We start from the raw sequence: 71,060 nt of genomic DNA, 5'->3' as shown, positions 1-71,060 counted from the left end.
TCTGGATGGATGGACGGACGGACGGACGGACGGACGGGCAAACCCTGCCCGGGACCCCGAACCTGATTCTCGAATTGTATTAAAATGAAACGTATGCATCACTGGGGCGTCCACATCGGTGACACTGAACCTCTTTTTTTTTTTTACATTTATTTTTTTATTTAATCCTCCACATTTAGGACCCTCGGTTTGATGCGCATTAGGCCGCGCAGCCCATTCGACGAGACCGCGTCTCGGGTCTGAGAAGGCCCGTTGGCTACGGTCACGGCGGTGGAGGCGGTGGTCTAAGAGCGAATAAAAGAGGCAGCGCCACGTTGTTTCGCGCACACCCAGTGCGGACATGTACCTAATACGTGATGCTTAGAAAGGGAAGAAGTCACGCACAGGCCTCTACACATTAGGACACAGTTGACATCCAGTCATTCTCGACCTTCTGCACATCAAGGACTTTCCATTTGCCATGCATTAGGCCACGGATGAGATGTGGTCTCCCGAACCTGAGAACATCTTGGGCACATACGATTTTGACCAAGCTTCCATATACGTCTATACTTTAGTCCAATCGTTGGAATAATGAAGCTATGATTGACAAGGCCTTTAGTGTACGTTCTCTGAAGTTGCTAGTGTCTTGCAGCCAAGATAAATGACAGATGGTTTTGCTGGGGATGCCGCCGAACGGATCTTGGTCTACACCCATATTCTTGGTCTGCACCCATGTGAAACCCACTTATCACGAGTTGAGAAATTTGCTTGGATAACAGTGGCTTTTGTTTTGTCATGTGTCCACTGTCAGAATCGAGGGAATGAATAAGCCCCCTACGAACCATATGTCGGCTGTTAGTTAGCAGCTGCCTCACATGTTGAAGGACAGTAACTTCTATTCAGATTTGTGTGGGGCCAGAGGACTATGTATTTAAACACACAAAGGAAAATGATCGGACCGAAGGGTTTGTCAACAGACCAAGCTGATGTTCCGCTCTTGGTTTAAGACAATGAGCCGATGGCTTTGGACTATATCAATGGCAACACGCAAAATGACGCTCTATATGAGGAAATGTTGGGAGTGGTAATTTAACATATACACACGGAAGGCAAAGATCCTAGTTACTGAAGTAAGGTTGAAATCTTACTGGTTTCAAAACCAGTCTAGGACCCCTAATACCCGCGCGTTCGCTGTAAGAAAGAGAATCTGTCGTATGGGTATTTTTGCGGGCCGGTGTGGTGAATGTGTTCTTTCGCTGTCCAGCTCTAGGAGCGGCATATGGGACGGCAAAGAGCGGCACGGGCATCGCTGCCATGTCCGTGATGCGGCCAGAGCTCATCATGAAGTCCATCATCCCCGTGGTCATGGCTGGTATCATCGCCATCTACGGGCTGGTGGTCGCTGTGCTCATAGCGAACAACATCTCTGAAAAAGTCACCCTTTACAAGTAAGTCGCAAATTTATAATCTGTTTATCTTGGTTTAAAAAAAATAAAAATAAAATCCCCCCCCCCCCCCCCCCCCACAATTGCAAATGTGTTTGCGATGGATGAGCAATGTCAGCGAGATGTTGTGTGACTGAAGATGTGACGTTTAAGCTTTTATACCTCACCCCTGCACTATGTCACAATTTAGAACTTTAGAAGGTTCCCTACAGTTCCGAATTGGGGTAGATGTCATTAAAAAATACCCTGGAGTCGGGGTTGTAAGTCTTGAGGTTGAGAGAAAGAAGAGACTGAAATGTCACCAGTCAAATAGCGATCCAGCAATCTTGTCAAATGAGAAAATATGCACAAATTGAAAGTGTTAATATATACAAATATATTCATATGGTGTTGGATTTTAGTTGGTAGGCCTCACATGTTTTGTCTAGAAAATGCCCTTCTGTGCCATACTGTACTCGGGCTGTGTTTAGGGGGAAAAAAAAAAGAAGGAAAATAAGTCCAATTATATTATTTTGCAAATTGTAATACGATACTTTATTTGGATGATATGCCACAATTTTCCACTCCAACTAAATAGTCTTACTCTTGTAAGAGTAGTGTCACCCGAGTTAATTAAAAAAATATATATATATGTTTTGACATACTGGTCGGATGTAAAAGCACCCTGTTTGAGTAAAACACAATGTGTTAAGAGAATTGTTGTAATTGAGTCATCTGTTCTTTTTATAGAAATCTCTTAGAGTATTGCAAGTTCAGTAAAGCTGTGGTTTTGATCTCTGTACTACGTCTGCATTCGTATCTATATCTAATATACAGTTCATTTCAAAGGAATCAACCTTCCCTGTCACTAGAGTGCTAATCACTGCTGTTAGTAAATATAAACCTTGATGCGTTCCTATTTTCTAAATAGTATTTCAAACTTTTAATGCATTCATCAAAAATTCCAAACTGTCGTGTGTGTGTGTATATAGATAGATGGGGAAAAACGTGAAAATAGATTAAAATGAGTATTCCATTTTGAAATCACAAGCAGGTTCGCGATTCTCCCCATATTTTCCTGTGTAATGATGTCCGACATGGTCGCCATATCGGGGCGGTCAAGATCCGCCAGCAATCAAATGCTGCGTGCGCTGGGGGCTGCGCTGTGGGCTCCGAACCCACTTTCGTGAAATTAGGTTCTGAGTTGGGAAAGCTGCGGCCCTTCAAATAGAAATTCAAATAGAATTTTGAATATTACAAAACAAATAACAAAGTTGAGTTAAAGTTCATCCAGTTTTTTTGGGTTTTTTTTAACAGTGAAGGTACATTAGAGAGAAATATTCCGTAATGGTGCCAAGTCCATGTTGCAGAGACGCACCAGCCCGTCTCCCTCTCGGGTAATTCCACAGATGTGGAGATGGAAAGTGGGGAACAAACCCGACCATCACAGAGGGAATGTCCTCTAGTGCAGAGGTTCCCAACCACCGGCTCAAGGACAGTACCGGGCCGCGGGGTATTGGCCACCGGACAGTGAGAACCCGGGAAGGGTTTTTTTGGGGGGTTTTTTGTTTGTTTTTCTTCCTTCAGGAGGGATCTGCCGTTTGCTAAATTAAATATATCTAGAGTTTTTATTTGCTTTGCTTGGAGAAAAGATGGCTCTGAGCAGAGCTGCAGTAGTAGTTATCTTTTTACTACCAGCGCTCCACTCTGTCAAAAATAGCATTGGTTTTTCCGCGCTTATTTTAATAAGTAACTTTAAAGTAGTGTAATAAGTAACTTATTGTTTATAATTCTAAAGTCTAGTTTTGATAAAGCTTCTAACTGTTTAGGTGTGTTTTGTTATTTGTTTATAAATGTTAATAGTCCAATAAAAGTTACTTATTGAGAAACAAGAGTTTTTCTTTACAAATCCAGACAGTTGTCAGATAGTCTGACAATGGCATAGTCGTCAGTGCCGGGGGAAAAAAATGTTTAAATCGAATTGTGACCTGAAAGTCGAATCATAACTTTGGGAAATCGCGATGCCCATGGAAAATATACAATAAACCTAACAATTAACACTAAACAATAAAAATATGGCTATAAACCTAAAGATAAACCTCACAAAGAAACATAAAAATAACGTAAAAATAAATAAACAAGAGAAAAAATGGCAATGAACATAAATCTAATCAATAACTAAAAAATAAATACATTTGCAATCTACAATAATCCTGAGAAGTTAACAATAAAATAAACCAGAAACACAAGTCGAAGGATAAACCATGAACAGTGAATATGTTTGCAGTAAAAAGTATCCCCAGCCGATTAAATAGTTTCTGTTGGTGGTTTATTTTGCCTGACTCACCCTCCTCCGTGGCTCCAACAGGAGCTTCCTCCACCTGGGCGCCGGTCTGAGCGTGGGGCTGAGCGGCCTGGCGGCCGGCTTTGCCATCGGCATCGTGGGTGACGCCGGCGTGAGGGGCACGGCCCAGCAGCCCCGGCTCTTCGTAGGAATGATCCTGATCCTGATCTTCGCCGAGGTCCTGGGTCTGTACGGCCTCATCGTGGCTCTCATCCTCTCCACGAAGTAAAGTGTCTGCGTTCAAAAAATAATAATGATAATATATATATTAAAAGAAAAAAATAGAATTAAAGGAAAAAAAAAAAAAAAAAAGTCATTCATTCCACATAAAAGCAGCAAGAACAAATTGGAGACTTTCACCTGATTCCCACAACGCCCTGCGGGTCTGACAGGATGGGATGGCGGCCGATTCATGTGTTGTACGTGGTCGCCATGATGACCCGGCTGTCCCAACGCGCGCGCGCACACACACACACACACACCTCGAGTGTTTGTTCACATCGCTTAGAGCCATGCCGTTGTGTCAGCTCCTCTCTCTAACGTGGGCGAGGTGTTGTCATCAGGGTTGTTTTGGGATGCTGCGTGGACAGTCTCCCTGATTCTCGTCTGACCTTAACCTGTACAGTGGTCCAGAGACCCCCCTCCCCCTTCTGTAAATGTAGTAAACCAGTCTGTGCTGTGAGTGAATATGTTAACCCCCTTCTCTCTATCCCGTCCCTGCTTTTATGTTGGTTTGTTTGTGAGTTTTGGTTATCATTCTAAATGTCTGAAGACCTGACTGTTGAGCAAATCATACATTGTTTATTTAATTTATATTTTTTTGTTTTGGTTGTTGTTGTTGTTGTTGGTTTGTTTGTTTTATTGTTGTATTTTTCATGTTCTACTTTGGGGACCATATTCAAATCACAATGGTGAGGAACTGTCAAGACATTGCTACTTTTTTTTTTTTTCCACTATTTATGAAATCCGATGATTTTGAATTGTTAATGAAACTGTTTAAATGGAATAATGTTTATTAAATACCCTATATGCATATACATATATAAATTATCTGTGTATAGTTAGATGAGATGCACTGTGGGTAATTGTTCTATAAGTGCTTGAAATTTCCTCTGGATGTTGTGTGGTTATTTGAGGAGGATCTCCAGATGTTACACTACAGTACAGTTAAATGCATTTTGTGTGAGTGTGTTTGAGCGTTTGTTCCGTGACCGGAGCGTGTATAATGTGTGCAAGTGGAAACGTGTTTAATAGGTCATTCTCAAACACTAGTATCGTTTACCTGTAGTGCTGCTGTCTTTATTTTGTTTAAGGTGAGAGCTCGCTGTTCGGCCATGCCTGTCAGATTTCCAAATAAATCTCAACCTCCTCCAGTGTCTGTGTTGTCCTCGTGTCGTTGGAAAGACCTGTTTTCACAGCGTAGGTTTGAAAACGTAATGATTTCCGGCATCGCAGGTACTTCCTCTCGGATATAGTGTCGAGGGGAGAATGAATGAGGGATGCTGAGACGTGGCCACCAATCGAAAGGCTTATATATTATATTACTTGTCTTGCCTCTAATAAGCTTCCTGTGAGTTTACACCTTACATGCAAAATGTTTCCATTGGATCAAAGCATACACTAGAACTCACCTTGTGCCGAATCAGAAAGTACCAAGCACATGGTAAAGGTAGTAAATATCTTGGGTTTTTTTTAAACAAAAATATAAATTAAACTGACAATCTAAAAACATAACAGATTTATTAAAAAAAACAAAAAACAACTGAATTTCTAGTGGGTTCCTCTGTAATTCTATGGATTCATGCTGTGGATGTATTTACAGGAACTAATCTGTTTTTGCACTTATTGTGTCTCAAATAAAGGCATGTACACACAAAGCCCTGCCAAAACATGGTATTTTATAAAAACAAGTTCATATTGCAACTGCATGCGCGATGTTAAAATATCTCCTTTTAGTTCTGATTCACTGTCATTTTTCTAATGGAAGGCTGAGATTCGGCAGATTACACGCACAAAAAAAAAAAAATTCAGGATTGAAACGCTGCACTCGTAACCCTGACAGGGAAGATATTTGGGTTTGCGAGAGAGGAGGAGACGGAGAGGTCTGAACAAACCGTCCGTCGCGGCGCCCGCCGTGAACCTCCGCAAGAAAGGTTAACGTGAGCGGTGAGAAGAGCCCCCCCTCGGGAAGGAGACCTTGCCCTGGAAATGGGACGCTCGAATGTAATGTATTACACAAGACCTGCTCCAAGACAACCGTGTAATCCTGGATACTGGTACTGCATCCCCAGTTTGACACAGTTCATCTCGTCCCAACCGTAAATATCAGGTTTATGAGGGAAGTCGAGGGATGAGTCCAGGTTTATTTGTTCAGCCCCTATTATTCACAGATCTGCCTCATAGGGCTTCACATTTCACATAGAACGACCTTCCCTGGTCGCAACCCCCGCCGGCACAAAGGAGAAACTCCCAGAAAAAACCCTTGAGTGGAAAAAAAAAAGGGAGGAAACCGTGAGAAAGGGTCCCAGGAAGAGCCAGGCTGCAACGGAGGCAGAGTGGGCAATGTTCCCAGCATCATATGACCAGACACTATACAGGGTTTGTGATGTCTGACGGCCGCTATGGGTTGCTGTGGACCCGGGGGCCGCCACATTTGGAGGACCACTTCCATTCAAGTAATGAATATGAAATATATCGCAAAAATATGCAAAACGTAGAAAGCGGAGAAAGGGAGGGAGGAAAAAGAAGGCTCAAGGTCGCACACAAGATGGCGGCCAGATTTTCTGTGGCACTTTTCCAGCCGAAAACGACACTTCCAGGCACCTTCTCACTCGAAGGTGCCGACCGGCGTCCACAGTCAATGCGAGTGATCCCCCAAATATGGCGGCTTGCTCCGGCGACGTGACGTCCCCTTGACATCCCCCATATATACTGTATATAAATACACTATAAGACATGGATCTTGTCATGGTTTATAAAGCCCTTAATCACAGTATAGCAACAAGACGGAGAGACAATGTATTTCCATGCGAAGCTTTTAGAATCTACAGCGGCCAAAAAAATAAAGCAAGAATATAATATTTAATGAGCGAAGAGGGCTTGGATCAATTAAAATGTCTCCGCTGATTTCTCCTCCGAGAAGAGAGTTTTTTACATTGGCGGTGCGCGTTTCAGTCGGGGGGAACAGCTGATCCGACGCTCAACACGTGACCTGTTGAGCAGTTCATGAGTTGAGAGGTAAACACGGCAAGTCATTCACTTCAAAAGGTCGTCGGCGGTAAAAGAAAAGAAAATAAAAATACCCAAATCGTCGCTGTTAATAGAACGGAATATCTGGCACGCACGACGCAAATACGTGGAGTGGCTGTTTCTAATGAAGTACCGACTCAAAACAGGTATCAGATATGGGATTTTTATGTAAAATAATCGTATGGATTACCACTTTAATGTTAACAGCGCCACCCACACCCTGCTATAACAGAACTAATGTCTTTTTGGGTTGTTGTTTTTTTCTCAGGCTCCATTCGACGAGTTAAATTGGTGTTAAATCCATATTGAAAACATTAAAGTTCATCACCATCATCATCATCCAAGAACGACGACGAAAGCACTGGATGTTATGAAGCAACTGAAATATAAGAGAAAAGTGGAGAAAGGTGACCGCCGCGTGCATGTTCTGATTCATGACTATGATGAATATGAATAAATGAGGAATCTGGTACGGATTTGTCATTTTTCAATAACTTACTCAAGACATAAAATTGATTGATTTAAGATTAAACGTACCGGAAGTAGATTAGTTTGCGGAGCCGGGCGCTTTGTGACGTCATTGACCGACGGACGCTCGGGCGCACTCGGACGGTTGCGCACCGGTTGCTTCGCGTAGCAGTTGCGCCTTTTCGGGCGGCGGACCGGACGAGCCCATGCGGCGTTCAAAGTCACCCCGGAAAATTGTGACCCGTGCTGCATACGTACCTAAGATGACTGAACCGGACCCCGTGTACTGCTGCCTGCAGCTATATCTATTATAATAATAATAATAATTATTATTATAATTATTATAATAATAATGATCATTATTTATGTTTGTTTATTTTTTTGGGGGGGGCGGTACATTATGATAATAATAATAATAATAATAACAACAACAATAATAATAATAACAATAATAATAATAATTATTATTATTATTATTGTTATTAATAACTATAATTATATGATTATTATTACTATTATTATGATTATTATTATTACTATTATTATGATTATTATGATTACTATTATTATTTTATTATCATTGTCTTTGTTATAGTAATAATCATAGTAATCATAATAATCATAATAATCATAATAATAACAATGATAATTATTTATTGTAGTTTATTTTGGGGGAAGGGGCGGTACATAATAATAATAATAATAATCATAATCATAATTATAAATACTATTATTATTATAACAACCACAATCATCATCATAATAATAATAATAATCATATTGTTATTATAATTATGATTATGATTATTATTATTATTATGATTATTATGATTACTATGATTATTACTATAACAAAGATAATGATAAATAACAATCATAGTAATCATAATCATAATTATAAATATTAGTATTATTTATTATGTACCGCCCCCTCCCCCAAAATAATCCTAATCCAACACCCACTGTGTGCCCTGTGCTGCATCGTCGGACTCCTCCGCGCCTCCGTCCAGCGGCGCAGGGCTAGCTGTTAGCATAAGCACCGCGCTAGCCCTGTTATTGTTGACGGCGTGACAGAAAGAAAGGAGGCCATGAACAGCGGCGCCCACACCGCCAGCAACTCGCCGCGCGTTGGGGGGATCCGTTGCATTATTTAGCGCCCAGCGAGGAGGCGTCGCGCCGGCGTCCGTTGTACGCGGGGAGCGGTTCGGAGGCACGGGCAGGTAAAGTTGGGAGGACGCCTCTAGCATCAGCGAGCCGAGCCGAGCCGCACCGGGAGGAGGGAGGGAGGCGGGGGGGGAGACCTGGCCGGCTCTGACCACGGTAGCTAGCGCGTTTCTAGACAGCGCACTGGTTGTACAGCCGTTGGATTGTAAGCGTTCGTCGGCAGCTGATGGAAAGGAGCGTTTAATGGATTTTTTTTTTTTTTTTTTTAAATTTAATTTAATTTTTTTAAATGATAAACTTGACTTGTCAGCCCCACGCGCTGCAGTTGCAGATGTACTAATCGCTTCTGACCTTGCTGCTGAAGCGGCTAACGCTTAGCACAGGAGCTAGCCGCACTCGGTCGACTGGACGCCGAGGCGAAGCCATCCGATAATGTTGAACGTCAAGCCCGAAGGCAAATGAATTTCCTCCGGTTGGTGCTGTGAGACCTTTTATTGACACGTGGGCGACGCCAAGCCAGTTCAGCCCCAGGCGCAGACGTGGAATTAAATGGGATTTTATATTTGGATTTAGATGGAGCCCATGTACATAACTCTATTCGCTCTACTTATACTGTGTGTCCCCACTCTGTATGACCTTTTTGAGTCTTATCTTTTATTTTATTCGTGTTATTCTGTTCACCAACTGCATTACGTTTTAGGAATCAGTTAGTTGCTTGGTAGAAATTCGGTTGGTTATTATGTTCGGTTTAGAATTTATTGGGCATAATCTCCGGGTGCGGTGCAAAGACATTTCACTGCATATATGTATGAACGCGTGTATATGTATGTGGCGAATCAACCTCTTGAATCTTGAGCCAGTGTCTAACACTAAACACCAGAATCGCAATCAAGTGTGTGTTCACAAACAAGGAACCTGACCCCGGTTCTTCTCTTGCTCCGAATGTACGAACACATAGACATAGACATATAGACATAGATCTAAAACAAGGACCAGAAAGGTAAACAAAGGTAAACATTTAGCTACTACGTGCAGATATAAGTATATGTGAAAAACAAGAAGAACAACAGTGCTAAGGTGCAGAAACACAGATGCTGGAATTAATGGTATTTTTTAACAGGTTTATTAAACACGAGTGTATGATACATGCTACACACAGCGTTCTGGGATTATATTGACAATGATGTGTACATGTAAAGAAAACGTGTTTAAACTACAAAACATATCATTTAGGATTTGCAGGTACTGTGGGTGTTTAGTGTTCCAGGGTTATTCCGTGGGAATTGTTCGGACACTGAGACAGATTTAAAGTGTTTTGGTCAGAGTGACGTCCTGCGGGAAGATGCTGTGGTCCCGTCTGGTCGTTTTCGGCGTGCGGCGTACAGTTTGTGGCGCCTGCCAGACGGGAGGAGCTGGAACAGGTTGCGGCCGGTGTGCGATGGGTCTGCAGTGGTGTTTTCATGTTGAGTCCTCTCTGTCCCGTCAAGTCTGTCCCCCGTCCCGTCCGCTTTGGTGGCCGACCCAAACCAGACAGCGACGGGTGTGCACAGGCTGATCGCGGAGTAGAACTGGATCAGCAGAACCCGAGGCAGGTTGAACCTCCTGAGCCAGCCCAGGAAGTGCATCCTCCTCCGGGCCTTTTTGGTGATTGTGTCGATGTTGGACGCCTGTTTTAGACCCTGGGGAGATTGTGGATCCCAGAAACCCGAGGCAGACACAGTGCTGTTGAGTGGGGTGGGGTCCAGTCCACTCTCATCTCCACAGTTTTGAGCTGGTTCAGCCCCAGGTGATCCTGACCGCACCAGTGGGCCAGCTGTTCACAGCTAACTACGGACTCTAAATCATTGCAACCTCAAAATAAATTCTAATAAAGCAGTGATAGTCACGCTTTTTTTTTTTTTTTTTTTTTATGTAAGGGACCTATCTAGGCCACGGACTCGATTTGATAATATTTTGTCTTTGGGACCCATTCTGAGAAGATTTGTTATTGTTAATATGAGTTGGTGTCTAAACTCTAGTAAAAAAGCACCTAGTTAGTTAGAACAGTGAAACTACGCAACAGTCATTCATGTACATTCTCTAATGGTACCAACATCTTTTAAATGTTGGTACACCGCCCCACGTTGAGTACCACTGTACTGAAGAATCTTAACTTCAGCAGTTGTATCAATACTACCAATACCAACCCTTTTACCATCGTGAGCAAACTGTGTAATTGCGTGTAAAAAAAAAAAAAAAAGATTCAGTTGATTTGAAATGTCTCAAACATGTGTTTTCTCCAGCGTTGGCCATGTCCAGGAGGACCAGGAACAGCCGGGCGTGGCGCTACGTGTGGAGCGGCATCAGGAGGGACGCCGACGCCCGGGCACTGGTGATGGCGTCGGAGGGAGAAGACTGGGGCTACGAGCGGCTGCAGGTAGGACACCCGGGCAAAGGATGCTGGGAAAGGGAGGTTGGGTTCAGTTCCGGGTACGACGGTCTGGTGTGGGGGATCCCGTTAAAAAACAAAAAAAAAAACAAACAAGTGAAGCATTGTGTAAGATTATTTTTTCCCAAGCTGTTTAGATAGATAATGAACCAGCTTAAATAGCAAATAGCAAACTCAAGTCAGAAGATATTAGCCATTTGTAAGTACTGATTTCCTTTGGTGAAAATAATATGAGAAATGTGTTGCAATTTCAGGCCACTGCAGCTGTTTACGTTTAAGGTTGTAAACAGCTAGAGATGCAAGACGAGAGAATCTTGCACAACCTCAGGCTGCTCTGGACTGAAAGGTTATTGGAGTTCTCTCGATCAAGTTCCCAAATTCAAGGGATTATTTGTCACATACACATACATACGGTCGTACATATATGCTGTGAAATGTCATGACACCCGCTGATTACGCACAATAAGCTGTATAAGCACTAAAAATACTAAAATGTGCGTAATCGACACGAGGTGCTCGCGCAGGCAGCCGGTTCTATAATTATATAATAGAATGAATTGTCTGTGTTGTATTAAATGTGGTCCAGCGATTTACACACATTGCAATGTGCTCCGGATGTTGACCAGCTTTCACTGTTCTTTCTGACGCAGGATAATGGGGGGGGAAAAGACACAATTGGGGGGAAAAGGATGGTTAAAATATTCATATTCAGTTATTATCTGTATGTGCAATAGTATAGACACAGCTTGGTTGAGGTCTTTGAGATAACAGCGTCAATCTTGTTCATATACAATAAAACACAGTTTGTCAAATTAAAGACTTCTGTAGTTATAGCAGGGATTTGAGATCATGTGAAAAAGAACTGCAATTTTATATGCATGATTACCTCTAATCACGGTCTGAAGTAATCCGACCCGCATGAGGCGTATTTTGACCAGTCTGGCCCGTGAGCTAAAATGAACTTGACACCGCTCCTCTGCTTTGCGGTCGCCTGCGCGAGCGCCTCCGTGCGTTGCAATAACATTTTTCTGCATATATACACTACTCACAAAAACTTAGGGATATTTGGCTTTCGGGTAAAATGTATGGAAAATGTAAAAAGTTCACACTACAGTGATATTATATCATGAAAGTAGGGCATTTAAGTAGAAGCATGCAATGGTGATTTCCTCATCTCAAATAATTTATTGAAATAAAAGCCAACAACAGTGGTGGGTTAACCACAACAAAAAAATGTCAATGTCTCAATAACTTGTCATGTGCCCTTGAGGATCAATTACAGCTTGACAATGACGTCTCATGCTGTTCACAAGTCGACTTATTGTCTGCTGAGGCCTGGCCCCCCACTCTTCTTCAAGGGCGGCCCTCAGGTCATTGAGGTTCTGGGCTACAGAATTACCAGCCTCTACATGGCGACTCAGCTGATCCCATAGGTTTTCTATGGGATTCAGGTCTTGAGAAAGTGCAGGCCACTCCATTTGAGGTGCCCCAGTCTCCAGCAGCCGTTCCCTAATGATGCGACCTCCATGAGCTGGAGCATTGTCGTCCATGAAGATGAAATTAGGCCTGTGTTGTTCATGCAGGGGCACAATGACTGGATTAATGATGTCATTCAGGTAGTATGGGCTTGTCACTGTACCATTCACAAAGTGTAGGGCAGTTATGTATTGACTAGACACACCTGCCCACACTGTAACACCACCACCACCAAAGGCTCGTCTGGTGACAACAGTGGCTGATGCATAGCGCTCTCCTTGACGTCTTCAACATCGTTGGCGGCCATCATTTCTGCTCAACGTGAATTGACTTTCATTAGAGAACAGCAGTGAGGCCCACTGGCCCCTCGTCCAGCGTAAATGCTCCCTGGCCCATGCAAGACGATGATGGCTGTGCCTGGTGGTGTGGTCAGGTACCCTTGCAGGTCGTCTAGCACGCAGACCACGCTGATGTTAACGGTTTCGAATGGTCTGACGTGACACTTGGATGCCTCTCACTTCCCTTAAATGTGGCTGGAGTTGAGTGGCATTCATCATCCGGTTCCGCAGGGCACTGTTCACAATGAAGTGGTCATCAGTGTGGGATGTGGCCAAAGGACGTCCACTTCTATGCCTTTCTGTGGCTCTTCCAGTCTCTCTGTATCTCTGTTGCAACCTGCTGATGACACTCTGTGGCACTCTTAAGCTCAGTGGCCACTTCCCTCTGAGAACATCCTGTTTAAAGCCTCACAATGGCGAGGTACTGTTGATCAATTGTTAGGTGTCTTGGTCTCATGATGTCAAAATGTGAACAGCATGATGAAGAGGACTGTTTAAATACCAATTCTAATTGAACCAGGAAATCTATTGGTCGATTCATGGATCAAACACCTGTTGTGAATTTTGCCGTTCAGCTCCTTGTTAGAGAACAGCAAGTCGTGCAAAAAGTACTGAAACATTGAACAGTTGGACATGTGCATTCAAAAGTTTAGAGAAGCTCAAATTAAGTTCACCTGTAAAGGTTATAGTGCATTTTAGGTTCATCCTGAAATTTCACCCGAAAGACGAATATCCCTAATTGTGTGTGTGTGTGTGTGTGTGTGTGTGTGTGTGTGTGTGTGTGTGTGTGTGTGTGTGTGTGTGTGTGTGTGTGTGTGTGTGTGTGTGTGTGTGTGTGTGTGTGTGTGTGTGTGTGTGTGTGTGTGTGTCTTGACCTGACCCAAAAGGCCTTTTTTCTCAAAACACCAACCTTAAGTTGGAAAATGGACTGGCTTTATTACACCTTTTTAATTTTCAATTAGACTTGGGTTTGTTTAATATATGAAACAATGTCCTTATCTTCAGCCCGATATCCCAAATCATGCATTTTATTTTGTTTGCAACTTTGCAGTACAGCGACTCGGACTCTGAGGTGGAATTTCCCGCCGTGGTCGTCCTTCCCGTGCCGAGCGCCGTGCCCGTCACCGGGGAGTCGTACTGCGGCTGCGACTCCCCGGCCGAGAGCAGCTACAACCCCCGTCTGCGAGGCTTCCACCGCATCAAAGACTGCCACTGCGGAGAGGACGACCAAGGTAACCTTTATCCATTACGGACGGAAATGAATTCACATTATATGGACTGACTAAAGGTGCTTTCACACATGCACTGCAACACGGAAATGATCTGGACTTTACCTGGAAGAGCTGTATGTGTGAACCCCCATTTGACCCGGACATTACGCAGACTTTACCCAGCCAGCACTCGAGTAAAAAGTCCGGGTAATGTCCCATTAAGCGGTATCTGTGAACAGAGTAGGTAATCTCTCCGGCTCATCCACAGCGAGCGAGTGGGCGTGTCACATGTTGATGACATCACTGACATCACGCGCCTGTTATTAACTTTTGTTCACGGAGCGTAGCTGCTTCTTTCTGCTTTCCTTATATTCCTTTCCACTCGCTCATTTATATTGCTGATACGTCCAAATACATGAAGTATCAACACAAAAAATATTAAGCCTCGTCCGCCATCTTGGGTGTGCTGTAAAACGGGATGCAGCACACCCAAGATGGTGATCTACGCTCCGCTCTACGCTCCATTACCTTATTGAAACGAAACTAAAAAGAACAGTGTTGTGTTTAAAAAAAAGAAAAAAATTTTCATACAGGTAGGAAACAGACAAAAATAAAATGGAAAATCGCCACGGGAACGCACGCACGGCGCAGCCACATCTGGAGGATAAAAAAGTCCAGTCCAAAGTCCAGGCTTTACGTATAAGTTTTGCCTAAAATGCGAAGTATTTCCAAACAGCACTCATGCCGTTTTCTTTCAAAACCGGTCGCGGATGCTCTGCACTTGCTACCCTTAATGAGCAAACACCACGACAAATGAGTGAGACAGTGGAGACAACGAGCGAGCGAGGGAGAGAAGGCGGAGCTACATGGACACCGCGGCAGTGTGTGTCTGACTGGGAGAGAAGAGAGAGCGAGGAAGCAGCTGCTACCACTATATCCATAGTGCGCAAATTAGTATTGAAACAGTTTCAAATATTCAGCATCAATATGTATAGGAAAATCTATATTTTTGACAACACTAGTCTGCAGACTTTTAAAACATTTTTAATCGGCCTTGTGAGCGCAGGCGTCTACCGATGCTGATTATCTCAAAATGTGCAAATATCAGCCCAATTAACCGGCCTACCGATTAATCAGTCGACCACGCCGCGCAGCAAAGCCCAAACAGAGCCATCACCACTGATTGGATCACAGGTCATTGTTACCCAGCCCTTCTCTCTCTGCTTCTTTCTTACATAATAGGGGAAGGACGACTAGTCGACTACTATTATGAGAAACTTGGCAACAAATGAAAATCAGTAGTTGTGAAACCCCTGCCTGAGCACCTGCCCCTTTGCCCCTTGATGCCCCTTTGTGCCCTTTTTATCAGGCGCGTTTTTTTTTAAATTGAACATTTTTTTAGTGTGAATGGGCATCGGGGATTGTCTGGGCAAGATATGCATATTCATGAGGAACATGTCCTCGGTGCACCGGCGACGTGCACGCAGATCACAGGGGTTCTGATGCGCACCATCGCGGGCGTTATCCGCGCTCCACAGTGCTTCTCCGTTTGCCCAGAGCGTCAAAATCCAGAGCTGGGTGTCCATGTGCCTTTTCTTTAATTTCTATTTACATTTTTTTTTTTTGCCCCACTTTACGTCTCTGCGGGGGCCTGTAGAGCGGGGAAGTGAAATCTGATCAGCGGTCGCCAGAGCTTCTTTCCCCTCTTCCCTTCTCTCTCCTTCTCTTCCTCCCCCTCTCTCCGCTCCAGTTTCAGAAAATGGTAGACTGCACTTACACCGATTCAATGCTCAGATTTTTCCAGGCGGAAAAAGAAAACATAAAAAAAAAACGCCATCAACGCCAGTCGCCACCGATGGAGTCGATCTCTGATTGACAAAATGATTGTAATTCGGTAACCACTTTGTCAGTCTTGGCAACCAACAGATGATGCATGGTTGCCAACGTGGCACTACTAAGGACTAAGTACTACTTGTGGCACGGTGGCGCAGTGCATTGCACTGCTGCCTCACAGCAAGAAGGTCCCGGGATTCCCGCCTGGGGCGCTGTTGGCACCGTGCTCCGGCGGGTTATCTCCCAAATAGGAGCCTTTCTGTGTGGAGTTGGCATGTTCTCCCCGTGCTCACATGGTGTTTCCTCCACCTAATGTCAGTAAGCACCCCCACCAAAAACATGCACACATCATCGCCTGACCAGCGATGGACACTCATCACCAGGTCCCCGGGCGCGTCCACGAATGCTGCCCACTGCTCCTGGCTGCCCCCCCGGAGGAAGGACAAGCCAGGATGGGTTAAACGCAGAGGCCTCATTTCACCGGCCACCATCCAAAGCGCACGCGCGCGCGTGTGTGTGTGTGTGTGTGTGTGTGTGTGTGTGTGTGTGTGTTGTAGTGTGGTGTGCTGTGCTGTGTGACGATTAAAGATTGTTCTTGTTCTTCTAAAAGTTAGTGTCAGGCCCTGCATCACATATTCTGTTTAATTCAGCTTGTATTGGTAAGGTTCCATTTTCCAGTTCTCATTTCGAATTGCGTGTATATGTGATGCGCTCCTATGATTTAAAAGACGATATAAATATATATTTAATATTTCTCACCCAAGCGTGGCATGACCTCCTGCGTTTTAGACTTTGACTGGGTCTGGGACGCCAACGACCGGTCGACAGCGACGTTGCTGAGCTGCGACAACCGCAAGGTGAACTTCCACACCGAGTACAGCTGTGGCACGGCGGCCATCCGCGGCTCCAAGGAGCTCGCTGAGGGGCAACACTTCTGGGAAGTCAAGATGACGTCTCCGGTGTACGGCACAGACATGGTAACGCTCACCTCTGAATGCTCATCATCCATCTCTCATTCTGAACAATACCCAGTGAAGATCAACGCGATGCAACAAATCCCCCCCCATATTTGTGAGAGCTCGTCCTTGGCCTGAGAAGAATCCTACTGAATCATCATTCAGTAGGATGTTGAATTAAAGATTAATTTATAGACTTAATAATGGACCCCAAGCTAAATAAACTTTTTTTTTTTTTTTTTTTTTAATTAAGAAAAAAATAAGTAAAATATTCCCGGTTCATTGTTTGATATGCAGAAAGAGAAGGAAGGAATGAGAGTGATGACTTGTGACTGTGTTTCTATACAAAAAACACGTTTTACAAGTTGCATCACGAGTTGTGAGGATATTTCTGCAAAATAAAAAAAGATTGTCTCAAAAATCAAAGGTGCAAAGCTTGTTTACATGCTGTATTTCTGATTTTTTTGGTGTATTTTTTGTCTTGACTCGTGTTTTTTCTCACTGCACAGATGGTCGGAATCGGCACCTCTGACGTCAACTTGGACAAGTACAGGCATACGTTTTGCAGCCTTTTGGGGAAGGACGCGGACAGCTGGGGACTTTCTTACACTGGTGAGACAAACGAGAGTGCGCCGCAAACATGTCGAATAATCGCCACTTCGGCGTCTCCTGCAACGCCAGTTCAGAGAGGCTCAAGCTACTGAACTGATGCGACCGTTTAAACTGGTCTTAATTGGCGACCATTCTCTCCGCTGTAGGGCTGCTGCATCACAAAGGAGACAAGATGAACTTCTCCTCTCGGTTCGGTCAGGGATCCATCATCGGGGTTCACCTGGACACCTGGCACGGCACGCTGACCTTCTTCAAGAATCGCAAGTGCATAGGTGCGGACCGCACGCCACACGGGTTGTCATTAAAAGTGATGTCAGGAGGTGACGTGTCGGAGGAGCTTCGTAATTCCTTACCTTGCTTAATAATCTAATAAATCTTTTTGGACAAATTATCACATAAAACTTCCCAGAAGCTCAGGCCGTCATGGGAACAACGAGGTGTTAAAAGGGGTTTAAGTATTTCCCAGGGTGTCTGCGGGTCCTTAAAAAGTTTAAAAATGTCTCTGTGAATTTGGTCAGATTAAACCCTCACGCAGCCCTGAGAACTTTCTTTTCCATGTAGCTGTATATATTTTTGTTTTCAAATCAATTTCAGTCCAAAATGTAAGATTACGCTCTTATATACAGTATTATTTTTTTCATTAAATGTGCATTCCAATTGTGCAAGCGGTGAAAATAGATATGGCTGGTCTCTTTATCTTTATTTGCCTGACAAATTATACTCCTACCAGGCAGATTGGCTATGACTCAAAGTCCCAGCATGAACTCTGGATAAGGTAACGTGTCATTAATACCCAGGGGGGGAAATTCGGATGTAATTAGCTGCTGCTTATGATTTCCCACGACGTGTGTTATCAAGGTGTTGCCGCCACCGAGCTGCAGAACAAGCACTTCTACCCGATGGCCTGCTCCACGGCGGCCAAGAGCAGCATGAAGGTGATCCGCTCCTGCTTCGCCCCCACCTCACTGCAGTACCTGTGCTGCGCCCGCCTGCGCCAGCTGCTGCCGGGCTGCAGCGACACCCTGGACGTGCTGCCGCTGCCGCCGGGCCTCCGCCAGCTGCTGCACAACAAGCTGGGCTGGGTGCTCAGCCTGAACAGCCGAGCCACCGAGGAGGCCCCCGACGGCGCCGAGCGCTCCTCGCCGTCGCCGCCCCCCGCGGCCGGACCCTCGTCGTCCGAGAGCGACTCGGAGGGCTGCGCGTCCGACCCCGAGGCCTGCCGCCGGAAGAGGTGCCGCTGGACGTAACTCGGCCCGACGCCGGTGTCTCACGGAGAGACTTCATGCTCATCTAGTGTTAACTCCCACCACCAAAATACACCCACACACGCACACACACACACACACAGACTTTATTATATGGTGATAGTTTTCTAGATTTAGCGCTAAGAGGAAACTGGGCAAAGGAAAACTGAGATGGTAAGTATTCTACCTGCGCATTTCCAATGTGCTGTTCTCTTGTACGATTTCAAATCTGTTTTGTCGTCTCTACGCTCACCAAACACACACACACACACACACACACACACTCCATGACAGCTTCAATCGTGTCTTGCGTTGGGGAAAAATTAGTGTCTTGTTGCGTTGGCCGACATTGTGTGTTCCAGTTACCAGTCATGACCGTAGACATGGCGATGGATGTACTGCGGCCAAATTCTAGAGAACATCACAGCATATGCAAAAAGACGGGTTTGAGTCACGTTTCTCGAAAGGGTTGGTATCGCCGGGCTCACTTTGTTGCATCCGAGTTGATTTTGTATTTTGGGCTGTCCAGCCTGATGCTAGTGAAGCGCCGTCTTAATGTTCTACGTTATGCATCTACATATTCTCACTTTGTGAGCGGAAAGAAGGCGATTGTCTTCAGTCACATTCTGTATTAACGTCTCCAGCATCCTCCTCCGCACCGGGACTAAAAATACCTTAGTAGAAATATTTTTTTGGTGGGGGGGGCATCTTCATCTTTGATTCGGGGAGGATGACTCGTCTGTGGTGCTCGTTGATCTCCGAAAATCAGTGTTGTATTCTGGTCCTGTGATGCGTTCTCCATCGACACTCAACAGCTTGTATCTGAAAGACTGCATTTCACAGAAAACATCTTATTTTTTAGAAATCTGGTTCAAATAGTCTGTGTGACCTCAGATTACCCCCCCATGTAAAAAAACAAAAACAAAAAAAACATAAGCTAGATCCTGTTAGTATTCAATAAATGATGCAAGTAGGATGTTATCTAATGACTCTGGAATTAGGTTTTACCATTGATTTTTAAGCTGTTCCTGTACAGCTGTGACAGCACTTACTTATTTGTTTTAAGCCACTTATTTATCTGGTGGAACCAGCCTTAAATAACATGTGTAGATGGGCAAATTGTTTTTGGTAAAAAAAAAATTGTGTGCACACGCTTTCTCTCCGTGACCATTAGATCTCTGGTCTAAACGGAACTCCTGATCCATGAAAACTTTTGTGAGCAGTATTTACATTTCAACGATTCAACTTCTAAAGATTCACAAGAAGCTGCAAATCTGTTCCTCTGATGATGTGCTTTTATTGCTGCTTAGTGTTATGGCCATCCATCCATCCTTCCATCCTCACCCACTTGGTCCAGGTCCCGGTTGTACGTTAGTCAAGGGCCTTTTTTCAAACATTCCCCAAATCAACGACAAGTGTTTACAATACTATCCGAGCGAGGAGTGCCAAATGATGGGCCCTGTGGCCGCCGGTCTCTGAACTGAGTCCTATGCAAGAGTTTGCATAATGCACGCAAAGAGCTTTAGAGGGAACATTAAAGAAACAAGGCGATGGTACGAGTATATACTAGTTTGTCGTTGTGGGAAATAATTGGGATTGAACTAACGATAAATATCTGCTCTTCAGAACCCCAGACATTTAGATGTCATGGTCACATGTTCAGAGAGGGCTCTTTCCAGGTCCAGGAATTTCAATGCATTGTGACTCCATGTATGGATTCCCCCTTCCCCCCCATTTAGCAATTTCATCCATAGGGAGCTGTGGTAGCAGGTTATTTTGTATTTTTTACTGTACTGTTTTCTTATGTTATGCATTCAAGCACTTTTGCTTACTGATATAGTGTAAATAAGAATCTAAATGGATCTTCTATACCATTGTGTGATTGTAACATGTGTAGATCTTTACTTGATTCTTTCTGTATATCTAAAGCATGGCCTTTCCAAATGTTAAAGAAAAGAAATGAGAGAGGAAAACATGCACATGGTTACAAGGCTTCATCTGCATATGTTTTTAATAAAGAACTGTGTTTTCCCCTTTTCTGAGTGAAAATTTTGTCTTTTGTTTTACAGTATTTTGGAGAAGAGGGTATCTTTTCTTTACAAGTTAACTATTACCTTTTATGAATACACGTTTTATTAATGACAAATGATATAAATGCACCTTTTTGGAGACTCACCCATTTGTGTTTATAAATTTAGCAGAATTGTATTTATGCAATTATTTCCCTACCAGAGGTGAATTGGTTTGAGGCAGCTTCAATAAACTCTACTGTTTTGGACCATTGGAAGGTCCTCCAGCATTTCCAGCAAAAGGCAGATGGCAGCTTTGAGATACCGATATTAACACTCGACCACTTGGCTCTTTATGGGGCTGGACAGAGTTGCATAGAATCAATGAATTACTAATTAAGTCAATGGCCCCTATGACCCTAGGTTTGAGACATTTGAAGAAATGATGCCATTATTGCAGCTTCATTGGAGCATCATTATACCATTGAACATACCACAGTTGCATAGGTTTTTATGATCTCTCTGGCAGCAGAAATCATTTTTACTTACGCAAATAAGCAGTAAGTGTTTGAATATATGTATATGTATGTATGTAGCGCTGTGTGAGTGTGTGTGTATGCATATGGTCTTCATATATATATATATATATTTTTTTTTCTTTAATCGTTTTAGTTCTGAGTGCGTGTACTAATGAAGCCTACTCATTTGTGCGGAACGGAAGACTCCCGCTCTCCGTTTTGCACGGAAGTCGTTGCGGGTGCACCCAGTGCGCGCCACCACTTCCGGGAGTAGAGTGCCGGGGACGGAGGTCAAGTGGATCCCTGCAGCGTCTGAGGAAACCAGGTACTTTTTCGGCCCATTCATCCTGGAGCGTTTGTACTTTCGATGTATTTGAGTTGGTTTCTCTATTCCTGCCATTTTATGCCGCTGTTCATTTAGAGTATTGTTTTAAAATGTAAAGGCAGCGTCCGCCAATGTCATAAGAAATATCCCTAAAACCTTCCCCATGTGCAAACCCAATGTAACGCATGTTGATTGAAGAAAGCTGAGGAAATATAATATTCTGTTCTTTATTAAATACTAAACCAACGAATAATATAGTAGATGCAAAGTGAAATGTAGGAAGAAAAACAAACAAACACACAACTGAAAATCTGCATTATATACACAATTCCCTGCTTTTACACCTTGAATTGTTGATATAAGTTTACTGGTGTATTGTTTATTTTAAGGTTTACTTTATCGTGCTACTTTCTTTATATTCACAATAAAGAAAAAATGTTTTCCAGTGCCAATTTCTTGAACATGATCTCATAGTCTCAAATGTTCCATGTTACCTCTCTTTTTTCGCGCCTCTGTAAACACATGAACCTGCACACACTTTGTGAATTGTCATCAAAACAGTTGTAATACCGTGAGTCTGCTTTCAGGCCCGAGGTCCTCGTCACCAAATACTCGTGGAAACAGCCACCAAGCAGCAATGGTGAAGAAGAAGCGCGTTCGCCTGATAGCCGAGATGGCCCGTAAGGTCCGGGCGTACCGTGAGCTCAAATCAAAGCCGCGGGACTCTGAGAAATATGCCCTGGACTACGAGACGATGACGCGGCCTCACTCGGGGAAGATGCTGCCGGTGCTGGCATGGCAGGACGTGCGCCGGGAGAGCCGGCTGTTCTCCCTCCTGGCCGGGCTGAGGCTGTTCGGCGTGGGACGCATGTTCACGCGCAAGTCCTGGCTAGAAGATCACCCGGAGCCGAGCTACTGGCAGATCACCAAGGTTCGAGTGGACTACACAGCTGAGGTGAGAAGAACTTTCATCTGGTTTTTGGTGATCTCCATCCTCACTTTGACATCCTGTCACACATCACCTTTTAGTCCTCGTTTGTGAATCAAGATATGATGTGTTCTCTTTTCTTCTTTAGAATATGGATCATGGAAAAGCTTGGGGGGTCCTAACCTATAAAGGTAACTGAAAGCCATTGTTTTTTCTTTAATATGGAAGGTACACTTATAAACAAGCTATGGTTTACTTGAAGGCACTGCTAAGACTGGATAAAAGATTAGGTATAAATGGGGGATGCATATTGGAGACCATGCCAGTAAATTAGAGAAATATAGCCAAGTCCAATTGGTATGCATTTAATGTCAGATTTCGAGTCCAGTTGATACAACTGGACTATTCCTACTTTATAATTTCCCCCTATAAACAGTTTTGTGGCTGATTTTATATTAAAATATATTCCTGGTAATAAACAAATATGGAAACTTTTTGTTTCCTACTTAGCGGCTCTACCGTTGAGTAGAATCACAAGAAACTTTATACGTCCCAGAAGTAATCTTCTCACGCTGTTGAATTGACAGGAAAGCAGGAGGCGGAGGTCAAGGAGTTGGACAAGGCCATGTACCACGACTGGCGGCTGGTTCCAAAACATGAGGAGCAGCGGCTCAGAGACTTTTCGCCGCTCCCCGAGCCCCCCGTGCGCTACGTGGCCTACCCACCGCTGCTCCGCGCCATGATGCTCGCCCAGCGTCGCAAGGACCACGGCGGCCCAGCGCCGGAGGAGCCCAGCCTGCCCCTGAAGAGGGGCGTCCTGCTCAGCAAAGACTATTTCCGCCAGCAGGAACAAGAGCAGCAGAGGAAAGAGGGGACCCCCGTGTGACAGAACAGCCAGTGAACACTGGATCTTCCACTCGACGGGATACCCCCCCTGCATTCTGTACTCTAAAACCATCAACACAAACGTGTTCTCTGACGCTGCCGTCACGAGTAAACCTATCTTTATTATGTGTATCCTTGTGCTGCTGTAAATATTAATTAAATTTGCAACAATATGTGATCATTATCGACTGTTTTTGAAGCTTCTCTGTCTGCTGGATACGCCACGTTGGTGAGTATTCACAGCTTGTTGCAAATGACACGGGAGGAGGATGTTCTATACATCAAAAGTCGGAATCAGATTTGCAGTAAGGCTTCCCAAGGGCTTTGATTTTATTTTATTTTTATTTTTTGTAACAATCATGTTTTATTATTTTTTATTATTCAGGTCAAACTGTAGGTGAAAGACCACAAATGATAAACACGTCTTAATTATTTCTCTTTGGAAGAGAGTAACTTCAGGCCACAGGTTTTTGTGCATTTTATGGAAATGTGTAACAAGTCGACAGGCCTAAGTGCTGCATAATGTGAATTATGCACACCTTGTGAACACCTACTGTATTTTTTTTCCGAATAGAGAAATGTGAGTTTACAGCAGATGACAGTTTTGCTTATTGTTATAGTTACTGCTATAATAGTAAGCAATAAGTTATTGTTAACAACTATAACAATACGCTCCTTTAGGCAATGCTTTCCCCTCTCATGCGATGGCCACGTGGATCACCTGTTGCTCTACCAGGTAAAATGAACCCGCCTTGGCTCCCTAGACGCGTGCCGGACTGGGGATGTACCGCACCCGGATCGTCATCTTCTGGAACAATGACGTCATCAAGTAGTGACGTCACAACATAGGATCCAGAGACAAGCAGCCAGGGAGAAGAATGGGTGGATGGAAAAGATTCCTCAGCACAGCCAGGCCCTGCGGCTCACCCGGGGATCGGACCCCTCACATTGTACATCCTGGAAGTTTGATCCACTCCCTTTTAAATATTTGTCCACTTTCTTTCTTTCTTTCTTTCTTTCTTTATTCTCAGAGGAACTTTGGCAAATGACATGTTAAACAGCCTGTATTCTTCCCAACTGTATATGTGCCTCCAAGACAAAACTACTTATTCAGCATTTGGGAAAACTTTCTCTCTGAGAGGAACTTTTTTCAAAATACTTTATTTATTTTCCTTTTTCTGAGGAGAATTGGAAAAACAGTTATTATACAATTGATTCGATTTTTCTTTTTCGACGACACCACAATAAAAACGACTCATTTTCTTTTTTTTTTTTTTAAATTAATTTCTCGGAGGAACCACAGCGACATTTCTTTCTTTCTTCTTCTTTCTTCGTTTCTAATAAATATTTCATTTTCCATTTCGCTGTGAAACTGGGCAAGATTTGAGCGCAGGGTGCCGGGGTCGGTGCGTGCTCGTTCCCGCCGCCTCGTCCCCAGCAGCGTGCGCGCCTCCGCCCCGCTCTTTCTTCCGGTCCCTGGCTCCACGCGTCAGGCGGCGGCATCATCTCCCCTCCGACCCCCGGCGGCTCCTCCGACCCCCGGCGGCTCCTCCGACCCCCGGCGGCTCCCCTCCGACCGCCATGATCTGCCTCGTCTTGACCGTGTTTGCGAACGTTTTCCAGACAGGTTGGTGCTCCGCTCCATCGACAAATGTCGGTGATTTGAGGTTGTTAGCGGAGGATAATTCCGTCGCTTCCCTTGGTTTCCCCAGTGAGGAGAGCGGTGCCGGGAGGTTATCCTCACATGGCGTAAAAGTAAGACTAAAGAGGCCTTTTTTTAAATTAATATATTAAATACTTACTAATAAAACAATAATGTTATGTAATATTTTAGTCACGAACAACTAAATTAGACGACTCACTTCTGAATTTACTACTATAACAGGGCAATGTTTAAACGCACAAGTTAAAGTGGTAATCCGAAGGGTTATTTTGTTAAAAAAAATAATACATTTTTTAAATATATTTATCCTGCGTTTGTTTAGCTGGCATTTTATAAGAAACAGTCGTTACGAGATGGTTTTTGCGTTCTGCATCTGCTCCTTTGGTGGCAGAACGGGGAGGCTGCCCGGTTAGTAAAACTGTCGAGATGGATGAACATTTACCAAAAAGTATGAGAAAACCTCCCCAAAACCTTAAGTTACCAAAAGGAGAAAACAAACAAAACCCCCAACTCACCAGATCAGAAGAAGTCATAGTTTCCCCAAAAGAAAGTGTCTGTTTCAAAGCCTAAACGAGCATAAATCTACATGTTGGAGGAGGGGGAAAAAAGTTTGCAGGGACTTGTAGTATAATCCACCCAGTACTGGACATTCCTTACGGATTGCCTCTTTAAACCCATGTTTTTGCTTGTTTGAATCTACGTTTCGAGCTTCTGACCATGACGACAGATTTGTTCTACTAACACGTGTGGAGTGAGGGCTCCTCCGTCTGTTTGTCATTGTGACGTCATTCATCCTCCTATTAATAGCTGATGATGGGTGCCGCCGCTCTGCGGCCTGAGCCTTTAAGCACCGATTGGCCGGTGCGGAGCGGTTGAGCCATGGCTCCGAAAAAAAGACACGCACAGCGAGATCCGCGCGAGCTCCACGTTCTGACCGGGAAACGGGCGCGGTCGGAGGGGTCCGGTGAGGAGCGGCGCTGGAGCTGTTGGGGCTGAGATTTTCGGGTTTCAGATTTTTGCACGCGGTGCACCAGTCTCCCGCGTTTTGTTTTGAGCCGCTGTGTAACCGTGGGAGGTCGGATATTCACCTCCATGTTCGTTGGTGACTTTTTTTTTTTTTTTTTATCCGCGCAGGATTTCGGGATGAAATGAAATGGAATCTGCTTTCATACGTTTGTACCATGTGTTTGTGTTGACACCGGGTTCATCCGAGCGGCTTCAACAACGTTGTGCCTCAGACGTCCCGAAGCCGCTGTGCCGCCGGTGTCTGCAAGAATCTCACTGAAAGAGGGCGAAGTCGCCGATCTATTAATTTGCGAAAGCGATCCGCAGATGGCGGCGGCTCAGGAGGCAGAGTGGGTCGTCTGGTCATCGGAGGATTGCCGGTTCGATCCCCGGCTCCTCCCGGTAGCGTGCTGACGTGTACTTGAGCACGACACTTCACCCCCTAACTGCTCCCCTGGCGCCGCAGTACGGCAGCCCCCTGCTCCTAGATACATCAGTTACTAGGATGGTGAAATGCATCCCGTTGCCTCGGCGCTTGTACTCTGTGCAGTGACAGTTAAATCCAATCTCATGTAATCTGTGGCTTCAGCTGTTTGTATTGTTTGTCCTGCTTGCGAGGATGAGTCCAACTGGTATCAAACCGCGCAGCGCCTACGGCCGTTCCATCACTCGCGGCATCTGCTTACGAATGCGCGATGGCGCGTATCCAAGGGCAGTTTCACTACCTTTTTGATATGTGAACTTCATTGAAATCTGGGTCATGTTTCAAGTCGTTGACTACTTGTCGTAACTGTTTGACATCGTAGTGTATTGTATGTATTTTCAAATATGTATATAGTTTTGTCATCTATTGGCTGATCCCACTAGCTCCCAGCCTCCCCCAAACCCCTCGGAGGAGAAGGTCAGAGGGGACTTGGCTTGTTGCATGTCCTCCAATGAGGGAGGGAGGGATTGTTGACAATTAGTACAAACCACATTTGTACTAGTTGTGCAGTAATCTCCTAGGGTTGCTTAATATCTATATTCTCAGAGCGCTTTCCCCCGTGTCGGCTCCAGGCTGGACCGGGGCCAACGAGCGCACCTTCCTCGCCGTGAAGCCCGATGGCGTGCAGCGCCGACTGGTCGGGGAGATCATCCGCCGCTTCGAGAAGAAGGGCTTCAAACTCGTGGGACTCAAACTAGTCCAGGTGGATGTTTAAATGTTTCATAGCGGAAAATCGCAACGATCACGATGAAGGAGGGATAGGTTTGTGCTCAATGCTTATTATGCACTGCAGGCGTCTGAGGACCTTCTGAGGGAGCACTACTGGGACCTGAGGGGGAAAGCGTTCTACAGTGCGCTGGTTCGCTACATGAGCTCCGGACCCGTGGTCGCCATGGTGAGGCGTGTTTCCGCGCCGAAATATGCACCTCACACAAAAAGTTCGGTGACTTTTGGCGCAATAGAACCCATGCACCCCTGCAACTTCTGCGGCGCATTGCCAGCGCCCCGATGCTGTCCCCAGAACGATTTGTCCCTCGGGCGGCTTTAGCGTGAGCGTTTTGCCCGCGTCGAGTTTCGGAGCGCGGCGCGGCCACGCCCTGATCCGTGTGTGTTTTTTAGGTGTGGCAGGGCTTGGACGTGGTGAAGACGTCTCGCAGGATGTTGGGTGAAACCAACCCGGCGGATTCTCTGCCTGGAACCATCAGAGGAGACTACTGCGTGGAGGTCGGGAGGTACGGAGACGCCGTCCGGTGTCAACCTGTGATGATTACTTCAGTGTTATTGATGGTGAACTGTATTTGTATCGTTTGATAAACCTCAATGGCGTTTAAATTAAATTTTTTATTTTTTATCATAAATTGGGACACCCCCCCCTTCCCTTTCCCCTGCCGGTCCACGTGTCCTGGAAGATTTCAATTTCCCGGACAAATTGGAGAGATTCTGGTCAAATATCATGTTTATTGAGCTTAAAAACAATTGATAAGCAGGTTATATAGAGAATGACGTCATCAAGGCATGTAGGTGTATAATATTATTTTATTGAATATTTAAATTAAAAGAAGTCCTTTCAGTTAAGCTATTTTAAAAATAAATATAAGGAATATTACTACTTGAAATCAAATCATTTCCGTTTGTGAATAATAAGTAACAAGTGCAGCCGCTTTAATTAACATTTCACCAAAATAAAATTTTGATCAAATTTTTTTACAAGCTCAACCTGAGGGCGGCGCTTATTTCTATATCGACAAACGTGATTGGTTCGTTGAGAAAGGTCAGCTTTAGATGGTCCAAACTGATTGGCTTTCCGTTGCAACTTGCCCATCGCAGAAATGAACAGAGCTGCGGAATTAATTTTTATCTAAGTTATAGTCTATTTTATTTCGATGGGGGGGGGGTTATTATCGTTTTCGTTTTATTGCCCAGCATCAATTAAAATTGTGCTTAGAGGGAATTACTTTCACTGGAGATTATGACTGGAGAGATTATTATTCGATTTTAACAGATTTTCCCGGACAAAAATTGCAATTACTGGGTAACGGAAACCCTGCTGCCCTTAAAACAAAATTCCCCAACATGTGATCCTAAAAAAAGCGTCCTGAGAATACAGCTTCAAGGAATATTATAATATTTATTATTTCAAACAAAATCAGATGCAATATGAACCGACCAAACCAGACCGGGAAACTCAATGTTTCAGTCGTTTCCTTGTCTTTTTCGTGTGAACCCAATGTGATTATTTCTCTCAGCATTTAAATATCCCCGGGTTGTTTGATGAGCGGCAATGTCTCAGTGCTTGGAATCGTCTTCCGCTCGAGGTTCGTGACGACGCGCCCGATGTGTTGCAGGAATGTGATCCACGGCAGTGACTCTGTGGTGAGCGCCAGGAAGGAGATCGCTCTGTGGTTCCGTCAGCACGAGCTGCACTGCTGGGACGACTGCAGCCGCCTCTGGCTCTACGAGTGACGCGCTACGGGTGACGCTCTACTTTTCTCGTGTGTGTAGTCTCACACAAGCAAGCAATACACCTTTTTTACTTATTTTTTATTTTTTTTAATTACTCCAGTACATCCAGAGCGTGACGTCGGTGCAGCAGGTTGCCAGTAGGAATCAACGTAACTAGACAAAAGAGCACGCGGCATGCTGCATGTGTCCTGATTGAAAATGGGGAAACTCAATTTATAGTCTTTCTGCGTTTATACTGTTGTACAACAAACAGCGTCACACCGCAGGTTTGTCAGGTTTTTTGGCTCCTGGCAACCTGCTGCACCACGACATGCTCTGAATGCAGTACAGAAATTCTAAGTAAAATGTAACATTACTGCCATTCACAACAAAATGCACTAGAACACATGCGGCTAATGTCGGTTTTATGTTTAAGGCTTAAACGTGGGGTTGCATTTAAGCAGAGTGGTAAAACTCTCAGCGCGGTTGTTGCAATGAACAATCGTAAAATGACTAAATAATATAAAAAAAGATAATGATAAAATGACAGGAACCAACGTTCGTAACACAGGTCCTGGGTCAGAGGAGAGCAAAACTCTCCTCCAACTACACCCACATAATACTCTAAGATTGTCACCTTCATGTTGGCCTTTGATCGTCGGCAGCTGGAATGTACCTGTAGTACATTTCTGTGAAAAGTACCGTCTGCAAACTTTAAAGCCATTTCTTTTATTTTTTTTTATTTTTTTCGGGGCGTTCCTACATCCAAGCTGCTGCTCCTGTTTGGAGAGATTGTGTGTGTGTGTGTTAAGAAACTCCGTCCATACTGCTTCAGCAGCGCAACCACATGATCCTGGAGGAAAAGCTCAGAAACAATAAACCCGACTTGCTTTTAAACCATGTGGGAGTCATCTGATTATTTTCTCCGCGACACAAACAGGGAAAAAAGACGAGCCTCTGGCAACAGCACAAGGTCTTCAGCGCACAAATGTTTAATATTTAATTCACACATATATCGATCGACATAGTTTCCGTACTGAACAATGGGTCGGGCGTGTCTGTAGATTTACATTGAGCCTGTGCCCAGGCGCCGCATTGACAACATGCCAACCACTACCAGCCTCGCTCGGGTGGAACAGGGAAGGGAACGAGTGAACCTGCCGATCCGCCCGCCTTCTCTCTCTCACGCTTTTGGTTTGGCTCCGCCCCCTGCCATTGATTTTATCCGTCTTTTTTCAACATCCTAAGGGCGCGGTCGAGTTTCGGCCCAACCGACTCGAAAACTCGCATTATCAGCTTTTTTTTTTTTTTTTTCTTCCCCCCCCCACAAGTGAGTTTTGACGTCAGCTCTCGGTGGAATCGAATCACGTTCCGCTCCGTGGGAAGAAAACGACTTAATACGCCTGATTCTTCAATGTTTGTTATTTTAGAAGAGCGGGCTGCGGTCGGGGGGTCGTTATCATTCGTTTGATCTCATTATTCCGAAGGACCCGGCGACGGCCGAGGCTCCTCCGGGCCGACGTTGTTTTCAGAAAATATCATTTAGCGTGAACCTCCATCGGCCGCGAAGCTGAAACGTATTAGTTCCGAGCGTTTTTTTTTTTGTTTTCCGCCCTCTTTCGTGACGTCCCCCCCAGCTCCCTTATCTTTAAAAAAAAAAAAAATGTCATCCACCGCCCGACGCTTCGCAAGCTTTGCGTTCGCAGTCGCGCCTCGTGAAGCAGTTACCGGAGGGACCCGTTGGACGACGACTTGCCTCGCACCAAATCGCCGCCGCTCGGTTCGGTGGAAGAGGGGAGGAGGCGTTTCTGCGAAGGCGTAGACGAGGTGGAACCGAACGGGCGTTTTCACCTCCCTCCCCCCTCCCGGGCGTTTATGCTGAGGGTGCGGCCGGTGTTCGGGCGCGGGGTCTCGCGCTCCGGGGCTTTGCCTTTAAAACACGGCGGATGTCTCTTTTTTTTTTTTTTTTTTTTTTTTTTTTAAGGGGGAAATCGAAACATTTAAATGGAGAAACAAGCGGTGGTCACTTTGGGAAGAGGGTGGGGGTGGCGAGATGCAGGACGTCTGAGGTAAAATCGAGGAGTTAAGAGCGTACTTACAGGGCAGATACAGGGTCCATACAGAGGCGGGAGGTAGTTCTGAGGTTACAAGGCTCATGACGACCACGTGGATGGGATGGAAATAGGATGGCAGGCTAAAGGTCACGGGGTCGGAAGGGTGGGTACTTACAAGGCAATAAATATAGTTACATCATCAGGGAGGATAGAGTTGTTACAGGGATAGATACAGAGCTGAGGGTAAACTTGTATATGACCGGGAATAAATACAAGGGGGCGAGTGGTGGTGGGGGCATCTTAAATCAGATAGGTTGTTTGGTTGGGGGTGGGGAGGTGTCACTCGGGGACGTAGGAGACCTGCCACACGATGATGTGGCTCCGCTCGGCCTTGCACAGCGCAGGTTTGATCTGCGGAGCGGCGCCGCCGTTCTCCCCCTCCTCCGTCTCGTCGTCTTCTCCGTCGCCTGCAATGAAGCGGATCAGCCCCGGGGCTTGAAGGGCGAAAACTCCACAGATTTTTTTTTTTTTTTTTTTACAGTTTTATTTTGTTTAAGAAGGCTAAACCTTACTTCTTCGATCATTGGGAGTGGGACCCTTTGAGATCGGAACCTTATTTGATCGATCCGGTTTGAGGAAGTAGCTTCTGTGGAATGCGGCGCACACCGATAAAAGTCGCCAAAGATGGCGGTCGCCATAGCTGTTTTTTTACGGTGGACTCCCATTGAGTCCCAATGATCGGAAAAAACGGAGCTTTCCTTTAACACGTGCAGTGTTTCTACCGTAAAGACATGCTAGTTGAAGTTGACAAGTTTGCCATAAGTGATTCCAATGCTGCGTGAACGTAAAAGAGTGCGTGAACCTTGTCGGCTTCGGTATCAGTTATTCTTCAATCTTTAGGCTCTGCCATAGCACCGGCCATAACAACCACCGGCGCACATCGAATGATTTGTTCATCTTTGTGAAACGCCGCCGCCGCCCACTGGCGGCCGAGAGGGATTTTATCAACATCGGCAAAGCTTGATCCGACCTTCACCAAAAAGCTGCTGCACACGAGTCTCGGCGCCGCAGCGTGTTTGGGGAGGGGGTGTTTTCTCACCGATACGGAAGTCGATGTAGCCCTCTCCTCCGCTCAGCACCAGCACGTTGTGAACGCTCTGGGCCTCGGTTTCGGGCGGAGCTGCGGTGCCCTGCCCTTCAGACGGACTGTCCAGCACGCTGCCGTTCAGGGTGGCCAGCACGTTGCCTGTCGAAAAAGTCAGGCGAGTTTCACAAAGTGGCGCGTGCGCGAAGGAAACAAAGTATATATCACGCACGCACGCACACACACAACCACAATCTTCGTGAATCAGTGTTTGTTTTGAATCTTTCGTGAAAAAGACTTCTTGTGCTTTTAACTTCAGTATTTATTTAGCAATGCGCCGTCACCGCGCAGACCATAATACTGTTTCAGAACTCCAAAAAATAAAATCCATGCGCCGGACCGGCCGCTCAGAAACGGGATTTTTCCTTAAACCGACCTGGCACGGAGACAAAGAACTTGACGGCGTCCCGGTGTCCGTGGAAACAGAGCTGCGCCTGGGCCATGGAGCAGTAGGGGATGAAGCTGCCGCTGCTCTTCTCCGAGCTGTCGTCACCGTACACATGGATCACACCTCCAGACGACGTGGGGGAAACCTTGTTGGCTGGGAGAGAGAGGGGGAGAGAGAGAGAGAGAGAGAGAGAGAGAGAGAGAGAGAGAGAGAGAGAGAGAGAGAGAGAGAGAGAGAGAGAGAGAGAGAGAGAGAGAGAGAGAGAGAGAGAGAGAGAGAGAGAGAGAGAGAGAGAGAGAGAGAGAGGGGTCATCATTTAAAACTGAATAGTCACTCAAACAGCCAATCAGAGACCTAGAAACAAGCAGCAAGCTGTTCTTGAGGGGGCGGGGACTGACACTTTGACAGAATATATCAGTTTTAAACAAAACCCCACACGTGGACATCCACGGATCAACCGCAAATGACAAACAAATCAATGACAAAATCAAAAACAGCCGAAGGTCATGCAAGAGCGCCCCGCGGTGCAGCAACGAGAGCATTGTTAGTCATTTTACCAGCAATGCTCTTCCAAAAGATATGTACGAGTACGTTAAGCTCCAGAGTGAGAATCACCGAGAGCAAGCAGAGCAACCCAGAAAAAAACAAAACGTACTTCTACAATTTAAAGTGGCAATCCGTAAGATGGGCTGCGTTGGGCGAGTTACACTTTGAGTCACAGGATTCCATTGAAACAACATTTTTTTAAGGATTTACCATTGACTTTTTCTAGAAGGTTTTCCTTCTTCCGACAGATTAATTTGTGTTTTCTCATTGGCCCATTTAGGTAGTGGGATAAATATATATATATATATATACACGTTTCATCCATAAACAGTTTACTGACCCCAACAAGCTACACTGCTTCATCGGCACACGGTGGACCCTGCCACCAACAATGGAAACCGCATATAGAGGAGCACATACGGAACAAGAAAACATTCAACAGCTGTGTCTTGTAAAGTACCAGCTCATTAAAGAGATTTATTTTTTTCAACTAAATAATCGTACGGATTACCACTTTACGGCAAAAAATAAAATCACTGCACACAGTCAGCGCTTGAGGCTCCCGACACCTTTGGCCAAACGTTCACAGATACAAAATGACTAACACTAGTGGACTCATACGCTCGTGTGGAAAGTTCTTCATCCCGTAACCAATGTCTAAATAGGAGGTCTTCAACGTGAGGCCGGCGACCCCCTCGTCCGTGACGCGTTTGTTTAAAATGTGTTTTATCGGATTTAAAAACAGCACAGAATGTGTTTACACCGCAAAACAAGGCCTATTGCGTTACATTATTATTTGGTCTACCTCCAAAGAAAAAAAATAAATCAATAAATAAAATAAAACAAAAAAAGCTAATGTTATCACATTTCTGGGTTCCGGGGCGGGGGAAATAAATCAATAAAGAGGGAGATGGAGGGATGAGCGAGCTCAGCCGATGGCTCCCACTTACCCCTCAGACCCAGGAGCTGCCCCCGGTGGAGGACTACGGCTACCGGAGCGAGAGGACGGCAGGAGGGAGGAGAGGAGAGAAGAGAAGAGTAGAGCGACAGCGGCGGTCAGGATCGAGATCGGTTTGGCCGAGGAGGAGAAACGGACGCGGGCAGAGGAGAGGGAGGACAGCGGGTGGAACCAGAGAGGGGGAACATTTGGGTGGGGGGCTAATCCAGGGGTGATAAACAGATAAACAGTGTGTGTGATGTAACGTCTGTCATGTTTATTTGGAGAACTCAGGAAATCCTAAAGGAGGCTATAAACAAGGGTTGGTATTTAAATCTATTACGCTTATTTATGACACGGCTCGTTTATTTTACCTTTCAATCTTTCTAAAAGTGGTCTACGACAAACTTTAGGTGGAATTTAAATAAAAAATATTTTATTTCGATTGACAAATTGAAACCATTAAAGGGATAAAAGAACATATTGGAAGAGGGCACTTTTATAGTGGTTAGTTTATAGTATCTCCGAAAGTAGCTGCATTTAAAACTAAGATCTTGTTTTTATTTTAACCCGTTATAAAGAATCAAGATGCACCGATGAAATAACTCGAGTCCCTACTTTTCCCGGGAGCTAGGCTAGCTGATCCCCTCCGCGGCCATGCATCGAGCTAAAACAGTTAGCATGCAGAGCTGGAGCTTTACCCACCACTCTAAATGCATCGACCTTTTCTAGAACTAAAGCTGCAGATTTATTTCACTCTTCGGGTAATGCGAGGGAGGGGGTGTGCACCTCTCTAAGTGTAATTTGGACGCTCCGTAGACGTAAACACAAATCCATGGAGGCTGCATCCAAGCTTGTGAGCTGTGATTCTGGTACCTTTATTTTGAAAGTGGACATCTAACCCAAATGCTTTGGTTTGCATGGTGTGTGTGTTTTATTGTGAAGCTGGGTGTGGACGTCGGGGTTGAGCTCAGACTCACTCTCCGTCAGCGGGATGGAGATGACCACCCCGTTCCCCGTCCCCACCCAGAGGCGATTTCCACCGATAAGTAGAGCCGTGATGCGGACGAAGGAGAAGCCCAGCTTTCCAGTTCCTGCAAAAAAATAAATAAATAAATAAACAAGATCACACCAATGGGATTTTAACTGGATTCTGCAGAGGCAACATATTTGTAATATAAATGAAGTATTCAAACTTTGCAGTAATAAGTAACAACCCGTTTCTAGTCACAGCAACTCTGTTTCCTCTCTCTAATGCTGTACAGGTACTTCATTTTAAGTATATTATCATACTGTATTCATGCAATTCGGTCATATTTTATATCATTTGAACTATTAAAGTGGAATCCGAAATTGTGGCGGACCCCGTCACCAACAATGGACACAACATATGGAGGGTAAAGTGCATAACACAAAAACATTGAAAATAAATAAATATGGGGATTTTTTTTTTACAAAGTAATCTTACGGATTACCACTTTAATTACCATCTTTAATGTAATACTAGCTTTTTTTTTTAAACAATTTTTTCAGCTTCTGACAATGAGTGGTACGAAACAATCTGCTCTGTAAACGCTGTGCTATTCCCCTGTGGATTAATAACACATGTAATCTCCTCAAGTTGACGAGAGCTGCCCTCACCCAGCATCTTGCTGACGTAGGGCTCGATGTCGACGTCCTGCAGGTGCTGATGGGTGAGGGCGTGGTACAGGCGCAGCGTGGAGTCCAGTCGGATCGACACCCACACGCCGTCGCCGATCCACGCCAGCTGCCGCACCTGGCTCTCCCTGCGCGGGTGGGCGTCGAAGGACTTCTGCGCGGCGAGTACGAGAGGTCAGGGGTGATAAAAAAATCTCCCTAAAATATTCTGTGTCACGTGTGGGAGGGGTGGAAAAAAAATGTGGGTCCCGATCCCAAACTGGGTCGTGGGTCTATTTTGAGTGGACCACAGGGTGTATACGTGCACTTTTTGTAAAATCGATGTATACATGCTTTTAAAGTGTTCCAAATTTCTGATGCTGCGCTTTTATTTTGAAACACGTTTCCCAACTGCATGTGGCTGTCATGACGTCATATTACGAATGTCCCAGGTGTCTAAATATTATACAGCTGTCAATAAATAGTAAAAGTAAGTAAACCCAAAAACGCCATTATACAGCTGTTGTTAGCAGGTCAAATTAAATCAAAGCAAATATTATTGGATAGTAAGACTCTCGCAAGGATTTCCATGCTACAGCAAAATGCACTTTTCTTTTGGAAACTGGACAAAAGCATTTGGGATTTAAATGGGATTTAGGGCGTGGCTCAATCACGTGGATCCTGAGGCTGGAGCTTAGAGACGCGCTGGTGAGATTGGACGGAAGGTCAGAAATATGAACCGATTGTTTTTGTTTTGTGAAAAACAAAAAAAAACAAAAAAAAAAACAACTGTTTGACTATGTGGATTTTTCGGGAGCGGCGCTCCTGCCGACCTCGATCTGCATGCTCTTGGGCTGGATGACGTGGATCTTGTTCTTGTAGCCGCACCACACTTTGTCGTGGACCACGGCCATGCAGCGGATGGAGTGGTGAGGCCGCCCCAGGTCCATCAGGTGGTAGTTGGACAGGTCCCACTGGCCGTCTGCTGACACACACACACACACGCACGCGCACACAAACACACGCACGCACGCACACACACACACACACACACACACACACACACACACACACACACACACACACACACACACAAAATGTTCTTGACTAAATACAGGAATCTATTTATTGTGACATGGCCAAACCTTGAAACGCGTATTCGTAAAATACCGTAAAAGTCAGTGCAGCAATACAGTCACGCAAAAATGTTCTAAGGGGCAAAAAAAAAAACAGTTGATAGTTTATGAACTAAAAATGATAAAGACAAATTACTGAAATGAAGGAGTAGAGAAGAAACAACGGGAGAACAATGGGAACAAAGGTCAAAAGGAGGGTTATTATCACGGCTGAATCTATAAATAAAAGATGTTCCGACGCAAGGGTTCCTCATCAGCGCGTGCGACACGTCTAGAACGTCCTAAACATGAATATAATAATTAATATATAATAATAATTAATAATAATAATCATCATAATGATAAATATAAGAGTGAATTCCGTCGGAGCAATTACCCTCAGATCTGTGGAATATGGCGAGAGTCCCGTCGGCGAGGGCGACCAGCACGCGGCCCTTCACGTGGCTGCGGAGGCAACGAGGAGAGAGGGCGTGCGTTGGGTTTGTTGTGTCACACACAGAACGCTGCGTTTCCTGCAGGAACACGCACGCACGCACGCACGCACACACACACACACGTACTTACACCAAACTCAGCACAGAGTCCTTCAGTTTGATGGAGTGGAGACATTTCTTCCAGTTGCCAACAGCGGAGTGGACGTAGAGCCTGGAACGGAGAGAGAGAGAGAGAGAGAGAGAGAGAGGTTTGATTTTTTTTTTTTTTTTGGAAAATCATCAATTTCACGTTATCCTAGTATCAGTGACATTGCATGGACAGTCATAAACAAAAACGTACCAACGTACAATTCAAAGCCGTTTATTACTAATTGAACCGAATCACCACTGGGGTGATGCTAATTTCAAGGGGATCTATGACGCTCCTATTTACACAAGTTAAAAAGGTCTCACAGGTCCCCAAAACATGATTTTAGAATTGTCTTTTCTGAAAATAACACTCTGATTATGCATTCAACCATCGCGACACGGACTGTTCCAAAACGGGCTGTTTCAGTGTGTGTAGCTTTAATCGTGAATGAGCAGCCACGCCCCTACATCTACGCCAATGGGGTTTGAGCTCTTACTCCGGGCTCCGTCTTATTTACTCTGTAAACTTTCACTGATTTCACCTCATCAGTACACAAAAATCTGTTTCTGAACAAATTTGAGGCGAGAAATAAGCAATCCAAAAAACCTTTGAAAACGGAGCGTTCAGAGCGTTTTGTTCACTTTGTCATTAGTTCACCTCATTTTTTGACACTTTGCACACATCTAATATGAACATCCCACATTGTAACATTATATACATGACAGAAAATAAGAAAAAGCATAACAGGTCCCATTTAACCAAATACAATTTGGCTGAAAGGTTGAAAAGTCACTCCGGAAGATAATAATACGTTTAAAGAACAGACCGGCTGCACGCGGAGCCACTCACCAGCCGTTCTGGGCCCCCAACCACATGGTGGGGGCCACACTGGTGCAGTTTTTGGCGTCTTCCCCTCCATCCTCCGTCTCCTGTGGAGCCGATGTCTCCTCTTTGGAATGCCCCACGTTCCTGTGAGGACGCACGGGCAGCAGATGAACCATGGGTGCAACCATCCCTCCCTCCCTCCCTCCTCCCTCCCTGCCTTCATCCCTCCCTCCCTCTATCCCTCCCTCCCTCCATGCCTCCCTCCCTCTCTCGCTGCCTACATCTCTCCCTCCCTGCCTACATCCCTCCATCCCTCCCTCCCTCCCTGCCTTCATCCCTCCCTCCCTTCCTGACTCCATCGCTCCCTCCCTCCCGCCATTCCCCCCCTCCCTTCTTCCCTCCATACCTCCATCCCTCCAGCTGAGCGCATTCTGAAGATCGCAGCCTCCTACCTGTCGGCCGCGTCGGCCGGGCGGGGCTGGGGGTCGGTGAAGACGTGTTCGGTGAAGGGCCCCGGGGGTCTAGAGCCCGTTTTCGTCTGGCTGGTGGCGGGCTCGGGGACCTCGGTGGCCTCGGTGGCTTCCTCCGCTGACTGGGCCGGGTGCAGCTTCCCGTTCATGGGGGGAGCGACCGGCGCTGGAGGAGGAGCAACTCTCGCAGCTTTTATCTCGTCATCGCGGAGAAAATATTAATTTCACATTCGTTTGACTTATTTGACATTCGACGGAATATACAGTCTGAGCATGAACCAGCTATTTGGCGGAGATAAGACAATATTTTTACAGCTCCTTGTACCTTTCTCCATTCATAAACTCCTGCTCAAAACATAGGTTGGAGGTAATCACTATTATGATGATTATTCTTTTATTTTAACACTCATTATCATAGAGCACTACGCAACAATTCGGTAATGCATTATCTTTTATTTTTTGACCCATTTTTCATGTTCAGGGTTGTCGGGGGGGTCTTTGACAGCCACAATGCTGCCCAGAATTACTTTTATTTTTCTAGATTCATCAACACTTTCTTTTTGGTTAAGCAGCGTCTTGCAATCCAACCTCTTCTCTGACAATGATAAACATACAATTATTTTGGCGCAGAAGTTCTGACTCCATTACTCGAGTGGCGTCAAAAGCTTTTAAAATAGTTTGGCGAATAGTTCCATCGTTTTCTGATCAAGTGTTTTTCTTTCCCCCACCTTGTCCTTTGTCCAGGATGGGGGTGTCGGTGCGGGAGGAGCAGTTGCTGCGCGCCACGCTGCAGTTGGTGGCGCAGCCCACCAGGGTGATGCCCGCCAGCATGCCCTCCACCCCGCCACTGTCCTCCCCGCCCGCGGCCGCTCCGTCGCCGGGGTCCAGGATGATCTCCCCCGCCGGGTAGTCGCTCTCGCTGGCGGCTTGGGAGAGAGCACACACACCCACACACACACACACACACACACACATATTACTCACAAAGTTAAACACACACGTTGCGCTACCGACCGTTTCGGTGACGCGGTGAACTGAACGGGACATCCCGACATTCATTTAAACATCAACAACACACTGGATTTCTTTGCGTACCATTCTTCAGGTACGGTTGTAAGTAGTATTTTACTGATTCTAATACTATTTTCAATTCTTCTTTAATGACTCCCTTATCGATCTCAGGGTTCATTGCCACGTTAATTTAATATTTCAATATCTGAAAGGATGACTATTTGTATATTGAATTCCATTTTTAAGTGGTACTCCCTGAGATTATTTAGTAAAAAGAAATCCCTTATTTCCATTCTTTACACTTAATAAGAAACAGCCAATTCATGTATTTGTCGTTATGCATGCGCTCCTCTATATGCCGTTGCCATTGTTGGTGGCGAGGTCCGCCTTTCCCTCACATGACTGCAAAGATCAGGAATACAGAAGAAGTGGAAGGTTGAGCCTGTCTGGCTGGAATTTGTTCTTTGGCGAGAGCTACTTTTTCTCAATATGAATGCGTTTTTTTCTAAAGCGGACGCGTCACACAAGAACCGCCGAGATCAAATCACATCTGACATCACACCGGCTAGGGGTAAAAAAGGCCGCTCCAAACTGTCCAGAGAGCATCGAGCCAGTTTCGCATCCAAAAGAGAAATCGTCAGTGTGTTCGTCGGCAGCTTAGTCGATTCCAGTGCGTGAGGTCAGTTTGGGATGTGGTGCTCACCTGGCACGCTGGAGATGCAGAGCACGTGGGCGTTGCAGACGTTGAACTGGTCGACCAGCGAGCCGGGCTGGTTGGCGTCGATGATCACCACCTTGCTGGCGGAGTGCGTGCTGGTGAGGATCCAAACCCTGCTGCTCATGGCGTCCGTCTCCTGCAGCTCCTTCGACTGGGAATAACAGGGCGCGGCCGTTATTTTCGGTAGCGACCGAAAATAACGCGGAACCCTATCTGCAAGGATGTGATGTTGGATTATACTTGAAAGTGGAAATACACATAATTATTTGTCTAAAGAAATCCCTTATAGATGGCACTTTTTAAGAAACAGCCATTCAATGTGTGTGTGTTGTGTATGAACTCCTCTATATGCTGCTTCCATTGTTGGTGGCGGGGTCCGCCTTTTCGGAACAAATCAATCGATCGGAAGGAGGCAGTCTGTCTTAGAGCAACAAGAGGGTAAATCCAAATGTTGTGCAGGGGGGAAAACCACACCATTTTGAACGGAATTCTGGGGGTTGTAGTGTAATCCATCCAACACAGATGATCTTATGGATTTCCACTTTAAATGTGGCGGTGAAAATCGGAGTAGAAAAGATTGAAAATTAGATATAAAATTGTATATAAAAATATAATGAATACGTAACTTGACTCTTGATGCTGAAAAACGGTTGACAGTTAAGCTATCCTATCTACATGTGATGGGTTTCATTCTAAACTCAGGCCATCGCAGTCCTTCCCTCTACCCCCCGAGGGAGGAAGACCTCACGCTACCTTCCTCTTCTCTGGGGAGTTGTGGGTGCTCTTCCCGTCGCCTCCTTCCCCCTCTGTGCTCAGTGGATCAGCGCCGCCGGACACCACCTTAGCTGTGAGCAACTCCTGGTTAGCGACCCTCCACCCTGTCAGGTCCACGCCCGCTGCACACCACAGCTATGCACACATGCGCACGCACACGCGCACGCGCGCACACGCACACACACACACACACACACACACACACACACACACACACACACACACACACACACACACACACACACACACACACACTGCTCAGTATGAAGATCATTTATTAAAACATTTGCTTTAGGTTCGGCTGGATGGTTAAGCTTAAATTTGAGCGCCCAAACAAATCTTCAGCCACACTGGTTAAAAAAATAATAATTATAGAAAAAAATGTATATTATCATAATGATACACTTTGTTTAAATAGGACCTATCAAAAGCTTTGATTTCTTTTTTTGTAAGAATTTTACAATTAGAAATTGTATTACGAACAAAAATAATATAATATAATAACAATTTTTATGCTGAAATGAATTTACTTGAATAAAAAACGATAACATCAAAAATCATAACAAAACAATAATAAAAAGATTTGCAAATGTATTGACATCGCTACCTTCCTGTTGGGGTCCTTCTCCACCAGGGGGCGACAGTACACAGGAACAGGTACATTCTTCATGCGGTTGTCTTCTTTCTCATTGGTTGTCTGTTAGGAAATATTGGATCACAAGATCAAAGGTCAAGCGTAGTAATAAACGCCAGACTGTGTCTTGCACAATGTCTGACTTTGTGTTGTGCAATGTCCAAATACTACAGTTTAAGAATATCAACACAATTTAGTCTCAGCTCCTTGCTGCTTATCCTCATTATGTAGTCAGAGAGAAAAACCGTCGTCATCAAAACACAATAGCACAAACTGAAGATTGCACTTGAAGATTTTTTGTAATATATGTATGTATGCATGTTGTTCGTGTACATATGTAATATTCTGACATTCCATATCAGTATTGGCGCTGGGGTGGAGGTGATGGTGTCGTGTCTGGTTGCACACGGCGGGTCGACACCGAGAGGTTCCGGGTTTAAAGTTTGTCAAAAGTCTGCAGCGACATTGTCAGTGAGTGTTTTTAATTTTGTTGTTGTTGCCTTGTGTTTTTGGTCATGCTGTCGCTATCCCACCGCAGACAGAATGTGCCGCGCTCCGTTGGGAGCCGGGAGGTACGTGCGGTGCCGGTCTCACTTGCCTGCTGTCTCTTCAGCGGGCCGTCCGGAGCGCTGTCCGCGGGTCCTCCAGTCTGTGGGAGAGCAGAGTTAGAGCCGTCCGCCCGCACCGGTGACCAACCACTGGGTCAAAGGTCACCTACACTATGTGGACTTGCTTGGATACAGGGAAATCGCTAGTTACATTTTAGTCGATGTCCAAAGGATAGTTTAGTAACACGAGATTGACAGTCAACATCTACGGATTCAACAGATTCCGCTAAGTATAATTTACTTTTCCACAACAGAAAACAATGGAAATGTTAAGAAAAGATATGTCCTATTTAAGGTAGGCGGCCAATGACGGCTTCATATGCCGACGATCAGAGTCACTCTGTAAACTGTGAAACCTGAGGTAAACCCCTCCATTCGACCAGTTATAGGGAACGTTTTTCACTGGTCCCATCCCTCCAACAGGAGAAAAATCCATAATCTGAGTGCAAGGAAAAAACTCCCTCCCCTTTCACACCAAGTTACGACGCCACAGAAGTCTCACTTTGTGAATTTGTAAATTCCCCAATGGCGCTACTTTCACTGCTGTGCCGCAGCGCTGTTACCGGTGTCCCACCCAAAATGGGTGACCTGCCGAAACCCTGAAGGTTACGGCTGTTTCTGAAGCTAATATCAATGTCGTCGATTTCGGATGTTTTCCCGCGAAACCTTCTGAATGTGAGCTCAGAACCGCGCTCCCTCCTCCGTCATCAGGGCGTTCCTGGAGGGGTGTTTCTAGTTTATTGGAGGGCATGGCCCCCGGGCGCGTGTCCCTGCTCCTGACAGCGTTTACCTGCTTGAAGCGCGACGGCACGCTCCAGCCGCACGCCTGCATGATGCCGTCGTCGCGGCGCATGTGCTCGCGGACCTGACGGTACTGCTCGCGCCGCTGCTCCCGGCGCACGGACAGCGCCGAGTCACTGAGGAGAGACGCAACACCGTTACTTGCCAGTCTGCAAGCAACGGGGGGAGGGAGGGAGGGAGGGAGGGGAGAGAGAAAGAGCGAAGCGTTAGCAGCCTAGCCAGCCAGCAGCGAGAGAAAGCAATAAGAAAAATAATGAAAATGCATTTGTCATTGTTAATGAGAAAAGCAACCTGTTACGCAATTTGGAAAGTTAGCCAAGCAAAGAGCGACTAATTGGCGAAGATTGGAAAGATTAGTTCAAGCAAAGTAATGCAATAAACACGATGATGATTATTACAGTCGATTTCGATAAAGAACAGAGCCAGCGTGAGGCATTTCACGATGTAAACTGGCAACACACCCGGGGGAAAAGGGTCCCAGAGGCACACTTGTTCAGGGATGGCTCCATAAACACATCTATTTTGCAAGATACATGTGGCCATTGTTATTCAAACGGTGCTGTCGTGACACTGTGAAAGAAAAATATATGCAAACCAAGAACTTCAATTGAAAAGTTCAGGGAGGAGATCCAGGCTCCACAACAATTCATTTGATCTAACTAAACTACTCAAACCAGAGTTTCTCACAAACAGTTTATATATATATATTTATATTAAAAAAACAGCTCCATGGGTTCTCTCTCAACTGAAAGAAACCTGATTGTGAGGTTGGGAGCGTCTTTTCAAGGGGAATGGTTACACCTGCGCAGGGAGACCAGCAAATCAAACGATCTCCATCCCTCTGTGTCGAGTCCTCACCGGTCTGGTTTGAGGGCTGTTCACCGACTTACCAAGAGCCTTTGTGACAGTTGATCGTTCCCTGCTCTCACACAGACTGCTAGGTATTGGCTGTGACCCGAAAGCTGATAGATGGTTCCAAAACAACCTCTCTGATAGACAGCAGTGTGTGGAAACCGGTCATGTGTTAATCTGCATTTTTATCGATAACAAAAGGTGTCCCTCAAGGTTCGATTTTGGGACCGGTCCTTTTCACAATTTCTATCTATGATATTGTCCGTTCTTTGAAAACCTGTAGTGTCCATCTGTACGCAGGTGACACCACTTAATATTGTTGGGTTGACTCCATCCCATTGGCTGTTGACAATCTGCAACTTTCTTTTATTTTTCTTCAAGAGGAACTTATCGATTTCAAACTTGTGTTAAATGCGGAAGGAAAAAAAAATATATATATATATGCTGTTCATATTTGCACTTTACTTGGTACAGCTATTGATAGAGTCCCACACTATAAATATTTAGGCATCTGGATTGGTGATCAACTCACCTTTAAAGTTGATATTGATAAACTGGTTTAAAAGCTTCCGCGAAAACGTGGCTCTCTTTATCGAAATGGAACCTGCTTTCCCATGTTAAGTAGAAAAAGAATTGCTGAGACCGTATTACTTTCTGTCTTGGATTATGATGATATAATATATAGACTTATGGAATAACCTACAATCCACTTTAAATATTGATTCATTGATACCATTTAAATATATGCTTACAGATGTCATTGTTTTAGAATGTAATTGTTTTAATGAGGAATTGCTTTAACCAATGTTGATGTTTGTGTTCTGACTGTCTTTGTTTTTATTTGCGTGATTTGATTTTTATTTATTTTTTCTGCCTAATGTGATCTCGGCATCACTGAAAATGAGGGTTCATCCCTCAATGTATCCCTGGGAACTAAATAAACGTGGAATGAAAAATGAGCTTAATCTCAGTAATTATTTAAGTAATGTCTCTTACATGTGCCATGGAACCACACTCCACCACACCGCTCTGAATATACTGCGACTCGTTCAGAATGTGTGCACATTAGTAAGGGGCCGATCACAACATCCCTCGTCTGGCCGTCGCGCAATCCCGCCATTGTTTCTGTTGCTCTTCCACACGCACAATACACCCGCTGTGGTTTAGACCAAGACAATGGGCCTTTATCAATACCAAGACCTTAACAACTGGCTTGTGACCTCGGAATGTCCTACCCGTTTATTTATCGTTAAACTAGGAGGCACTTGGCTGGGTTTCCCTCTGCGGTAATGTTGTTGGGAGACATCGGTACATAAACAACGATTTTGGAGAGATATTGCTGTTGTTTTTTTTTTGCGTTACTTTCTGCCTGAGTCTCGAAGCAGTGATATGGACAGTACCATAATTACACTAATAGTTGCGAAAACACAAATTAGACAGCAGCTGATATGGCAACGTTAGCCAATCGAACGCCTTAAATAGTGTCCATACGTACAACCAAACCTACACCTTCTGCTGCTGTAGGCACAAGCAAGCGGCCATGCATTCAGCCTGGGGGGGGGGTGGGGGGGGGGGGTGGTGGAGGTTTGGGGTGGGAGAGACAGGGAACAGTAGGAACAGTAGCTGCTGCCGCTCACTCTTCAGGGAAGAACTCCAGAGTGCGGTTGGAGGTGGAGATCTGGCACATGGTGTGGCTGCGGCGCTGGGGGAAGCCCGCCGGCGACGGGGACTTGTAGTGGATGTTGACGCTGCAGTACGGCCGCTTCACCGGCGGAGGACTGGAGGAGGAGCTGAAGAGCCGGGCAAAGCTGCAGGGAGGGAGAGAGAGAACGAGAGAGAGAAGGTGAGAGAGAGAGAGAAAGAGAGAGAGAGAAAGAGAGCAGGAAAGATGGTATTTTTGAGTCATTTTTGGTCATTTTTTATTTATAAGATTAAGAACTTTTAATTTTAGTGATTTCATTACTGAAAAAACAACAACTTAACATTGAAATTTGACTATTAAAGGGAAACATTGAGTTTTCCAATTCAATTCACCAATTTGGTTTGACTGAACTAAAATTCAACAGAATTGAATAAAAGACCATTCTATCTCAGTGGGTGACGCACATCAGACATTCATTAAACACTCACAACTGCCAGATGGTGGACTTCTTCTTCTCCTGAATGGGAGGACTCTCCCTGGACGCCCTGAGAAGGAGGAGGAGGAGAGAGAGAGTGTAACCCAAAGAACAGGAACAAGCTAAAACCTCCCACAACGTGAGATCGGTCACGCCTCCTAACTTTTTTGTTTCCTCCCTGAAGTCGATCAGACCCGCGCCGAAAAAGCATTTCTTGGTGCAACACCCCCCCCCCCCCCCTCCTCCACTCTTACCTGATCATCTCCGTCCACCGCACGGCCTCCTGCAGCTCCATCAGCCGCTCCTTGTACTGGTTCCTCTCCATCAGCACGCGGGCCATCTCCACCCGGGTAAAGCGGCGGCGTTGGGTCATCGTCATGTCGCCGTCCTGCATCGGGGACGAGTACTGAGGAGAGGAAGAGTCTGGTGTCATCAAAGCCTTCTGCTGCCGATCAATAACACTACTGTATGCTGCTGGAGTAATAAAGTGCAACACACTTTGTATGGATGTCAATAACAATGGTGCTAAAGTCTTGTAAACCGACTAACGGTGAAGTTGAACAATTAATGAATCTGTTGGGGACCTCCTGCAGCCTCCTGAAGGTCCCTGGACCCCTGGATCAAGTGCCCTGATTGGGATTTCACGAACTAGGTTCCACTCACATCGTCGCCTCCTTCATCTTTGGAGTCCTGCGAAGCTCCCAGCGCCTCTGCTCTCAACCTGAGGAACAAAAGCGTGAACTGGTTTTAGCTAATAGGGACAACTATACCGGATACTACTTTTTTTTAAATGAATTTGAGATGATGGTTCACCTCTTGAGTTCCTCCTCCAGCTCTTTGACTCGTGCGTCCACCTTGTTCTTGGACTGCCTCACGGCCTCCAGCTCCTCCCGCAGCACCGACTGCTCCCCGGACAGCTCATCCACCTTGGCGATCAGGTCGTTGGCCACGATGTTCAGAGCATTTCTACACAGGGCAGAGGAGCAGCAGCGGTCAGCTCTGTTTCCACGAACCTTTATCCAGGTGTTTAAACGCCCAGCATGCATCATGACACGGAGAGGTTTCCCCCTGTTTGGTCTTTCATAAAAAACTAGAATTGATTTGCTTAATACAGGTTCTCCTCGCTTGACGACCGAGTTCCGTTCCTAGGACCAGTTCATTAAGCGAATATAGTATATGTAGTGTATGTACTGTATATAGTATTGTTTCATGGTACGAGGGTGTGGCGATTGCAAACGCTAGTGTAGTGAATACTGACAGACTGCGGGAACGAGGCTGAGACTGAGAACGGTGATGAGATGAGATGTATACAGTATATATTGTATATATAATATATATAGTGTACATAGTGTATATAGTATACATAGTATATATAGTGCATGTAGTGTATATAGCATATATAGTGTATATAGTATATATAGTAAAAATCTAGTATATACTATATACTGTATACTATATAGTGCATATAGTATATAAAGTGTAAATCTAGTATATACTATTTATAGTGTATATAGTATATCATTGATATAACAATTAAACCAGTTAGTTAGTAATAAACAAATTTAACCCCTGCCCCTTTATCCCTGTGTCTTAAAGAGTCTTAAAGGGCACCCCCTCTGCTCTAACCCTTTAATTGTTTTTTTTTTTTATATTCTTAATTGCCAATTCTATCAGTATAATTCTACATTGTGAGTATGTGTTTGTGATAGATCCTGATCTCAAATATACCTGTAAATAAAGGAAATAATAATAATAATAATAATAATAATAATAATAATAATAACAACAATAATAATAACAATAATAATAATAATAATAATAATAATAATAATAATAATAATATTATTATTATTATTATTATTATTATTATTATTATTATTATTATAGTTGGTAGAACACCCAACATAAACTATGTTTGCAGTGCTATTGTTTTACCACTCCTCCCTCTCTTACTTGGTCTCCAGGAGCTGCTTGTTCTCTGTCAGCAGGTTTTCCACCTCCTTCCCCATTCCTAAAAAAAAGCCACAAACAGCTCTTCATTTTGCCGTCATCAATACCAGTCGATCAGCTAACACTCTTTGTTAATCCAGGATCATATAATAGGTTTTCCTGATAGGCTTCCTGAGAGGAGAGGCCTTTGACCCTCAGTTAGAAATGTAAAGGGTTGATTTGACAATTGGATTATTTTTTTTTTATTTATGTACAATGAATATTTAAGGTGAGGCGCCATGAAAGTCCTTGAAACACAGCGGGGAGTAGGGATTACACAGTGGTGGTTGACAGACAGTGAGGACTCTAGCGCCAGTTTGATCTCTGGCCACTAGTGGGCACACTCACTGGGTCGTAACCTCCATCACTATCACTCCGCTTGAATGCTGCAGAAGCATATTGACACAGATAGTTAACGCTATTCCAAACAATCGTAACGCCATGCTCAGTATTGTTACAAGTAAAAGGGGCCGTTCAAGCACGGTGCACAAGACACTAAGCACACACTGCACAAGCCTTTTTAAAGCACCAATTAGTTTGCTTCAAACACTCAAAACAAGGAGAAATGGATAAAGGAATAAAATAAAAAAATAAACAAGGAGGTTTCCTGTACGGCAGATATCGATTTTAAAAAGTCTTATTTTTTTACATTAATCGGTGCTACCTGAAATGCCCATTTGAGCACTTACAGGATATACGAGGGGTTTTAAAAGTAAATTCCATGATCAATGACTGAAAAGTGTTAAATGTAAATCACTCATTGATACTAACTCATTTGACTGCCACGGCTTTGATAAAAGACAAATAACGGAAGTCGGGTTGTCTTTGCACCCTGCGTCTAAACCTGTTGCCTTTCACAGAGGTTTTTTATGGAACTTATCTCGACTGAGAGCGGTATTTTATTATAATAAGTAAAAGTACTCAAGTCGGTATCACCAGTTGAATAAGCAACACATTTAACAAGTTGAGTTCAATCGTTTATCGTCGTATATTTTACCCTCCAGGCTCAGGAAGTAGAAATCCTGTTTCCATGTTTTAGCTCCATCCATGAAGCGATCAGGCTGGGACTCTGGGTTGTGGCTAATTAGAAAATCCATAAGGTTGACTCAAAATCCCAGAATGGAACTTTACCTTCTGAACCCGGAATTCCCACCTCCGTATATTTGATCTATTTTCTAGAAATGTCATTTTGTCTATTTTAGGAGCAATTTTCTGGTATTGGATGGATTTGTAGCCATGGATCCAAGTTATTCACCAGAGACCTTGAAAGGAGGTTAAAGGAAATAGTGCATTGTTGAGAAGGAAAATAAATAGTGAACAGAAACAAATAAATGCAAATAAATAAACTGGGAATAGAGCGGATGACCATGTCGGCCACACAGACAAAGGGAAGTGACATCAGAGGGTCTCAGGCCAAGCAGGAAGTGACATCATGAGCAGGGACGTGACATCATAAGCACACACTAGCGACAGGGTGATCGTTAATGGGGCAAGGAGTCGCCTTACCGAAGAAATCGTCCCGGACTGGGAGCGCAAGGGGGACGGAGGGTAAAAGAGGGATGGAAGAAGAAGAAGAAGAAGAGACCAGAGCGAGAGAGAGAGGGAGAGAGAGAAGGGGAAAGAGAGAAGCAGAGAAGAGAGGACGCTCGTGAGCATCTGTTAGCACCGCAAGACAAGCGAGACTAAGACGTCTAAAGTCCTGAGTTGAGCGGAAGGTGCACGCCTTTTGGAAGGTTGTGATTTGACAAATGTAATGAAAAAGTCCTCCTTCTTTTCAGTTTTTCCCCCCTTTTTTTAGGTGCTATTCGAGAGACTGTATTGATAATATACGGACACATAAATTAAGAATCATTCACTGAAAACGTAGACAATGAAGCGTACTGTATTCAGTGTATTCAGTATTTTTTTTGTAATCGAAAAATACCATCAAGCTAAATACTACTGGATATCATTTAGTCGGCTAAATATTACCGCACAAGTTTCTTATTTAAGCTTATTTCTAGATACATCAGAGTTAGTGCAGAACAGAGGGGAGAGAGACGTGATACCAACCAGGCAGCGTTCAGATACACACCTGAGAACTCGCCTACGGATTTGTCCGGCAGAAGCACAACGGGGAGGAAACAAAAGGAAACAGATGAATGAAAGAGCGGGTCAAACCTCCCCTCCCCGACTGGAAACTACAAAAAACAGAGCAACTTATACAAAAACAGCATTTGAAGGCACATCAAATTAGTTACTCCGCACCTCTACAAGTATGATGGATCTTGTGTTATGCTCTAGATTGTGTACATTATATTTATTATACATTATTTTTTAACCGAAACCTTTTTTTTCCATCACCCGAGTAATTTGCATCAGAATCTATACATTAGAATAGATTCAGACAACTTGTCGTAAAACTGATGGCAAAATTAGGTTTAGGTTTAAAAAAAGGGTTTTTCTTTTAAAAATGCAACTTTTGCTTTATCCCGTAAAGAAAGAATAAGGACAGTTCTGGGATGGGGAGCTGGCGGAGATGCAGCGTGGTTTGTTTTTGCAGTACACATAAAAAAAAAAAAAAAAGAGGCTTTTGCTGCCGGAGCGTCCCTATGTTGCAGCCATGCAGGGCCAAAGGTCAGGTCAGCACCGATGCAGCAGCAGCGCGGTGACACACATGCACAGCACAGCTCCCGCGTTGTTGCATTTAAAGCTGCATTTAAAGCTGCATTTAAAGCGCGCAAACCCCCTTGCCTCCTCAAAATGTTCACGCGTGCGGAGAAACCGGATCCCAATCTGTAAACGGTTGCATCAGTAGGGATTCCAACCTCCAAAAAAGTAGAATGCTTGGAAGTTGCCGTTGATAGAGAAGATAGAATTTGACTCCGTTGGTCCCCGACAGTTGCCGGTATCTCCCAAATAGAGGCATATTTCACTGATACAACCTTCAAATGTGAAGGGGTGCCGTAGAACATTTGGACCTCTTGTACACCCTCGCACGACAGGATGGCGGCCACGGCTCGGTTTTTGTTACCTAAAAGTTCGGCGCCGGCGTCCACGTCTCCGATGATGTCCGACTTGGCGTCTTTGATTTCGTGGTACAGCGAGTCCGTGTTGATTCCAAAGGCCTCGTTCACGATTCCCTGCGAGGGGCTGAAACACGCGGCAACTCACGTTACACGACGGGGAAAGGGGACAAACTGAGGCGCACCGTGCGTTGATGGCGGGTGGCTGTGGGGGTGAGGACGAGCGAGAGAGAGAGAGAGAGAGAGAGAGAGAGAGAGAGAGAGAGAGAGAGAGAGAGGGAGAGAGAGAGAGAGGGAGAGACAGACAGACAGAAGCTGTATGAAAGTGTGTATTGCGGCCAGTGTGTGTGTACCTGTTTCCCCCTCCATACACTCGGGGGTCCACGCACATGTCCAGCTCAGGCGTAGAATCGATGATCTCCTGAAATTCGGACCATTCATCGCTGCTCCCCATCCCTGGGTGAAACAAAAGACCGGCTCCATCTCACTAAAAGTCCTTGGAAGCTAAGTGCGAAGTGACCGACGCGGTCATTCTTTGCGCGCTCCACTCACCGATGCTGACGTTCCTGGTCTCCTGGGACACCTGGACCTCCATGTTGCGGCTCAGACGCTTGGCGCTCTTCCTGCCGCGGTTCCCGGGGCGCACGGCGTCGAACTCGGCGTGCGTGAAGCCCTCGTTGAGGGGCGTGACGGAGGCGGACGGGACGGAGGAGGTGGGCGTGTTGGACTTGCTGCCCGCGCTGCTCGGGGTGGCGGCCACCGAGTCGGACTCGGAGCCATCCTCCTTGGTGAGAGGCGGCGTGTCGGGGGCGACGGGGCACAGGACACGGACGGTCACATTAGCAGCGCGTAGTGTTTGCAAAATATCATGAAGAGTAAGTTGAATAATGAACCCAGGCTCATAAAGTAAAACTCAACCACTCCAGCATGTGAGTGGAAGCAGCTGGATCGGCCGGAGCAAAAACATGGCAGGACTTTTGCTTTCTGAACCTGGAGTTTTCCACCTCTGATTTTAAGCTCAATGGTCCAAGCTCCATCCTCCTTGTAAAGACTCTGTGATAACAGCTAATGGAGAACTCACCAACAGTGAGCTACTTGTATATTTTGACAAAACGGTACATTTTATTAGATTCAAATAAGCCTATTAATATCAAATTCGAGGACCCGACAAAAGGGTATTGGAATCATTTTTTATCATTAGTATGTACATTTAAGGTCAATTTTTGCATGTAGTGAACATTTCCCTACGTTCACGGACTTATTAGTGTCTGAAATCCAAGCATAAGGATATTTACAATAGTTGATATTATTTCGCTTAGGCGCATTACGATCTTCTCTAGCTGAGCATTCAGCCCGCATCCATTTGGAAAACGCATATCTGGGAATGTTCCTAACTAAGATTATCAGAGATACAATCTTAAAAATAACACAGGAAGCTTTAGGACAAAGATCGCCTTTAGCCAAAGCATCGCAACATTACGATGCGTAACCAAATTTTGGCTGTCCCCACATTAATGAAGCCCACTGGAAGATTTGCCTCACATGTAAATGGCAAAAACCTGCTTTTCAAGCCTTTAAACTGTACGAGTAGCGCACTTAAAAAAAAAAGGAGGCGGGGGAATTCAGGCACAAACTTGACGAAAAATGTGGGAAGTGAAAGACTGAGACGCACAGAGCACGCTGGGAGCCAACAACCACAGAGTGAGAGGTGGGTACGGTAGTAACTAGGTACATGTGCTTAAGTAATGTCCTACATCCTGAAAACCAACCTCCTAAACTGTCATGTCGATTGTGTGGAGTGCAAAATTAGGCCACACAATGATCTATATCGTTTATCTTCCATATATGCTGCTGACAGTCCGTAGCTTTTTCAAATTGATTTATACAAAACAAACGTAAAACAAACAATCAAAAAAAGAGAGAAAAACAATATTTAAAAATAGATTTTACTGCAGACCCCTGCAACACAGACCCCCGGGGGATCCCACATGGAGAACCACTGCACTAAGGTAAGAATATCCTCATATCCTCGGGAATACCCCGGAGAATAGACTCATCTTTTTCTTTAATTCAAGTAGAATATTGTTATTATATAGTTTCGAGTGCTCCACCCACCTCTGTGCCAGCTTCTAAAAATCAAAGTGCGAGAAAACAGAAATGGACGCCCCCCTTGCCTGGGTCAGTGTGTCCAGCATATACCCCTGTCGCCCCTAATCTAATTTTGTGCATCGGCAAGACGCGTGATATAAATTCCTGCATCCTCGAAAGTGACACAAGCGGGCGTGTGTGTGTGGAGGGGGGCGCGGCCGGGCGGGCGTGGCTACAACGAAGGACCGGCGGGAAGACAAGCTCCGCCTCCTCCCCGCTCCACTCGGGGGGAGGGAGGGAGTGGGGTGGGGGGCGCGGAGCGAGACAGACTGTCTGTCACACCTGGAAGCCGGTGCCGTAGGTGGGCGGGCCCAGCTCTCCGACCTGCCAGGTGTCTTTGCCGGGCATCATCCTAGCCCCCCCGTGCCCCCCACGTACCATGCCCTCGCCGCTGGGGTACAGGGTCAACGACGGCGGCCGCTCCGCTTTGCTGCTGGTGGTGGTGGTGGTGGCGGCGGTGGTGGAGGAGGAGGAGGAGGAGGAAACAAAGCAGAAGAACGAGGGATGATGTTAGAAAACACGGAGCAAGGAGGAAAGAAGCAAGGAGTGAGGGAGTGACGGCAAAGAGGGCCAGTGCGGGGGAGGGCAGAGGGAACACTGGCTCTCATTTAGGAGACACAAGCACAACGGGTTGGTGTGGGAAACGTTAGCGGAGGCAGAGTGACACATCCATCTGTCCGTCAGCTGCTGACATTGTATTTGTGGGCGTCGCGGCAAAATGTCCTCATTACTTTCGAACTTACTTACTTACTTTCACAATAAAATAAAAAATAAAAAAATCTCTAACTCTACTGGCACTGCTTGTTCCTAGAGAGAGTAGCTATTCTAAGCTGCTTTGGACAAAAGTGTCTGATCAATAACCGTGATGTAATGCAAAATGATATAGTGACTCGGGAATGTAATGTAATTTAAATTGTAAAATGTTAATTTCATTTTTTTTTTCCCAATGAAACCAAATTCCTACTTTTTTTAAATTTCAGAACTAGTGGGAATAGTTGAGTGGAAGCTTTTGGAGCCGCGCAGCGCAGCACACACAGCCACCGGGAGCGCTGCTTAGTGGAGCTTTGTTTACTAATTCGTAAATGCAGACAAGATGCAGGGCGGGCAGACAGACAGACAGACGGACGGACGGACAGACAGACTGACGGACAGACAGACATGAAGGAGGAGCCCACAATAGAAAGGCGATGACAAAAAAGCCTCGTGAAACCCAAATTGCACGGAGAAATCCGGAATACCACTAGAACTACAAGGGCAGCTGACGGAGCCTGCACTGCATCATGTAGAACCGCGCTCTTATTTTGAAATGGCAGCATCCTCGTTCCGCTGCAGAGCTACACATATCCATACATTTTTTTAATCTTTATTTTGAGAACTTCATTTGCAGATTACACTTCATGTTTTGTTCCTTGAACAACTCAGAAAAACAGTTCTCGCAGAGCTGAATGTGAGAGGAGTGGGGAGGTAAATGAAGTAAGACTCCCCTATGATATGAATTCAACCAAATAAGCCGTAGTCAACAAGGTTCAAGATTCAAGATTCAAGATTAAAGAACTTATTTGTCACATACGTTCATGTTTCTTTTGGATCACATCCTTATCTCTATTAATAAAACTTGGGCAGATGGCTCTGCCTTTATGTGGATGACTCTGCTTTCTGTCCCCAGAGTCAAAACTAAACATGGAGAAGCAGTGTTGGGTTTTCATGCACCACATATCTGGAACACACTCCCAGAAAACTGCAGGTCTGCTGAAACTCTCCCCTCTTTTAAAGCAAGACTTTCCTTTTGCCGCTGCCTTTTGCCAAACCAAATATTCTCTTGCACTGCAATGTCACTTTTATGACTTAATTTTATGCATTCTATTTCTTGACTTTGTAATGTGTTCTTCCTTTTACAATGTGTTTCTTTTGCACTTTGTCTTGCTGTTTCTGATGTTTTATTTTAGGCACTTTGAATTGCCTTGATGTTGAAATGTGAAAACTCGTGGCTTCCTGCGCACTGTATTATAACGGCCTTGGCCTATCTGAAACAGCGATTATCAGATAACAAGAAAAAATGCTATTCAGGGAATGGGTGAAGGAAAAGATCCCCAGACCAGTTCTCCAGGACAAGGATATCGCCTTGATGAGGAAAAACGCTGTTCTGGGAATAGGCGCTCTTCGGTTAACGAAGAGTAAAACAAGGTTTCTTTGATTCATTTCTTGAACTGCACTATAACTTTTATGAATTATATGTATTCAATTTTTTTACTTGATGCATTCTATGTCCTTTCATAATGTGTTTCTCTGCACTTTGTCTTAATGCTTTTTATGTTTTATGTAAAGCACTTTGAACTGCCTTGTTGTTGAAATATGCTATATAAATAAACTTGCCTGGCCTTGCCTACAGAAGCAACAGTGGGGTGGAGTGGGAACTTGAATGTGAAATCCATCCGCTGGGGCAAAGCTTCAGCCCAAATATTTTATTTATTATTCATTGATAATATGGTTTAAATAACCGTTAGTCAGGAAATGCAACTGTTTGTTGAAGAATAATATGCGAGCAAGCTCTCCTTCGCACCGCTCAATGCTCAGGCTGGTACGGAGAACCTGGACTAGACATCATGTAGCACTCAGCGCCACAGCTGATTTCTGATCCAAGGTTTTCAAAATGAAACTCCGTCTACATCCACGCAGGACACAGCGCTCCGTCAGTGGACGCCGCTGCCGACCGTGGTCTAGCTGGTTCTCTGTGCTGTCACTTCCGGCGGGGGGATTCCCGCTGACACTACACACACCACAGTAAATACTGCGTTGTTTAAAGAGCGGAATGCTTGAATCATCGACAGACTCGTTTATGCCAGGGGAAACCAAAATTCTCACAACAGTGATTAGAGAGTGTGAATAATGTTCTTTTTTTCCCTTTTATTTGGGAGCCAGCTCTACTCATCTTATGCCTTTTCAACAATTCACATTTAGGCCATTAAGCAACATATTCTGACCGTGAATTATTGGTCAATCACACCAATCACACCAGCTTTTATTATCACATGGTCCACAGAGGGGGCTCCAAACAGATTATATAGAAATCACATTTCGAACCTTCTTAACCATTTTTTTATCAATCTAACATCATATCAGTCGTATCAGTCTCAGACAATGTCCCGCGACCCCGTGTGCACATCAAGTGACCCCCACGTGGGGCCGTGACCCCGACGTCGAGAACCTCTCATCTATACTGTACATTGTGTTGTCTTATACGACCTCTGAACCCTTTCCATGTTGCCATGTCGCTGGAATGTGGCATTACCAAAACATACAATCACAACTTTAAGGTGGCTGTTTTCACGCCTCGCTGAAGCACTTTTCACATGGTGCTTTTGGGCATTGCATGGTTGATACAGTTTGGGTTATGGGGGAGCTGGCACCACATTTCAGGCACATTGCCCAGGGTCCAAGGGGCAAGCGGGGAGGCTGGCTAGCAGAACAGAGGGGGTTGAGGGTGGGGGGAGGGGGGGGGATTAGGTTGGATTTACCTCTTCCTCCACGTGTGGCGTTGACTGTGCACGCGGTGACACAGAGAAGCAGACAGCCAAACAAACACATAAACATAATGACAGATGAATAGATACACAGACAGACAGACAGACAGACAGACAGACAGACAGACAGACAGACAGACAGGCAGTGATTAGAAAATGACAAGAGACAGCAACATGCACACCACACATATAAACAAAGAGATGGACAGCAGTAACCGAAAAGAGTTTTCAGCAGCGGTGTTAATTTACAATCACTTCCTGGTTAGAAGGAATGACAATAAGGATTAATGAGACTGTGATATTTGATTAACAATTATTATTGTTGTTATTAGGGGTCCAGCCACGGGGCTGGAACCCTACTGTTTTCGCTCGGATTTTTATTATTATTATTATTATTATTATTATTTTATTATTATTATTATTATTCTCTGCATTTTTCCGGCTGAATGTGTGTGGACAACGGCAACTGCCATACCCACGACATGGTTGAGGTCTTGTCGGAATCGGGGCGTTTCAGACGTCTTGTGGTTCAAGTTTGATCAACATCGCTGTACATTTGGAGCACGAATTGCAAAAAAAAATTTCACCAAGGTGGCGCCACAACTAAATTCTTGCGCGCAAGTTGACGGAGTACACAGATCATGTGATAGCACCGCAGTCCACCAGGCCGTTACGAGTGAACTTCTGAACTCATAGAATATCCCGGAGGAGATGGCCGGGACACCGAGCTCTCTCTGGATCCCTGTCGGCTCCGGCAGGTGGTGTTGTCTGCTCCAATCGGCCCGCTTGCCAATTGGACTTTCAGTTGAGTGAAATTTCCCCAGGTTTTTCTTCTGGTCGCAATTATCCACGTGTGGCAAAGTAAATAATCAACTAAAGTAAAATAAGATACAAACTCTTAACCATATAAAGTTACAAAGTGACAGGGATTATTTTATTACTATTAAATTAATTAGGTTTGAAAAAAAATTTTGTTAAAGTATTACCAGAAAACAATTGAATCAAACAAAGCGCAGCGTATTAGATGTCATAAATATATACGCTTCTGAGGACATATAGTATATACAATGAGGGCTGGATTCCCTACTGTTATTGCAGACCTGCCAACCTTGGGAAAATATTTTGAGTACCACAGTAGTGTAACAGGGAGTCTCCGTGGCGGTTGAGTTACTGCAGCTAAATGACTCCATCAGTTATTCACACCGTAGCCGTCCCGTAACAAGGCTACACTCATCGTATGCGAGCTACTACGGCTAAATATTTACAGTTTACAAATTCATATCAATAGGATTTACCCTTGAAATGCATCATCCTGTAAAGTTAAGAACATGTTTACCAACTACAGATGCACTGATTGCAATTTTCTTGGCGGATTCCTATTTCAGATATTTTTAAAAGTCTGACATGCAGATTCCCATTTTCCATCTGCTGTATGTCAATGACAAATACGTGGAGTGAGCTGCGCATACAGACTACTGCTGAAATAATCAGTTACAACAACAGTGATATTTCCAATTTTGACACTGTTTGTGTATTATTGATCATTATTCACTATGGACATAAGAGAACATGGAACTGTCCCTGAGTCCAATAAAATAAATAGAACATGGAATGGTCACTGAGTGCCAATAAAAACAAATACAACATAGAACAGTCACTGAGTTCCAATAAAATAAATACAACATGGAACAGTCACTGAGTTCCAATAAAATAGGATATGGGACAAGTTAAGGTTACAGTATAATTCTACCCGTAAGTCTCATTGAGTTTTAGTAGGACCCAACCCAATAACTAACATGGAAATGTCCAGTTCAAACTTCAAATTAAAGTCTCTTTCTCTTTTAAGTGCAAATATACATTTATTTTATATTTATATGGTACTTGCCATTCCAAAATAAATTGCGATCACAACAAAAAAAATAAGAAAATAAAATAAATGGCCAACTCTTCTCACTCTTGTTCACTGGAAGTTCTCCTTCCCTCACCGCGCGTTAAACCATCTGAATCAAATGGGACAAGTGGTTTTACCGAGTGACGCGTTAAGAACGCAAAAAAAAAAAGGGTCGAACCTTTCATTAGAGCAGAGCTCGTGCACCGGGAACCAAAGCAGACGATCTGCTGTAGTGACAGCGATAGATACGCAGTCTGCACAATTTTGGAATATTGTCAGGCGATAGATAAATCATTTATCTAATCTTCATTTCCCTTGAAGTACCTCCAAAGGACCAAGAATTGCTTGGTTGGTACACAAAAAAAAGCCCAAAAGAAAAGCTATAACTATTTGAAACAGAGGAACGGCAGAAGCTACGAACACGGTCACGTCTCGTTAGAACCGGTATGTCACAAACACCTCATGGTTTAAATTTCATCCAAATCGATCCACATAAGGAGCAGAAATTAGCGAAAAACCGACCAAATTTGACCCAAATCATAGACACGGTCTAATTCTTGGAACGCCAAAATATCTGGAACACAACAATGACATAAGCTACGAACACGGTTCAGTGTTGAAAAAAGTGAAAAAAATCGACCAAATTTGACCCGAAGTATTCAGTGGGTCGTGCTTGACTGACACGCTACTGTTCGTAAACAAAATGAACGAGATGAGATTTACAGTAAGGTGCATTATGACGTCATCATATTATTTACTATAAAGGTAGGTACTATAAAGGCTCTGTTTCAGAATGTCCATTCGGACCGTGTCCAGTGTGCATCGCGCTGTAGTGGTTAGAGATTACAAACTAGGCATGTGTGTGCATGTGTTTATGTACGTTCTTACCTGATCGATGTCTGCGGATCTGTTAGATTGATATTGTATCTATTTAGTCCCCATTACTTTGCTGATTAATGAAAAATACGAAAAAGTCTAATCCACTGGAATGTACAACTGAGTGATGCGTTCAGGTTCCAGCGAGGTGTCGAAAAAATGGAAGCTGCGATATGGTAATTACTCACAGAAATACCATAACGTTTTTCATATTGTATGGAAACATAACTTATTGAAAATGTAATTCAAGGAAAAAAGAAAACCACTAAAATTAAGTAAGTTCGACTACTATCGTAAACCTCCGTATATATGTAAACCTGTGTAAATACGTCGTAATTGTGCACAAGACCCAACGTCACCTGCTGTCACTGAGACTCTACATGTACTTACATACAAGGTAAGTTATAACAATGACAAGATTTGGTTTGAAGTCAGAATAAATAGTTGTTTTTTTAAAAACTAAATGTATAAACAGTTTCCTACAGCTAAAATTAGCAAACTTAAATGAAAAGGCAAAAGGTGTTAAGTATTTCTGCGATAATAATTCTCATGCCAAAGGAATGTTTAAGTTCCATAAATGTTGTCTGCATTACAATATAGACAAGTAATCTATTCAATTGTAGATTATTACCAGAACAAATACAATGAAGTAGTAGTAACAACTAACATCGATTTATTATGTTTATGAAATAACACGTATTTATTATTATTGTTGTTATGCAAAGTAATTACAAAGTTTGTTTTTGTTATTGTGCCAGATGTCGAAAAATATCAGAAAGTCTAAGGCGATGTTTGCAACTTTTGTAACATGTGTTGCGTTTCACAGAAACCAAAAAACTGTAATACGTACCTAAAACCACTAAACTGGACCCTGTGAATTGCTGCCTGTAGCTATATTTATTATTATATTTATAATTATCATCTAACAATCACAAGCTGTCAGCCTCTCAACACAGGTGCACTTAACCCATCGGGTGAACTGTTAATGTAAAGATGCGCGGACAGAAGCTGCGATAGATCTACCTGTCCTCCACTGGAAGCTCGAAAATGAGACAAACTTTCTGTCTGTCGTTTTTTTTTTTATATACAGTATTTCTGCCAGGTTCCTGTGTGAAATATTTCTACTGTTTGTCATATAACAATAACAACAACACTGAAACAATTCACTGATATCGACTAATTAGGTTACACCTTCAAGCACAAACCAAAACAACAGCGAGCAGAATGAATGTTGGAATCCACATGCAGACACATGCCGTAGTGTTTCCCTCACACACACACACACACACACACACACACACACACACACAAAGGAGACTTACGTTCGTCCACAGCCCTGGCCTTCTGATTGGCTGTTGCTCCCCGCCTGCTGCATTTTGGACCGTTCGATGTGCTCCACATACGTCTGAATCATCTGAGAGGTGAGAGCGGAGGTTAACACTCGAAGACACTGATAGCAGCCGCACATTTCAACTTCGATGTAAACAGGAGAGGAGTAGCACGACAGGAAAACATTAAATCGCGGATGCAGGGCTGGGGCGATAAAATTATCCGGATCATTTTTACGATTAAATCCTACACGACAACGATGATAAACTCCTGAGATTTACTTTCGATGCAGTTTGACACAGAGTCTGTTTTTCCTTCGCAAAAAGCCAATTGTACAGCAGAGAAACAACCATGTGACGGGAACAGCCAATCCTAGAGAGGGAAAGCTGGTGTTTCCTCGGCTCGCTCCCCGGCCGCTGCGCTCTCTGGCCGAGCAGCGAATGTTCCTCAGACACCAATTTGAACTCGAACTCGCCCTCCTCCCAACCCGAGCCCGGCGTGGCCCCCATCCCCACAGGAGGAGAGCGATTTAAGAAAGAATCCGCATTTTTCGCCGGCGTCTGGTCTGAAACGGTCGGAGAGTCCCTCGGTTCGCTCCAAACATCCCCGCATATAATCACAGACTGCAGATTCGGGAACTTTTCGGACTGTTCTCAGACGGCAATGATGATTATGTTAGATATTTAAATGTATGTAATACATATGTATATATTATTTATTTTATTAATTAATCTCTTTTTTTGTTTACATTTTTTTTTTTTGATTTATTCAGCCTTAACGGAAGGCCTTGAGATTACACCTACGCTTATTTACACATCGGCAGTTATGTAGCCGATGTGTAAATAAGCATAATAAACAAAAAACATTTATTATTTATCCTGGACTTGTCTTGGCATTATAAACACATCCATGTTTGCTTACAATTGTGTTTAGACACAGACACGGCTTTTTCAAGCAGGAAACGAAGCTGCGTTCACCGGAAATTTGGAAAACAAATTTGTTGCGGAAGTGATGATGTGTTCACTGGAAATCGGAAAAGAATATAAATAAAATAAATAAAATGTTATTCTAAATATAAAAATAAAAATAAAATACAAAATACAAAATAAGAAATACAATGTAGATATAATCTTTGACATTTTTTTTATCTGTCAAAAAGTTCTTTGTGTGTTTATTTTTATTTATTTGTTTACTTATAAGTTAAGTGTTCTCAAATATAAAAACTTTCACAAAATATCTGTTTTTCAAATTGATTTGAAAATTGAGCACTTTTTGACAAAATATCGGTCGAAACGTTGGTAATCGGAGGGCTAGGACTCTCCAAAATTGGCATCAGCATCAGACCCAAAAAATCTGGCATCGATCAGGCTCTATTCTTGTTTCCACACACACTTTGCTTGGTGTGACTGTGGAGCTGGACTTGTTTCTGCTCACCTCAGTATGGCGCTGGTGCAGAGCGTTGTACTCCTTCTTCATGTCTGATTCACGCTCCTCCAGGCGGGTGACTGAGAGACGGACAACAGGATGAGAAGCAGCAACTGTGTGTGTGTGTGTGTGTGTGTGTGTGTGTGTGTGTGTGTGTGTGTGTGTGTGTGTGTGCACGTGTGTGTGCGCGTGTGTATGTGTTTGTGTGTAATTTCTTGTAGTTATTAACATGGTAAGTTAACAGTGTATTAAATATCCATTGGTGTAATTATTTCCAGTTGACCGTTTCAGATTTTAACATGGCATGAGATAAGACAGTACTTTATTGATAATCCGTTGGGGATTATTATTATAACTATGTTTTTTCATCTTTATTTTATTTTATTTCCCGCAATCAACAAATAAATGCTTTCTGATATCAACTGCACCATTGGCTTTTTTACCCAATCTACTTGTCATTTGACAGAAATTTGCTTTTTCTGGTGTGCGGTCATGGTGTTCCCAGGGTTAATACAAGCAGAAACTATGGTCTAAAAAGTAGAAAATAGTAAGGAAAAGCCATCTTTGCCTGTTAGCACCGCTTTGCATGTAGCGGTAAGTATTCAGAAATATTGATAAGCTCACGCAACGATAGGCTAACACAAACAGATCAATGTATTAATTAGCAAACACAAAGAGCTTCAACATGCATTTGGCAAGACAATGGTACGAAGGTCACCTCGTGTTACAGCATTACATTGAGATGCTCGCAGCGTATTGGGATGTGTTGTTGTTTCTATAGTGAGAGGCTGGGTAATCAATCAATACTCTCATTTATTCATTTTTAGTTGTATCCTATCATATACCATGATGTTATATTGTGATACACAATATTGTATTCTCAATAAGTGATGCGCAGTGTGCGTGCGTGTGTGTGTGCGTGTGTGCGTGTGCGCTGGACTCACGCTGGTCGGCGTAGTTCTTGGTCTTGAGCTCAAGCTGCTTCCCCTGCAGCTCCAGACACTCCACCTGCACCTGCAGGTCCTTCTTCTCCGCCTCCAGAGCATCCTCAAACTCTATGAATTTCTGAAGGCAGACGGGAGCACGGTTTAGAGTGTTACAGAGCAGAAACACACACGTTCAGATATTCTGTTTACAGGCCCATTCTGGCGGGTTTCCGGCCTGGAACTCATTTCTCTCTGTATTCCAACCAAAGTGATGCGTCTTTTAACTAAATTTGATCAATAGAGTGCTTCAATATTGTGTTTTGATGATCCTGTGTTGCCGAAGAATCCGCTCGTGTCGCGACCATAAAGAGAAAGAAAGGAGTTACTGAAAGTACCATAACGAACCACATAACAGGCTCCCTGCATAAACACAAGACATCCACGTCTGGGAATATTTCTAATTGCATTTGTTTATCAGACATGCAACCTTCCAGGAAGAGCGCGACAGATTTGACAACGGCAAATATTTGGCAATCTCCCTGAAAAAGCCGCTACCTGATGATTGGTTGTATCCCAGAAAGATTAAGGCCTAAGTGCCATCGACACCACAACCATTCCCTACAATTACACCACTATGAATAAACTCCACCTAAACCCATTAGTGAGTTGGCAAAAATGGCGGAAGCACAGTTGGCTGCCTGCGTGTCCAACGCCTGTTTGGGGTTCTGCCTTTTTCTTTCGTTCTGTTTTTAAGCTGATCACAATGATGCCCTTTTTTCACCCACGCGGTATGGCAACCGAGACTTAGCGCTGTAATCCTCTGACGGCCAAAAGACCCCGCAGCTCCAAGCAGGCTGCAGATCTGCACCGGGCGGTTGGCAAACACTAAACAGTAAATAGTGGAATAAATAAGTTTGATCAATCAACGATCAACCGACATTTTGATCAATCAACGATCAACCGACATTGCCCTACAATTCCTAAATAATCGTGATGACTGGAAAACCCCAAAACAAATGTTACCGGGGGCAAAAAGAAAAAAGTCAGTTTATGTCAATTCAGGTTGTTTTTGTGTCCAGTCCACGGAGCTACAAAGGAAGAATAACGTTTAAAAAAAAAATTGTTACACACTGTCCAGCCCCTAATTTCACAGAAGAACAAAATAAAGTATTAAAAAAACGCTGTAGTGTGGTTTAATTTAAACAAGACACTCCTTGTATATCTTAAACTAACTAAACAACAAAACTGTTGGTACAGTGTGGTATGGTTTTGCGGAAGCAATTATTTGGCCAACGTAAATAAAGGTCAAAGAAAACAACCCAGCAGACAAATGATTGTCACACACTTTACACACCAACTGCTGTCACCTTATGATGTCATCGTTGAACATTGCGTTCTCTACGGGCGTGTGCATCCTGTGCAGAAACGGTAATAATAAATGCACAAATCTTCAAAGCGCCGGTGGCGAAAAATATCACGCGGCAGCCCTTACTTCCCAATCGAGAGCCACGGCTCCTCGAAATATGAGATCATCTCCTTCCCCCGAGGGCAGGAGTGGGGCAGTGACGCGGCGACGCCCTTCAAACCTCCCTTGTCGACCACTACTTTCAGCCGCACACAAAACCGACCCCCCCCCCCCCCCCCCCCGCGCGCATCAGCACGCAACGCAGAGAGCCTCCTGTAACTAACTTCCAAAATAGAAACTCAAGACTGAATACGTATATTATGGTTTGGAATATTGTTTGTCTGGTGACAGACATTCATATGAGGCGGTGATGGACTGGCGCTGAGTCTATCTGGGTAATGGCCCCCAGAGCTTCCATCTCTTTCCTGACCACATACACACATTTTACAGTATATTATACTGTAAAATGTAGTTATATGAAAAGATTGTGTTTAACAATGTAAAATAGAGCTGGTCAAATTAAAGTGGTAAATCCACAAGATCCTCTGTATTCGGGGGGAGGTGTTCGCCACAAGTCCAAGAACTCCATTAGCAATTGCATCATCTTTTTTCAACATTATTTTCTGTCAAATTTCGTCCATATGGACGGTTACCGACCGCAGCTGGGTACACCGCTGCACAAAATTCCCCGCGGCTGCCCTTCACTTCCTGCAAACGACCGAAACAACAGAACGGCATATAGAGGAGCACATGTGCTGTATGCATCGTGCTTTTGGATTGCGTGGGGATTTAACAGGACAGTTTCAAATGAGCTTTTTCGGGGCACAGGACGAAGCGTCGTCCATAGCGTCAACTTAGCTTTAAGCTGAGGACTGATCGTATTATTAACGCATGATTATTAACACCATCACTTCCATAACAGACACATGGGTTGAGATTATCTAAATAATGAAGCAGCGTCAGATAACCAGAAGCTAAGAGGCTGGATAATATTAGGTTTAGGTTTGAAAATTGATTGACCGCCCCACGTCAATACCAAAAAGAGAATGAAGGAATAGGGTCAGTTAGAGCCTGGCAGTTGGCGTTGCGTGACGGAGAAGTGATAGAGAAAGTGGAAGAACCAGGGGAACAAATATCCAGCGGGCAAGTGGATGTTTATTTGTTTTCGGTTTTTTTTTCAGCTCTGGGAACACAGCGGGCCTTGTTGACATGACAGCGGTGCGCTCTCCGCTGGCGGGCGGGGGGAGCTGATAGCTTTTGTTTCCCCATTAGGAGGAAACCGAAAGCCTCCGAGCCGCCCTGCGCTCAGCACCGCCGGCCTCTCGCGAGAGAAGACGCCTGAGCGTGTTATTGTTTTCCTCCGGCCTTGAGATTCTCTCTCTCTCTCTCTCTCTCTCTCTCAATTCCTTTCTCTTCTTTTTATCCATCCAGCCGTCCTTCCTTTCCGATGCACTGTTTTTTACCCCCTTTGTGTTCTGAACCAACGTGCAGTGGTTCTCTTCCTCCCTCCCTTGCTTCTCTCCTTCAACATCACTCTCTCTCTCTCTCCTTCTCTCTCTCTCTCTCTCTTGGTTGCTCTGCCTCGCCCTCATCATAAGCACAAATCACATTACCCTCCAGACTCCCTCAGTGTGCGCTGTGCACTATTGATTTCCTCTCATTCCCTCCCCTTACGCAGTGTCCCCCGCCCCCCCAGCAGGCTGCTCTGGCAGGAGGTGCACAAACTGTGGCTCAGTTTATTAGTCGCTCATCAAATTTGGGTTTCTGCTTCCGCCCGAGCGCGGATGCCGGGGATGGACTTCGCCACACGGCCGACACCAGTTCTGGAAAGTTTGATTTGATGCCTGAGAGTCCGACACGATCAATCGCGCTCACCGAAGAGTGCAGACTTTGGGGTCACTGGGACATCGCCATTGACGCATCATCGATTTTTCTTTGCGAGAGATATTTTGACGTCCTTCCGTGCGTCGGAACTGCATCGAACAGGACGGCCTTTGGTCCGATACCTGATGTGTTTGCTACGGCTCTTGCCTCTCGGTGGAGCTTTCTCGATTGTTAAGTCATCCCCGGGTCCCAACCTTTTCAGCCTTTCCCCCGAGCTCATGTTGTATAATCTTTAAATTCCACAATCATGTGTTTCCATGGGAATTTCAAACCGATGTAAGAAATGTTGCAATAAATAGAAGGTGAATTTCAGATGTTTCATCAGCTGGATTGAGGCACATTAACCCCCAACCCAAATTTTATGTTCCAATATTCAATTAGTACTAGTAAGTATTATTAATAGATTCATCACAAGCTTATACTATTATATGGTATTATTAATATTATTAAATAATATATCATATAATATATAATATATTATATATTATTAATTATTAGTTCATAGCAATTCATTGTTTTGAGGATATGTTTCGATACTGATAGCCTATTTATGCTGGTTACATGCTGATATCTTAAGGGTCCATCCCTAATACACTGTTTGTCTCAGTTATTGTGCCTTTCTGCAATTATACTTTTGCAATCCCCATATTCCCCAATTCAAAAGAGAACGACCATAAAGATGATCATTTATTGCAATTAATCTGACTCCCTGCAAGAAATCTGTTTATTGCAATTCACAAAATCAAATTTTGAAATAAATGTATTTCGGAATCTGACTGAACTGCCCTCAACCCGTTCAGCAGCACGTGGAGCAAAGAGAACACACCCACAGCCACAGTTACCAGACATCTCTCCCAACACTGCGTGTACATGACAAACCTGCACATGTATCTACGGCATTTCTTAAATATTATTCCCCAGAGGGACAAGAAGGCTGCCACGCGGGTCGCAGGTCGTTGTTTGTGGACGGTCAAAACTATAAAAACTAACCATGCTAATTAGAAAAAAAACAAAAACATTTTGTCCCAGCCACTGTTTGGCTATTTTGATATTTAGGAATTACGGCATACCTGCAGTCACTGCTTAAATGACATTAACACTTATTCTTCTGGCAGCATCTGACTTCACTTATTCCAAACAAATCTATGGCTTTAATACCGTTTTCCAAAGTCCCTTTTACCTGCAATTCCTTAAAATGAAGTATTTGACTCGGGGTAAGATGCATACGGACATCTGATGTCAAGAACACTTCCCTGACCACAACTACAGGTTTGACTCACGTTTTGTATTCAAAACAATAGTCACAACGGTCACCGTTTTAATAAGAAATACACAAACAAACGCCAGAGCCCAAGGTCCTCTCGATGATGGCCAAATGTGAAGTAGCCGGGATCATTATATCTTGTCCCGATAAAATGCTATGGTGGTGGGGACCAGATGACAGCGTCGACTTAAGACTGAGATAAGCTGATATTAGCTGGGATCCCGGTGATAAGCTATAAGGCTTGAGATGGGAGGGGGATTGCTGTCACTTTAGGATGTCCACTTAATCCCGACGTGGGTCACTGCTTTGGTTTTCGAAATGCAGGGCAGAGGGAAGAGTCAAGAGCCCCACGGAGCTGGCGGCGCAGCGGCTGAATTTGCGACGCACTTTCCTCATCCCTCCGTCCGCCCCGGGTTCGTACTTTATCGAGCGCGTGTTGCTTCACACTCGCTGTGGCATATTTCGCGTCCGTTTAAAGACGGATCCCGCGTCGAACTGAACGTCAGCCGCTGGTCTTTAAGACGGAATCCTTCATAGCACAGTTTATCTTTGGATAAGACGTCGTTGGTGCTTCATTCTTTCATAAAGCTTTGATAGTTTAGATATGATACATTGATATATGTAGGTCAGGTTAATGAGTCTGCGTTTAAGAGACATTTGTTATCTCCTTCCGACGGTGGAACACTGACATCGATGTTATTACCTGTGATGGGTCATAAAGGGTTAGGGTTACCCAATATATTAGAGTGACGATGTGCGCCAAGCTTTTTCACTACAAGGATATCGATATTCACACCAGGCCACAGACCCACCGCCCCAATCTGAGAAGATTCGATTGATTCTTCGAGATGATTTGGTTCAAACTCCCCACACCCGCCTATAATTATAATTGGGGCGATAACAGTGCAACTATGATCGGAGCAGTCGTTGTTGTTGCACCCTCATTTTGCTGTGGACCTCCAGGACCGCTTCAGATGACCCCCCTGGAGACCACTAGTTGAGGAGCCCTGCTGAGGTGGAGGTCTCTGGGCTGGGGACTGGGGTTGGGGGGGCGGTAGGGGGAGGGACTACACTCACCTCCTCGGCCTGCTTGCGGAGGGACTTCTCCCTCTCGTACTGGGTGATGAGCTGCTCGTTGTCCTCCTTCAGCAGCTCCAGCTCCACTTCGTGCTCCTGGTTCTCGGTGAGCACCGCGTCCAGGTTCTCCAGGACGTTCACCACCAGCGGCATCAGCTCCTTCACCACCTCCTCGTCGTAGCTGCGGATGAGCCGCTCGAACTCCCGGTAGATGCTGTTGGCCAGGCCCGACACCCGCTCCGACATGACGGACACGGAGCCGTAGTCGTCCTGGTAGACCACCTCGTCGATCTGGAGCTCCATCATCTTGCCCGCTGGAGCCGGGTCTCAGCCTCCGGGCGAGGGGCGTGCGAGCGGCAGGGGCCTTGCGGGCTGCTGCCCGGCGGGGGGGCTTCTCGAACGGGGCTCGCACTGTACGGTAGCGCCGTCCGCGATTGTTACATAATCGTCCAGTCGCGATTATTCGAGCTTGATCGCGACGTTTTTTGTAAAATCGTCACGATTCCACAATCATATGTTAAAGCCCGAGTTGAGCCAATTTGAAGCCATTTTATTTGTGGCAACAACCCTGATTTTTTTTTACGTTCTAATCACGTGGAGAAATACGCCTTAGGTACGCCATATTTCCTAAATACGTTATTTATAGTGAGACCGACCAGTGCACGGTACGACGTCCGCGTTCACGTCGCCTCACCTTGAACCCTCAAAACATGAAAACATTGGATGTATTATTTTCCATGTGAAGCGGCCTCCTCCTCCACCGCCACCTCCTCCGCCTCCTCCTCCTTCTCCTCCGCCTCTTCGACCAGCACCACCCGAGAACAAGACTCCGGACGCGCCCACGCCGCTAGCGCTGTCCCCGGGATGCGAGCCTCCCGCTCGGCGACGAGCCAGACGCTGGCTCGGCCCGCGGAGAGCCCACGCCGAGGGGTGGGGGGGGGGGGGGGGGGAACAAAACCCCAAAAAGAACCGACCGACCTCTCGACGGAGATGCACCTGCCGCTCAGCCACGGAGCCCCGCCATTACCGGCAGCGGTGCGGGGGCGGTGGTGAATTAGGATAGGTAGGGAGATGGAGAGCGCCGGTCCGTCGGCGGAGGATGCTGGCGGGGTGACGGTGCTGTTTCCCCGCAGGGAGTGGGACTCTCCCCGACGGAGGGGGCCCGCTGACCGAGCCGCGGTGACGTCACGACGTCTGCAGTGAGCACGCGCCCATCGCGCGATGGGCCAGGGGTTCCCAAGCGGGCGCCCGCGGCCCCGGACGCGGCCGGAGCAATATTTTTGGAAATAGTATTTATTTGTCCTAAAATATCTATAGTCACTGTTATAATGGTGTTGTTAGTAAACTATTTGTATTGACGAGGGTTAACATTTTTTTTTCCATTTTTATCTATCTATATTTTATCTATGTATATATATATATATATATATATAATACATATACATACATATATAGATTTATATATACATACACACAAGGCTATATGTCTATATACACTCAGTTCACGTTCATATACACATACAGTTTATATACACATATAAATATATACATACACAAGGGTATATATCAACATACACTCAGTTCATGTTCATATACACATACATATATATATAAACAATATATACACACGTGTATATATAGTATATGTATATATATACATATACTATATATACACGTGTGTATATATTGTATTGTAAATATGTGTATACTGTATATATGTATATATATACATATATACAGTATACACATATTTACACATAAATATATATATACACATATATATACATAAACACAAGGCTATATATCTACATACTCAGTTCATGTTCATATACATATTATATATACAGTTTACACATATATATATATATATATATATACACACACACACACACACACACACACACACAAATATCTTATTTTTTAATTGGGAGATTGTGTACATTTTGTTGTGTATGTGTGGGGGGCCTCTATAGCAGAGCTTAAGTCTTCCAAGGATTGCAATTAAAACATTTGTGAACCCCTGTGCTCAGCTGATGATGCCCCATCACTTATCTATTTGCATGGTCCCTAAATGGTAGGTTTATGTATGTTGTTTGTAGGTCCGTCGGTTCCTCT

General features: G+C 44.6%; 5 protein-coding genes across 5 annotated transcripts in view; 4 read left to right on the top strand and 1 right to left on the bottom strand.

Annotated features, from left to right (window-relative positions):
• The window catches only part of atp6v0ca (ATPase H+ transporting V0 subunit ca), a 6,090-nt gene extending 964 nt beyond the window's left edge, over positions 1 to 5,126 (top strand). Inside the window, exons 2-3 of the mRNA XM_080008950.1 lie at positions 1,247 to 1,430; positions 3,775 to 5,126. Coding sequence (XP_079865076.1) covers positions 1,247 to 1,430; positions 3,775 to 3,979 — 389 coding nt within the window. The 3' untranslated portion in view covers positions 3,980 to 5,126. The remainder of the gene's footprint in view (positions 1 to 1,246; positions 1,431 to 3,774) is intronic.
• A 3,440-nt stretch (positions 5,127 to 8,566) lies between these two features.
• On the top strand, positions 8,567 to 20,765 carry spsb3a (splA/ryanodine receptor domain and SOCS box containing 3a). Its single transcript, XM_080009890.1, has 7 exons — positions 8,567 to 8,687; positions 10,914 to 11,047; positions 13,925 to 14,105; positions 16,707 to 16,894; positions 17,383 to 17,485; positions 17,632 to 17,757; positions 18,344 to 20,765. Exons 2-7 carry the CDS (start codon positions 10,922 to 10,924, stop codon positions 18,730 to 18,732), a joined length of 1,113 nt encoding a protein of 370 aa, XP_079866016.1. The 5' UTR covers positions 8,567 to 8,687; positions 10,914 to 10,921; the 3' UTR covers positions 18,733 to 20,765.
• Positions 20,766 to 21,504: 739 nt separating this feature from the next.
• mrps34 (mitochondrial ribosomal protein S34) lies at positions 21,505 to 23,567 on the top strand. The gene is made up of 4 exons (XM_080009479.1): positions 21,505 to 21,581; positions 22,169 to 22,536; positions 22,658 to 22,700; positions 23,097 to 23,567. Exons 2-4 carry the CDS (start codon positions 22,219 to 22,221, stop codon positions 23,393 to 23,395), a joined length of 660 nt encoding a protein of 219 aa, XP_079865605.1. The 5' UTR covers positions 21,505 to 21,581; positions 22,169 to 22,218; the 3' UTR covers positions 23,396 to 23,567.
• Positions 23,568 to 24,875: 1,308 nt separating this feature from the next.
• On the top strand, positions 24,876 to 29,888 carry nme3 (NME/NM23 nucleoside diphosphate kinase 3). The gene is made up of 5 exons (XM_080008931.1): positions 24,876 to 25,021; positions 27,119 to 27,249; positions 27,340 to 27,441; positions 27,666 to 27,778; positions 28,892 to 29,888. Exons 1-5 carry the CDS (start codon positions 24,976 to 24,978, stop codon positions 29,007 to 29,009), a joined length of 510 nt encoding a protein of 169 aa, XP_079865057.1. The 5' UTR covers positions 24,876 to 24,975; the 3' UTR covers positions 29,010 to 29,888.
• A 1,493-nt stretch (positions 29,889 to 31,381) lies between these two features.
• mapk8ip3 (mitogen-activated protein kinase 8 interacting protein 3) lies at positions 31,382 to 69,251 on the bottom strand (the record flags this gene model as incomplete). The annotated part of the gene is made up of 32 exons (XM_080009617.1): positions 31,382 to 31,509; positions 32,142 to 32,288; positions 32,563 to 32,727; positions 34,071 to 34,109; positions 35,038 to 35,151; positions 35,699 to 35,870; positions 36,529 to 36,677; positions 37,208 to 37,275; positions 37,396 to 37,476; positions 38,245 to 38,364; positions 38,673 to 38,856; positions 39,419 to 39,616; positions 40,405 to 40,570; positions 41,173 to 41,328; positions 41,801 to 41,890; positions 42,426 to 42,476; positions 43,226 to 43,385; positions 45,726 to 45,896; positions 46,219 to 46,275; positions 46,460 to 46,611; positions 46,869 to 46,926; positions 47,019 to 47,171; positions 48,159 to 48,216; positions 51,208 to 51,326; positions 51,553 to 51,655; positions 51,752 to 51,983; positions 53,726 to 53,777; positions 56,863 to 56,886; positions 60,958 to 61,049; positions 62,399 to 62,469; positions 63,334 to 63,454; positions 68,946 to 69,251. The coding sequence occupies 32 exons, from the start codon at positions 69,249 to 69,251 to the stop codon at positions 31,382 to 31,384; spliced, it is 3,957 nt and encodes a 1,318-aa protein (XP_079865743.1).
• Positions 69,252 to 71,060: the final 1,809 nt, after the last annotated feature.

Source organism: Zeus faber (genome assembly GCF_960531495.2).
Source record: "Zeus faber genome assembly, chromosome: 11".
Classification (NCBI taxonomy): Eukaryota; Metazoa; Chordata; class Actinopteri; order Zeiformes; family Zeidae; genus Zeus; species Zeus faber.
This window is presented reverse-complemented; position numbering and strand designations above follow the sequence as displayed.

Coding starts and splice junctions, on each gene's coding strand:
- spsb3a (XM_080009890.1), top strand. CDS start 10,922: ATGTCCAGGAGGACCAGGAACAGCCGGGCGTGGCGCTACGTGTGGAGC. Junction 14,106..16,706: donor CTGCGGAGAGGACGACCAAG/GTAACCTTTATC, acceptor CCTGCGTTTTAG/ACTTTGACTGGGTCTGGGAC. Junction 17,486..17,631: donor CTGGGGACTTTCTTACACTG/GTGAGACAAACG, acceptor TCTCCGCTGTAG/GGCTGCTGCATCACAAAGGA.
- mrps34 (XM_080009479.1), top strand. CDS start 22,219: ATGGTGAAGAAGAAGCGCGTTCGCCTGATAGCCGAGATGGCCCGTAAG. Junction 22,537..22,657: donor GAGTGGACTACACAGCTGAG/GTGAGAAGAACT, acceptor TTTCTTCTTTAG/AATATGGATCATGGAAAAGC. Junction 22,701..23,096: donor GGGGGTCCTAACCTATAAAG/GTAACTGAAAGC, acceptor TTGAATTGACAG/GAAAGCAGGAGGCGGAGGTC.
- nme3 (XM_080008931.1), top strand. CDS start 24,976: ATGATCTGCCTCGTCTTGACCGTGTTTGCGAACGTTTTCCAGACAG. Junction 27,250..27,339: donor TGGGACTCAAACTAGTCCAG/GTGGATGTTTAA, acceptor TATGCACTGCAG/GCGTCTGAGGACCTTCTGAG. Junction 27,442..27,665: donor CCGGACCCGTGGTCGCCATG/GTGAGGCGTGTT, acceptor TGTGTTTTTTAG/GTGTGGCAGGGCTTGGACGT.